The sequence below is a fragment of the Pithys albifrons genome, chromosome 2 (assembly GCF_047495875.1).
Source record: "Pithys albifrons albifrons isolate INPA30051 chromosome 2, PitAlb_v1, whole genome shotgun sequence".
In the NCBI taxonomy this organism is placed as follows: domain Eukaryota; kingdom Metazoa; phylum Chordata; class Aves; order Passeriformes; family Thamnophilidae; genus Pithys; species Pithys albifrons.
In genome coordinates, this window is record NC_092459.1 from 89145935 (window position 1) to 89218023 (window position 72089).

Here is a 72089-nt window from a genome sequence, read left to right on the forward strand (position 1 = left end):
AAAATCTCCAAATAATGCAGATTGCTTAATTTTTTTTTTAATCTGAAAAACACAATATTGGGACTTTGTGTACTCAGAAATAACCAAAGTTAGATCAGTCTGACTTCCTTCATTATCACAAACAAAATTTAATGTAAATGTGACACATATCTGACTATTACCTCTAGCTCTGGTAACAGAACTATTGTTGGGTTAATAGATTTTTTCCTTTACCTTCTACAACATAAGGCACTACAGTATTCTCACTATTTTTAACGTGTCTCTTTACAGATTATAAACCTTTCAGGTGTTGCCATTAAGGGACATGACTGTTTTACATAATAAATTGGATACAAACAGGAGATTCCATTCCACAATAAGTAGTTCCATTATGAATGGGAATGTGGGTATGTCCCAGTTTGGAGTGTAAAACTCTAATGTCACAATGTATACTAATTTATAATATTAAAAATAACCTGTTTCTGAAGATTTTCCCCTATGTATCCAGGCAAAGTAAATCCTACATAAATCTTAACTAAATAGATTTAAAAACCCAAACCAACAAAAAATCCCAGCCAGCAAGCATTATCACCAGAACAGCAGGTCTACTCTGTTTAAATTTCAACAATCATGATATGAAATAAAAGGCAGTGAATTACTTACACTGTTTGTTTCTGTGACAGCTTAAAAAAAAAAAAAAGGTCGAAGTTAGTTTTTAAATGTCTACACTTTAGTCAAAATTACACACATGAATCACAGAGACACACAGAACCTCATTCAAGTGACAGCACCTGTAGGTGAATTCCCATGCTCCATGTTTGCACAACCCATTTTAATCATCTTTGAGAAGCTGAAGAGCCTTTCCCTTGCACAAGTGATTACTGGGATCATGATCAAAACTCTTCAGGGTGTGTCCTGAGGGAGATATTCATACAATAAACAGTTGTCTGCAATGTCCCCTACAGGTGTTTTCCCTTGCTGGAACCTTTGGCCATCTCAATTACTGTCACAGTTAAGCATGATGCCTTTGCCATGGCCACATATGACTGCTTGTGACAAATATGCTCCAGGATGACCATGTGACTCGTCTTAAAAGAGCTTGTTTGACTGTAAATACACACAGAAGACCTGGGAGCAACAGGGAGCACCAGCATGCTATCCCAGCTGGTTGCTGAGGACAAAGGGGGAGCTGAGTCAGCCCACAATGTGATAATATGAGAGGATGAGGACACAACAGTGTAACAGGCCACCAAATAGCACTGGGTCCCAAGCCAGACGTGGTAAGCAAGGAATAAAGGAGACTCAAAATTTGCTTCAGCAAATGCACAACAAGAAATCTTTTATTTGGATGAGTGACCTAATGGCAACAGGGAACAAAGCACAGCTGTGTTCCTGAAAGACTATGGCCTTATAGAGAGCGTCCAGTGGAGCAGCTGTGACCTCATGTCCGTGCTGTGGGACATTTTGAGGAAAGAGGTGAGTCTGCACCATCTGTGGCCACCTTACTCATGTTGTAGCTTCTGTGAAAACAACATACAAACACACAGCTCAAAAGCTGCAATCATTTGACAGGCTGGCTGAGTGGGAAGCAAGGACTGTGGGGTGCTTTCCACAAGGTAATGTATGAGCTCTCTCCAACCCCTCCAGACAGCAGTGCTGCCTAACCAGTCCACCATTTCTAGGTCTACTTACTCAAGTTCCCACAATAAGTCAAAGCTGTCCCTCACAGCTTTCCCTTAAGTCCCTGTTGTAAACTCATACTAATTTCTCCTCTCAAACAACAGCATTTGATCAGTATAGAATAAAGCAATTAAATCAAGACAATATAAATAAATCATTAATACCTGCAGCTTCAATTCTGTACTTCTGGATCTAAAAGGTAACCTACAGCAAATTAGAGGTGACATGCCAATCCAGGTCTGGATCTCATTCAGCTCAGGAGGAATCCCAGCTCTGTCATTTCCCCCCAGGTTCCAACACCTGTAGATCCATCAGGCACATGCACATCTTCTAACTTTCCCCTAATGCCTATGCTGACCAACAACTGCACAGGAAATTCTGGAAGGGGAGATGCTATAAATATATATACACAGATAGATATATATATAGATATATACACAAGTACAATAGGTTAAGTAAGCTGTAGAACAAAGATACACCTTTAGAAGGTCATTCCACACATGAACACACTGTAGGAAAGTTTTAAACTTCTTTTGCGTATTTACTGACTAGCTCAAAAATATTTATACGAAGGCATTTGCTTAAAGTTTTTCAGTCTTTTCCTCATCCATGCAGAGATTGGTTTGGCACAGAGAAGCATCCTCTCAAAGTACAACTTCAGTAAGCTTGAAAGTTTTCAGATAATTAACTAAAAAAAAGTGTATATCTGTTAAGACACATTCACTACACACCAGTTGAAATGTATCAGAGTACTACTGCAACCATTTACATGATGCCCAAGGCCATGCAGTTTGTTTACCTTGTGTCTGGAGCAGATGTATATACTTCATCCCCCATTAATGTCACTCGGATTAAATGCATTTTCAGAACAGGTGACAGCATGATTTTTACAGGAGCAACATCAATTTCCACAGACTATTCACCTGGTAGACAACCCTGCCACCCTCTGCACCCAAGAAGGTGACGTGGGGTAGTATTTTGCAGTCCCTGGGAGAGGAGTGAGCAGGGCACTGCTCTGCTGAAACCTCACCATTCCTGTAAACCCCCACAGCAGCACATTCCTTGGCAGAGATGCAACCACTGTTCCATGTAGCTGCTTTTGTCACCCAGTTCACAAGAATTTTCCAAGCTTTGCTGAGTGGTATTTTAAGCATATTTAATATTTTCATCCTCTCACTTTTGTTATAGGTGGTGTCACAACCAGCTCTTTCATTTCACAACCTTTAGACAAAACAGCTGAGACCTCGACTTCTGTTGTGGAAGAGGGTCCCAAACAGTTTTTAATGGTGTCAAATAGGAAACCAAAAGTTTTCTCAATCTCCAAGAAAAAATGAGATTATTCAGGTACACTGGGGAAAATCAGTAATTAGCACAAATGAAACTCGCCTCAGATAAAACAGCAAAGCAAGCGTAGGAGCTAATTTTGTCAAGAAAGACAGTGCAGGGGAGGGCCAGCTACAAGGGCATGTATTGCTCACCCTTGTCATCAATTTGACAGCCATCGGAATGGTTGCTATGGGCTCAGCAACGTGATCTTCCTAGATGTCTAATCCAGTTTAAATATCCCCTAAGGAAAGAGGTTTTAAAATAACTTAGGGAGAGAAAAATTAAAAGAGAATGTAAGGAAATGTTTCCAAATCCTTAAGGTTTCTACCCATTACAGTATGGAGGATAAAAATAGTGTTTCAGCAGCAAAGATGGCCACAGACAAACTTTTAACTAAGAAGCTCAGATGCCAAACAGTGTGCCAGAACGAAAGGGAGGAACACATCCCTGAGGAAAAGGATGACTAAACTTCAAGTAAAGAATCTAATTGCTTGGCTCAGGCATTCATTCCTACTGTTAATTAGGGTATCTCCCAACAGAAAAGCAAAGTCATGATGTAATACAGGCCCATATGACTGAGGGCAATGAATGGAGTTTTGGAGATGCCAACTTAAAAGTCTGTGAGCAGGTCTGAAACGTTTATCAGCACCTACTTGATCAGTTAGTAAATTGCTTAGTTATTTTTGGCAAAACTCACTATAGCAAAACAAATTAAAAGCCAGTACCCAGTCGAGTAACAATGGATACACAGAGACTAGATAGTCCCCTGCAAAAAATCAAGAGCCCTTTCAAACAACCTGAAGAAGACAATAATACTGCAAAAATTCTCCTTATGCAAAACTGAAGGCAGCTCACTGCTCAGGGTGCAAAATTTTCACAGTATGGGGGGAAGAGACATTCTCTCCCTGTACTCTGGGGAGGGGCAGCCTGAGAAGAGCCCTGTTCAATTAACCAAGACAGATGGGCAGAATCTCTTGCCTTGTACATGACAAGAGGGATGCCAGAACTGGCCCTGTTTGGGCAGAGTGATTGGATCAGCAGGTTTACTCAGGCAGGAACAGATTTTCTCATCAACTTAAGACTTCTGGCTACAGGAGTGTAGTAAAAGCTCTCTAACCACAGAGGATGGAAAGCAGGCCTGGCCAAAAGTTCTACTCTCTGTCTGGTCTGAAACAAGGATCAACTCTTTAGGCTAGTCCTCTCTTTTCATCGACTATAGGTAACCCCAAGAAGCAAAGGAAGATTGAGCCACATTCAGGGCCTCAGACCATCCTAGGCTGTTTCATGAGGTTGCACTTGTCCTGGGAGCAGCACAAGGATTAGAAACAGAACCTTTGTGAAAATGTCTAAACTGCCAGAAACCAGGACCTAAGGTAAGCTCTGGAGGGCACCACGGTCTATGAAGCACTAAAGAGGAGCAAGGGATGACCTGCTGGAAAGTGACTTCCAAGGCATCTACCAAGGGCTGCAGCCAAGTAGTGTTTCAGGGTGCTACTCAACTTTTCTGGGCAACTGTATCTCTCTGGAGCTGGTGCCAGTCTTAAATTCCTGCCAGAGATACCAGACACCTGAGAATTTCAGGAGGTCTTAAAGTGACACAGATACTTGCCTTGTAAACGGCTCCTTCAAAGCTTGTGCTGGAACTATTAACAAGACTTTTTCCTCCTTTCTTTTCCTTTCTCCTCTAACATAAAAAGAAACCCAAAAACAAACTAGGTGAGGTGACCAGGCATAAAGATTAGGACCCCTTGAAGTATGGAGTCAAGACAAAACTAAACGCATGCAGAAAAAAATGACTGAAGATGTTGATGCTTTTTGCAAACTCTTGGTTTAAAACCCTCCTCACAAAATGCTTCTCACTGGCTTTTTCCTGAACAGCATAAACACTGGCAGTACTCATCTGATGGTCAGCACTGGCTCCAACACATCTGGAACAACTTAACACCACAGAAAGCCACAGCCTTCATGCAAAGCCACACCCACAAGGCCAGGAAAGCAAATCTGCAGTTAGTAAGAAAAGGTGGGTATCTCCGGCTCAAGAGGACAGTTAGAAGAACAAGGGTGAAAGTGTTCTCCAACAATGAGTACACAACACGTGCGCCAGGCTGGAGGGGAGGGAAGGAGAGTACCCTTAAGAACACTGCTAGGGCAGAAAAGTATTTGGCTGAGGTACCAAGGCGCCTGCATGCCCGTAATATGAATGGTTATGCAAGCAACTGCTTGAAGGAAAAGCCTGTCTTTTTTCTTCTTGGCACATAATGAAACTGAAGACAAATGGTGTATAAAAAACTCAAGGCCCTTCTGTAGTACAAAATGATAACAATCTCAACAATTCGTTGGCTCATGCCAGGAAGTTCTCCTTGCAAACTGCTTGAAGATTTATCAGCCTTATCAGATTGGCCACAAAAAATAAAAGTGACAAAAGTGAGGAAGGAAAAAAGACTGTCTCCACAATGGAGCTTGTAAGGAGCAAACACTGGGGAAATCCCAAACTATGGCTTGACAAAGGGCTAAGAAATAAAGGGCATATGGCACTCAGTGCCATGCCATAACATACCTGTACATTGTGTATGTATCATGTCAGTCAGCCCTTGAGCAAAAATACTGAATTAAAAAATACTGTGGGTGGACACGTACCTACCTCAAGTCTACTGCTCGTTGAAGGGTGTCAGGACATATGCTGCCCATCATTAGTGCACAAAGTATTTCACAGGTAAATCAAGTATCATTATTCTTCTTTCACTTAAGGGAACCCCAAGCTAGCAAGCAGCAATGTGTCCAGCTTACCCCACATCTAGAAAGTTTGATTCCATGCAGCTCTTTGTGACCTTCTTACGAAGTCTGTGTCCCACTTTTGAAACTGCCATGAATTTACATATTCCTACTAATGTAACAGATGAGAGCTACAACTAATGCTATTCTGAAGATTAGAGATCCTATAAATAACAGGATTTATCCATTTTGTTAAGTTTTAAGTAGAGACTGTGAAACCCCTTCTGAAGGTTTACAGCCTTGACTTCCCAGGTGCCCCAAGACACCAGATGGGAGAGCAATGTGACAACAGTCTCACAAGTAGGTTGTGCCAGCCCTATTTCATCCATACCTGAGCACTCCCATCAGATGTTGAGAAGTCTGGATATGAAACCATACTAATGCTCCTAACAACACCAGCTGCTTCAGAGGTGAAGTGACACCACACCCCTTCTTATGGATTCATCTGTCCAGGTCCTCTGTGCTGGGTGGAAACGTCACTTCAGCAATCTCCACTGTGCTAAACGTTCTTGCATTCTTAGCAGCATTCGATCTGGGTAACCAAATAAATAGTTACATGAACAATTAGAAGCCCAAGAAACAGTACTATGAGTACATATTGTCTTGTGCACAACTTGCACCAGCATAACCAGCCACGTTCATTCTAGGGCCCCTCCTGTATTTATTCCTATATCAGTATGTTCTATTCCAGATACTTGCAAAGCCACAGTACAAGAACCTTCTGAGACAGAATCCCAAAATTCTTCCCCTAGGGAAGTGACAGAGAAGACAACTGCTTCTGGAAACCTCAGCTTCAGATCACCTGGTGTTTTGAAACCCGTTTGAAATATTACTGTATCTTCCTTATCTAAACACATAAACTACTTAATAATGTAGTAGTATGATGGTATCTGCCATAGATTCAAGCATAGTTGCACTTCATATTTCAAACCCACCACTATAATAGGAAAGTCAATTTCCGTAACTTTTATGTATTAATCAATTATGGATTTATTTCATGTGAGCTTAAGACATTTACTCTTCTGCATATTTCAATGAAGTCAAAACTACAGAGGCAAGCTCTATATAAAACAGCCCAAACCCCACAGTTTGTTTTCAGGGTTTTCATTTTCTATTAGTTCACTACTAATGGGAGATAAATACTTCAATGGAGCATAGACTGAATGTATTTTTAGGAGCAGTGGTCTAGAAAATATATATAATTAACAAATTAAGAAGTCTTAAATAGTTCTACAGAGCAGCCCACGATACTTCTTCAGCTTGTCACAAGGCTGTTGCTGTGCCCAGCTATAACTCTTCACCAGCTGCATTCTACTCAGTTTTCATAATTATCTACGGAGTTTGCACTAATTTGCTTTCAGAGCAGCTCCTATCAGGCACAGAAGAGAAACTCTCCCAGTTTACAGGATGACATCTACATCTGTTCCTTAGTTTATGCTCATGGGGGCTGTGCTGTAGGAGACGTGTTTGTCACAAAAACATGTTCCTAACCCACAACTGGGAAGAAAAACACTTGAGATTTAAGTGAAAACTTGCTAAATTAAGATCTTGATGGAATTTCACAGTGTGATTAAACTTCTAAAACAGTAACTGTCAGTCTATGGATCTCTTCTCTAAAGTATTTTAGATGCAACAGAAATGGACTGGAACAAACATGAGTTACTGATTAACAACTTACCACTTTGATATGTACAAGTAAATATTTGTAAAACTTCGCATTTATAGTATAGACTTAAACTCATTAAACCCACAACTTTTTGCTCCCAAATATAAAAAGAAAACAGTAAGGCAGTTTATACCCCATTTATTAAGACAGGTCCATCTATTACTTAATACACTGGTTGGATAGCCATAAATCACATTATTTTCTTACTCTATTAAGATGCAAGACAGTTTGGCAACCAAACAACAAAGACAAATTAGGCAAGGTGGAGAAACATTTAAGCTGCAGCAAGTTAAAAACCACCTCGGCTGGGGAGACCTAGAGCAGCACAGTTATACAAGGTGCTGGCACCGGGTGCCGTGCTTGGCATGGCGTGCTTGCCAGCCAACTCCTCGAGTGCCCAACAGGCCTGCCAGGGCCCCCTCAACTGGAATGTCGGAAAAGGTCCAGGGACCGTCTGCATTCTGGATCCTGCTTTTTTGGCCACCTACCAAAGAGCGCACCACCAAAGCTACAGTTTCTGTGCAGGGATCGCATAGTTGTTTGTAAGAATGAAGGCTTCTGATAGGAAGGTTTATAGTGCAATCTGAGTTAATTTGTGCCCACAGTGTCATTATTCATTTTCCCAAAACAGTGTAAATGTAATTGTGTAGGAATTTGCAATCTTTGTGAAGATATCACAAAGCAGTGCTTATACAGCTGGTGACTACATAGATTCAACTTTAATATAACCCTTCAAGCTTTTTCAAAACTACAAGTAGGAAAGCAAGAAGTGACAAAGCAGCCAAGTGCTTCTGTATCTTCCAAACACTACTAAAACTCTCAGGGCTCTAAGAAGTTGACATACCTTATCGCACAGGAAGCACACGGTGTTCAGTTTAACAGCTGCTCAGAGAAGAACAAAATCTAATTCTGCTTCCTCCTTGCCAATGTGCCACCAAGTTACAGCTCCTGCTGAAAAGTCAGGGAGGTTGCTTTACTCCAGACAAGCAAGTTCAGATATGTTTCTGCTTGTCAGTGTAGCTGTGTGCTTAACATGGAAATTTGTAACACGAGCTGTATCACACAGAGTTACAGACTTGTTTTCCTACTGAAAACAAGAAAGGGTCAAGCACCAGGAGCTTCAGCTCATAAATACATTGTGTTGGCCCTAGAGAAGCCAGCTGGGAACAGCTGTAGCCTTAATGCAAATTTACAGAGTTAACACTTCTGCTTCAAAAGCATACACACAATCGTGACCTTGATAACAATAAATACAGTATCAGGTTAACATCCTGTTGATAGACAATTTTTGTAAATGGAATATTTTATGAAAATAAGAAACGGCAATGCTTCATTGAAATGACAGATATAATTTGCTTCTTGAAACAAGTACTCTTAGTCTGGCAACATGCAAGCAAATTAAGTAAAAGCACCAGATTTCTTTTCAGTCTTTAAATGATTGTAAGGTTAAAGTCATCAAACGGTTGTTTGGATTTTTTTTTCTTTTTGAAAGAGTCTTATGACAGTGAGAGGGGGAAAACTCATAAAAAGTGTCTTCAAGAGATCCTTACCTCATTGCAATACATTTACTTTATATATATTGCCATAAAAACATCAAGCCTTTTTCTTTTCAAGGCCCTCATCAGTAGCATTTTCAATTAAAAAAAAAAAAGCTACATTCAGACATCTTAAGTCAACTGCATTTGGCAGATACAAACCATAGTCAAGCTAAATGATTCTTTGTACATCAATACTGCAACAAGGGAGAGCAATTAGCAGTGCTATACCATGCTCTATAGGAGTTAACACCTTAAAAGCCAACTAATTTGATTTCTGTCAATTAAAAAAAAACAACCAAACAAACAATTATGAAAAAACCTCGCTTGGTCACAGCCCAGAGACAACTGTTTAGGCAAGTGTGACAATAGCAGGAAAACACACACCAATCAACTGGTCATAATATATAAATACAGAAGATGAAGATACAAATAAAATAGTCCTTTTATTTGCAAAGCATGCCATGCACAGATAGAAAATTGAGAAATTTTAGAATTCCAATATATCAGTGCTCACCATATTGGTGTACTTCAGTAGCGTCTAAAAAAAATCATGAATGAAAACATGCTAAGAGGCAGCTTATTAACATATAAAAATATATATGCTAGATTCCTGCAGACTAAAGTTTGGCACATAGGTACTCATTTCATAACAGTAGTTTAGGAAAATGAGGCTCAAAAGCACTTTCATAATTTTAAATGTTAATGGTTTTAAAAGGAGAGACATTGCTACTTTAGAATCAACTAAGATTCAGTTCATATTTTTCCATTAAATACTATATTTCAAGATAGATTTGAAAAATGACTCCTGCAGATACATCTCTCTGGTACTTCTGACATGACAGCTTCTCTCTCTTACATGCAACTTTGCAGCAGAGACAAGCTTTGCAGCATTCTGCAAATATTTTGGCTTGCACATGGATACTAAAGCAAACAGTTTTTTTATCACAGAAATTCAGAATCTTTGCTTGTTTCTATGCAGCACAGAATCTTAAAAGTAAATATGGACTTCAGTGACTGTCAGGATGACATCGAAAAGGCTTGACTTCATCTTACCAAATATTGTGAATACACAGGCACATCTTTCAAAGACACTGTGCTTCTGATTTAAAGACTATAATTTTGTAAGCAACAAGTCTTCAAATACACATAGAATTTAAACGTACATAAATGCAAAACACAGATTTGTAACTTATTTTCTTCAGAAATTCCATTCTGACAAGTAGATTATCTGGACAAGTGTCTACTTGCCTTGAGAGTATTTTCAAGAGTTATGCCTTTACAACCTATAAACACCAACTCACAGACCCTCCTATATACTCAAAATACAGTGTACTTTCTTTGCTCCAATTCCATGGGGACATAAAGTATCTTTGTAAGATTTCTCACAAACCCATCCTATGGAGTAAGCCCTTTCTGCAGAAATGAGGATCGCCTCAAAAGAACACTTCACAGGACTGAGGCTCAAAATCTCAGTATCTATCATGTCACCAAATTAGATCAGAATAATACAAACATACCTTATTACAAATCCTACTGTTAAATAAAAAATAAATCTGTGATTTGTGCACATCTGTAAGAAGACATGTAGAAGATTTTCTAAACCAAATCAGAAAGTCAAACAGAAACTGAGAAATCAACTATTTGCATTCTCCACATACTAGCATGTTAGTGCCTTTAGAACTGAAAATACAATAATTCAGAAATACACTGGAACTTGAGTGGTCAACACTCAGGTCCATTCTAACTTAAAAAGTGATTCATTTTAGCTTAGCCACATTAGCAAATTATTCTGTATATTTCAGTGAAGCAAAGCTTTAAAAAATTGTAGAGAAATAGATCATTCCTTTTTTGTGTGTTTTAAGGGAACAATAAATCTCTCCATAAAGATTATTTACACAAATGCAAGAGCAAACTTTCGGAGATAAGGGTTTGGGGTTTTTATTTTTTCTTTCTCCAAGGATTCCACTACATGATAAAAAATTAAATGAATGTGTATTCCTGACCACATTGACAATGTCACAGCTAGTTTATGACAAGCAACTGCAACAGGTGTAAACAAAAAACAGGTCCCTACGCTGGGACAAAGCTTGGTTGCAGGCTGACTGTATGACACCAGTATTGAAAGCAAGATTTTAAGTAAACTCATCTGGCATTCAGATCCGATTGAGGGAACAGTGAGAACGACACAGTGAAGGTACACTTAGGTGCAATTTCATGCTGGTGAATTTTTCCTCTTTTTATGCTTAGAGCAGATTTTAAACCAGGAGTTGCATATCCAATGACACACATACAATTCAAAACTTAAGAGACCATTAGCACAGTTGTACACATAATTACATAAACTTAGTATTTACATATTCTAAACAAAGTTCCATTTTAACAGTTGAAGTCTTTTAACACATGAAAGAAGATAATCTACTACAAAGAATGCATAACGGGATCACAAATTTTCCACAAGCGCATAAACACGTTTTAAAGTGCTTTCTGGGTGCTTCAGATTAACCCCTCGCAGTACGACCTTTTATGTAGTGCTGTTCCAGTCATTACAAAATTATTAAAATCATTCCTCTTCAGGTGCATTGTGAGTTCAGGAAAAATGACAACACTGCTGATGTAAAAGTTTTAAGCTCTACCAACATAAACATATACATTACTTAAGTTCAGATGAAGTTGTCAAATACTTTGGTTTATCATAGCTTGGGATAAATATTTGATAGAACAAAAATTGCACCTCTCCACTCGTAATTTTTTTTTTTACTATAAAAATACCCCAACATAAATTGACAGTATTCTTTGGTAAAAACAGGACATTTGGCCAGTTTGTGTGTACATCTATTTATTAAAATAGCCTAAATGTGAACAAATGCCACTGCTGTACTGTCAATTTACAGGAATAACTATTCCTTGCTCAGTGGGGAGTATCAAAATATTAACTGTAGCAGTTCGCTATATAACAAGCTGAAACACCTTCAGCAACCATTACAGGGGATCAATAATGTTTCAGAACATTTCTCGCTTAACATTTATCCTTTACGTTACAAAAACCTGTAAAATGCTCTATGCCTGCAGACAAGTCTGTAACTTTGCAGTGACTACAGAAACATTATTTGATGGTGTACACTGTCAAGTTTCTGTAACAAAAGCCAGGGGTACGGTGTGCTGACCATTCAACTGCACAGTGCTTGTGCATTACCTATACTAAGAAAAGCCTATTAAAAATTCAATTAACTGCTACAAGTTACGTGAATATATAAAAACAGAGCAGATATACAACACTGAACATACTGTACTTTATTAGCACAAAGAGCCAGAACAAGGCACAGCAAGCAGAAAAATACATCAATAGAAGGGTTAGTGTAGCATACAAGAATAACGTTTATTGTACTTGCAGCCGAAGTGTTCCCTACCTCGCACAGGTCACTGCTGTAGAGAAGTAAGAAATAACGTACTGTAGCAGCTGGTAAAGAAACTAGGGAGCACTCATAATTGGTACAAAACATTAAACAGGGGTCAGGGCATTCCAACAAAATTTTAGTGCAAAATGTCTAAGACAGAACTACTTTAAGTTCCATCTCCAATTAAATAAGCAAACAGAAGTTAGAATCTTGTTTCTAAGTAATCTGTTGAAACTATAATCAGTGCATATTACTTGAAAACATTTTTAAAAGCGCAAATGGAAAGATATTTACAAATAAAGTGTAACAGTACCTTTGAAATCTGACACTTGTTTCAGGTATGTCAGATTTTGTACTCTCTGATTATAATAATTCAACCACTTGTCATGTACTCTGTAAAAATATCAGTCGACTTTAAATAATTAAACATTCCTTTTCTTGTCACTGTTACCTTCCATTGTAAGTTACTAGCAGTCAGGCCTCCAAATTCTGTTTTAGAAAAAACCCACAACCTTATGTTTTATGGCAATAGTCTAATCTTGTGTCCTGCAACTCAAGCAGCAATTCACACTGGAAGGTATTTTTAACTGCCCAAGACAGTATTACTTTTTGCTAACAATGCCACTTAAATCTCCAAGTGTTTATAATAGAATTACAGTACTGAGCAGGCATATTCAAGTCTTAATGATTAGGAAACCTTATACACTGTGAAAAGCATGATTCATCTGTTACCATCAAGGCCCCATTAACTCTTAATGGATTGCTTCTAATGAACTGCTCTTCATCAAAAGAAAGTATTCACCAGTATTTGGAAACATGTTTGTGAGCAAAATTAGTACTCTGAGCAGTGGAAAGTTTTCAAGAAGAGAATTTTTTAAAAATACTTAAAATATTAGCAAAAATGCTTTTCTGATAAAGCCTTTCTTTATTAGCATTACATGAATGCCCCATGGAAAATGCCTCATAGTTTCTTCATCCAATTACTACAGCTCTAAAAGGGAAACAAAATATTTAGATATTAGCAAAAATATTTTCATTAGGCCTTAATGAAAAACGTGCAGAATTTGTCTGCTTATTGTTTCCAAGAGGCATCACAACTTAGTTTGATTAACAGCAGGCAGCATCTGACAGGATACTAACACTTAGCTTAAATAGGGTATTGCAGAAAAGCTAGACGTTGTCGGTGCGCTTGCTGAAGTTAAACTGTAATACACAAAAAAAAAGCATGTTCCAGAAGCTTATTTTGATTTCCATTTACTTTGTTTTTATAGGTTCCCGCTCCAGCCATCGCACCCTGACTTTTTGTTTATAGTGATACTCCTTTAGAAAGTCTTGCAACATTGAGGGTAGAGGAAGGTCATCAATCCCATCATACGTAGTGCACCTGCAGATTACTGCCCGGCAGATATACTGCAGACTAAAGGGGAAGGTCCTGTTCAGAGATACAGTAAGCAATGGTTCAAAGAACATGCAAGAGCTGGGGTCTTTGTAGTGTTCCAGGAGCCCTGTGACAGTGGAGGAGTGAAACACACAGGGATCGTGGGCATCGAAGCTGAAGTTGTGGTTCCACTGCTCGATGCGTGCGTGCAGTGAGCGGTTGTAGCGACGGAAGCTCACAGAGAAGAGGTAGTCCTCCTGCGCAGAGTCCCTGAGCAAAAAGGTGCCTTCGGGTTTACCCTCCAGAAGTGCTTCCGCTTCATAGCGGTCCATCACCCCCCAGTAACAGGGGTTACCTGTGATCTGAAGCAAGTCTGGCACGAGGCAGTGGATGTAATCGATCTGAGTATGCACTTTCCAAGCCCCCTGCCTGCTGATATGGCCATGGCTCTCTCCAGACATCTGACGCTGCTTCTGCCTGCGCGACTGCAGGCAAAGTGTTGTCGTGTCCTCTTCGGAGTCACAGTTCCCTGGAGGTGTTACAGTTTTGTCCCCAGTCAGCTCAGTCATACCAGGGGCTAACTTTGGTCCCAGTTTATACAATGGATTAACTTGTGCTGTAGCTTCAAAAGTATGTATTTGGGCATTGGGAGGGGGATCAACCCCTTCTTCAATACTAAGTCTACGTCTCTCTCTGAGCCTGTCTTCTTCATCTTCTGTGGAAACCAAGGAAGGATCAAAAGTGTCAAAGAAAGTTGAATGAGGACTCACAGGCGCTGTGTGTTGTTTAATCAGATGCCACTTCTGAGCCAGATCTGAGCCTGCAGGAAAAGGGCATTTCTCAAGCATTAGTTCAGAGAGATGGATCTTTCTTTTGTTAGAAAACAGAGGTTTGGACTGTTTGCTGTAAGTTCTCATGGGAAAACACAGCCCAACAGTATCTTGCAGACGCTGTCGCAGAGAACGGCTCCCGACTGTCCTGCTGGATACTGCATCCATGTCATGGACTGAGCTCACCCCGTACCTTCTCTCTCTCCTCTGCAAACCACTTCGTGTTCGACCAAACCTTTTTTCAGTATCCAAGGAGCTCTGGGTTTTGGTAGAGCAGGAATGCTTCTTCTTCCCGCCCCAAGGAGCGTGCCGAGAATAAGAGTCCCTTCGAGCCAGCCTGGCTCCTGTGGTGACACACGAGTCATTCTCTTTCTCAAGGCTTATTTCAACAACCTGAGGAATCTCTGTGACACAGTTTTGGTTCCGCCTTGCTGAATTCTTTGAAGGACTTAAACCTAATTGCAAAGCAATGTTTTCTCTCAAAGGGCTGCTGGGTTGTTGTTGACTCAAATCAGTTATCTGGATAGCTTTCTCTTTAGCAGATGAGCAATTATTGGAGTTCACAATTATATTTTCATTTTGGCTTCCACTCTCGTGACTAAAGAGGTTCTGGCACCTGTATTTTAAATTGTTCCACATCTTTCCCACTTTATCCATGGATTATGTTATCTAAATTCAAAAGGAGAAGAAATATTAAAATAAAAATATAATTTAAACTCATGAGAATATATCTTCATTTATGAATTAAGTTACAGACACAAGTTGACGTAACTGAACACACAACATTTGAAAAAGTGCCTTAGTCTTTGTAGGGTTATGGGGAAGTGACATGCATTACACCACTTGGGTGTTTAGAAAAATCACCATAAAGAAAATTTGGGGAAATTACAAACATTTTATTTACAAGTAGGCCCTCCCATTTTTCTGTAGGCACGTAGGTAGGTCTGCATAGTTGTATTTGATGGACAGGAAATACAGAGTCCAAAGTTCTTCCTTTTAGGAAGAATTTGTAAGTGATATGCAAGGTGTGACTCCCTGATAAACTTCCAATAAGCAGCAGTAAAACAAATCCTGAATAAAAACTGTTCAAGTCACTCCAAACCATTGGAGTAGTTATGAAAATGCAACAACTGCACTGCAAATATTAAGATATGTCATCTCAAAGGAAAAGCTCCAGCTGCAGGTCAGATAAATTCCACGCTATAACTTGTCAAGATAAAAAAAAATAGCACAAAAAAAGAAATCTAGGAGAAAAAAACCCACATTCATCATTCTTAGATGAGCCAATCACCAAGAGACAATTTTAGAATTATAAAGTCCCTGATACATTAATATCAGCCATTTGAAACAACTGAAAAAAACCCAACCAACCAATGGTTTGGCTTTGCTATGAAGATATAAATGAATGAAAGATCCCAAGGAGCTTTTCTATCTTTAGTAAGAACACCTAAAAAGAAAGCAGGTCCACAGCAGAAACGTGATGACAGTGAATCATGAAGATATAGGAAAAAGATAAAAATATTAGCAGTACATATTTTGAAACTACATCTTTAGAAACAGACTTTGATAATTGAAACAAGACTGGCAAAAACAAAGGAATGCCCTAGGACAGAGAGAAACAGGCTAATTCTGTAATAAAAAAGTCAGGCAATGCCAAGCTAAATTAGATCTAATTAAGTTCTGAGAGAAGTGCTAAACTTAAAGGACTAAAACATGTCATCTTATCTAATTTAACTCTTCATGGAATCTGCTCTGTTCTTTGGAAACCCTATTTTGAAGCAACACTCCTCTGTTGCTGCAACTCTTTTCTGTTCACAACTGGAGTGGAATCAGAAGCAGCACTTGAATGCACCAGGGCTCATGAAATAAGCCCTAGTGCATTCAAGCACTAGGACAATAAGCAAGTAAACAATATTCCAGCAGTACAGCCTAAAAGCCCCTTAAGACAAAAGCACATCTGTAAGGCCAGGACTTTACAGCAGAATCAACTAAGACTGGTGAAGAGTCAGAGGCATCATTTACATGAGAAACATGAATCATAAAATCATAGAATGGATTGGGTTGGAAAAGACCTCCGAGATCATCAAGTCCAACCCTTGGTCCAACTCCAGTCCATTTACCAGATCATGGCACTCAGTGCCACGTCCAATCTCAGTTTAAAAACCTCCAGGGATGGGGAATCCACCACCTCTCTGGGCAGCCCATTCCAATGCCTGATTACTCTCTCTGGAAAGAATTTTTTTCTGATATCCAACCTAAATTTCCCCTGGCAGAGCTTGAGCCCATGCCCTCTTGTCCTATTGCTGAGTGCCTGGGAGAAGAATGAATGCAGAAAGAATGAATGAATGAAAGCAGAATGAACGTGAAACACCTGCCTGCTACAGGATCAGAAAGCAAAATCTTTCTTCCTCACTCCACCATCAGATGATCCAGCAAACCCACCAGGCTAGGCATCCACATCCAACTGCACTAAATGAGACCTTAAGAATTTAGTGCAGATGAGGAAGGTGAGGGGGAAGCAGGGAAATCCAGCCTTAATAGCTCTGGAGCTCAGTGGTGCAAGTGACCTAAAATACAGTGCTAATGACAATCCCCACAAACCCAAATGGTTACTCAGGAAGGAGACACTTGCAGACCACAGTCACACCAGGAAGATATGTAAGCAAATGAGCAAGGAAGGCCTAATTAAAAAAAAATCCTAAATTTGTTTAGGTTTTTTTCCTGGAGTTTTCCGGATCAAGCTGAATGAGTTCTAGGAGCAGCAGGACTAAAAATGTCACATCACGTACACATTTGTAGGAACCATCCAACCACATATCCTGCCATCACAATAACCACAGCTGTTTGTGGTGTCTCAGAATATTCCTGCTGACCATGGGGGAGCTCCTGTTTGCTGGCTGCCAGCCTGTCTATACAGTATATGTAAGGTTGATTTCTACATTTTTTCCTCATGTTAAACACTTTTTTTGTCTTCCTTGTCAAATCAGGCTAGAAACTGTACACACCTTTGTGACAATGGAATGACTTTTCTAACCAAACAGTCATATGCTATTCAGCAGTGTCTTTTATTCTAAAATTGCTCTTTATTGCTCTTCCTTTGCACTATTAGTTTAAAATGTCTTAAGACTGTTAGATGAAAAAATGAAAAGAGCACCAATACAACCCTTCACCCACAAAGCCCCCACCACAGTGGCTTGACAGACTAATTTTCTACAGTTAAATTTAAAAGGTTAAGTACTTTTTGTCACACTCAAGAGAATTTAGATACATTTCTTACCCAGAAAAGGATACGAGTCACTGTGTCTTGTCTCAAGAATATACTTCAACATGAACTTGCTAGATTCCTTCTCTGAGTTGAGGACATGATTACTACAAATGGAAAAACAGAAATTTTGTTAGTTGTTAGAATACCTTTTAATTAAGATATTTACTGTTGGTCACTGATATCACAGGGATATTTTACTATTTATACCTGAAATGTGTGCATGGAACTGACTGCTCATTATCTACTTTTAATGCATACTAACAGACAAAAAGCTTCACAGAACTTTCTTTTTTATCCATTAAAAACATTTGTCACAGAGTCACAGGGAGGACCCTCAAATAAAACACATGACAACCAAGAGCAAAGCCACAGCACCTGGATCACTGAAGGGTCAGGCACAAAGGGCATACTCAGGCCTGTGAAATGATTTCCCCACATTTAGTCTCAAGTCCAAAGCAGTGGTGCCCAAGCTGGGGTTGGCAGTGTTGTCAGATCACCTCCTACTGTCTCTCTTCCTTGTTTCCAGCTGCTACATCACATCAAAAGGCAGCTAAAAATACACACTTTTCTAATATTACTTTTCCAGGTAAGCAACTGCTGTAGTCACCACAAGGATGTTCTATGATTGTGAGGCAAGAGCAATATGAACCATGATTCTAAAAATGGGAAAGTGGAATACAAGACAAGTTCTTTATTAAAAGAGTAGGTCAGCACTTCCCTAAAATAATCATCATTGTTTTTCAGAAATCCAAGAGGAGCTGAGGGATTTAGCATGCTCACACCACTGTTAGAAATCTAGCAGTAACAGAGCAGAGGAGAATAATTTGCTTCTCCATGCTAGAACCAAGCCCAGGAAGGCAGTAAAAGTTAACAGAAAACATTGGGACCTTATGTTAAAGCTGAACATGCAGAACAGGAAGAAAAATATTCACATGATGCATATGTACTAGAAAAAAAAGCTACGAGGTTGAGCAATCACTAGGTGAATTTTTAAAGTTAGTATTCCTAGGCAGAAAATCCAGAACAGTGTCAGAAAAGTAAAAAATAATATTAGTTTCCATTCACTCCTGGAAGCCCTAAAATGCTGAAACATTTTTAAAGTTAGCCCACACTACTGCTATTGAAAGATTCCATAAAAGGAACCTTTACAGAGAGCAACAGTTACAAGTATAAAATATTTGTACAAAACAAAGATTAAAGCAGAAGTACAGTTCTTTTGCAACTTTAACATATACCTTCATTTCTTTTTTTCTGCAATATGTTCCTAGCAAGCCTACAAACACAAGACAGTAAAACCTACTAGAACTGGTCGAGAGCAAGGCCTTAAGAGAGTAAATGGAAGGTAAAGCTGCTGGGATAAGGGCTATCCAATTTTCAACAAAGCCTTATTTAAACCACTAGGTTGTTCAGGCCTCTGAAGACACACCTACATTCCCAGTAAAACCAGTGATGTTGTTTTACTGGGCACAGGTGGTGAAGGAGCTGCATGCTAACCATTTTAACTCATTAACAATACAACAAAACCACATGGATGCTCATCTTGAAATGTCATGCTTAATGGCATTAAGTGTTATGTATCACTATTCTTCTCAGTTCTGCTCAGAAACATGAGCAGCCAATGCACCAGTTACCACATCACCATTGCTGGGCAATGACACGGCCTGGAAAAGCTGCCCAGGGGCTCCAGGAGGGAGTGGCTGCTTTGGGAACAGCCTTCCCTCATAGAAAAGGGTTTCTGGATTTTGGGTGCCTGTCTCAGTTAAACCTCCCAACTTTGTGTCAGAATAAAACTTGAGTCATAGGTAAAGTATTTAATATTCAATCCAGTAATTTTAAATTAGCTGAAATCAATGTGCAACAGATGTGGGTTCACAGGTTTCTTGTGGCAGCACTAAGCTTGACAAAATACAAACTGCTTCTGAACTGGATCTAAAGCCATCCCACTTTTACAAAGGAGCACTGCCAGTGGTTATTCTAGCCTAAACAGGAAACAGATTTCATTCCAGCAAAATCCACAAAGTGAATTCAATTACTTGTAGATTTTCTAAGAAAAAAATTCTTTAATTATTTTTCTAAGAAAAATAGAAGTTACACTAATGTTCCTGAAACAATCTCTTTAGAACTAAAATTAATTCTGCCTACTTCAAACTAGCATTAGTTATCTTTAAAAAAAAAGTGGTAATAGGTAGGTTACAGGGATTTCAGAAGCAATAAACAGTAGTATCTTAGGACTACATTCTCACTTGCAGTACATGTAGAGGCATTCAAAGCCACGAAGCTTGCCTGAGTGTAATCTTCAAGTATTCTGAGTGCACAAATAATGAGACTACAACGAGCTAGGAAAACCATTTGTGCAACACAATAAAGCAACAGTTACAACCTGTTTGTAGTCCTGAATACCACAAATTCAGAGAGAGTAATCAGGCATTGGAATGGGCTGCCCGGAGAGGTGGTGGATTCACCATCCCTAGAGATCTTTAAATGCAGATTGGACGTGGCGCTGAGTGCCATGATCTAGTAAATGAACTAGAGTTGGACCAAGGGTTGGACTCGATGATCTTGGAGGTCTTTTCCAACCCAATCGATTCTATGATTCTATGATTCTATATTAAAAGATTACTGTGAAAACTCAAGACTCTTTCCAGAAGTGTCACAAGATCTCTCTAGAGCTTTCACCTGTGACTTTCTACAAAGAATAGTCAAAGTCAAGATGTGCTCTGTCCTAACAATAATAGAATCAGAGTCACAATATATTCTGAGTTGGAAGGGATTCACAAGTATCAAGTCCAACTCCTGGCCCTGCACAGGATAGCCCCAAAAATCACAGAATCATAGAATCAACTGGGCTGGAAAAGACCTCCAAGATCACCAAGTCCAACCCTTAATCCAACCCCACTTTGATTACCAGATCATGGTACTCCAGTGCCACGACCAATCTCAGTTTAAAAACCTCCAGGGATGGGGAATCCACCACCTCTCTGGGCAGCCCATTCCAATGCCTGATTACTCTCTCTGGAAAGAATTTTTTTCTGATCTCCAGCTTAAATTTCCCCAGGCAGAGCTTGAGCCTGTGCCCCCTTGTCCTATTGCTGAGTGCCTGGGAGAAGAGACCAACCCCTACCTGGCTAGAACTTCCCTTCAGGTAGTTCTAGACAGTGATGAGGTCACCTCTGAGCCTCCTCTTCTCCAGGCTAAACAACCTCAGCTCCCTCAGCCTCTCCCCATAGGGCTTGTGCTCCAGTCCCTTCACCAGCCTTGTTGCTCTTCTCTGGACCTGCTCCAGCCCCTCAATATCCTTTCTGAACTGAGGGGCCCAGAACTGAACACAGTACTCAAGGTGTGGCCTCACCAACGCAGAGTACAGGGGAAGGATCACACTATGTGCCTGAGAGCATTGTCTAAACACTTCCTGAACTCTGTCAGGCTTGGTGCAGTGATACAATACACTAGTTTCACTCTCATGATTTTCCCAATTTAAAAGTTAGTCCACATAGATTATATTCAAAGTATTAACTCCTAAAAATGTACCATTTTCACAAAAGATGGTACACTGCACAAAGTATGACAATTACAAAACAGGTATAAGCATACTTATTTCAAAACCAAGATTGTACAATATTATTTGCTTTGGTATTTTCAGAAGATGATAGCTTCAAAATATTGAAGGAAAACAAAACAAGACAATTCTGACAAGTCAAAAAATCAGTAACTTGAAGGAAAGAGAAAAGAGGGGAGGGAGAGAAATCAGAATCTCTGCTCCTTGCACTCAATGCTAGCAGGAGCCTACATAGGCAAACAGGACAACACATTCCATGACACTGAGCACACCACCATGGAGCATGAAGGCAGAAACAAAACTTTTGGGGGTAGACTACACTCCTATTTGTATTGATCCTTACTTTAAAATATAAAGTTAACAGTGATGAGAGACTGTTATTAAAGACATTTGCTTCCACTAAGGGATGCTTGCTGAGAGGTCACTGTCCTATTTCCACACTGCCAAATGCCCACGACAGGCTCCTGCTCCCAGGGATGCACTAACAGAGCTGCTCACATCAGCACTCCTCAACCTTATTCAGTCAAAATGAATAAGGCTGGCAAACCCCCACCATTTCAAGTAACTCTCCTGAGGAAGGAAGAAAGGGCAATATCAAGGATTACAAAGCAATTTCCTCCCTTCCAATACAAATTCCAGAAATAATGAATTATTACCGTAATACTAGCAATAACATTTCTTAAAAAACAAGGAATATGTTGGATCAAGTGGAAACATGCATTTTACTACACACAAAAAAATGTGCTCACTGCAGACAGTTTAAAGAACTGACTTAGAGTGCTGGAAGGAAGACGTGGCTGCTATTTTTTTTTAACTAGACAAGATAAGGGGGCCAAGTACCTCAAGTGCTCATGAAAGCCCTGTTAGGATTAAGTAGCATTGTTTTCTTCCTATTAGGCTTTGATAAATTGGAAGTGCAGTTGCACACGGAGATGAATTTGAAAGTCTGAACGCCCAACCCAAAAGTCAAATCTGCCAAGAAGAGGTAAAGGATATACCAAGCTGCAATTCCAACAACACACAAAATTGGCATAAGTCAGCACTGCAACCAAAAGCAATGGCGTCAGCCTCTTCCTGGCCACCTGTGCTGGTGCGGGAGGTGGTCTGTACACCATATGGCTGCTCACTCAACCAGCTCAAGGAACTGATCCAGACTAAAATGAATTCTCAGAAAAAGTCTCAATCATTTACTCTATCTGGTTTATGACTTCTGGATAAACATTCACGTTAACACACGGAAGGAGTGGATGAGGAGGGAGGAAGCAGCAGTCAGGGCAAGGCCACTTCCTTCCACAGCAGCACTGGTTAGTTCTGCTAAGTTATTAAGCCCTTAGATGGCTACTTTGAAGAGATGTCTCCATTTGAAGGCTATATATTAATCAACTGTGGGGCTCTGGCTGAAAAGAGAGAGATTTAGACTCTATTTAAGCTGCTGCTTTGAACATTCACATTGCAAACTCAAGCTTCTGAAACCCTTTACTTCAGAAATAAAACGCCGAGTTGGCTTGATGCATCCTGCTAAAACACAAGGAAAGCTGCAAGTTTCAAGGACTTAACCTGGCAGATTGTCAAGTTGAAGAAAAATAATGGTATTTTGCCATTGTTTCAACCTGAAGTAAGAAGTAATCTCCTCCCCCTCCCTGGTACAGATTCACAATGAGCAAAACGCTGATGTTCTGCCAGTTTCTTTCCAAGCTGCTACTCATTGGTAACTTCAGTTCAAAAATACTGTTCCAAGACATTTTGAACAGTGGGCTATGCCCTTGTAGCCCTTACTAGCCTCTGGTGTTCAAAAACGACAATGTTAGGCCTACATGTGTTCAGACTGGATTAGAAAATACTGTACAGCTGCTATCCATTTCTCTTCTGTTCAGAAAATCTAAAATCCCTGAAACAGACAAACCATCAATGGCAGAACAGCACATGAACACCACTTAACCAAAAATAGAGACAACTGTTTCTGAAGGACTCCTTTCCCTGTACTTGCACAAGTCTAGTGAGTAATGACACAACCACAATGAGCAAAGCTAGTATTTCTGATCATGTAAGGATCACAGAGCTACACATAGCAAAAAGGAGTTTCAGATATTCATACAGAATAACTCTCTACAGATCTACTGAGCACTCCACATACTAGTAAATCTCTATGGTGGAAACTCTGCAAATTCAAGACAATGGTACATATTAATTCCAAGTAAAGAAACCTTCAAATAATTTAGGCAGTATCCTGATAGCGACTCATCCTAACATGTAAATCCACACAAGGAACATTAAATGGAAGCAGCTTCCTTTAAATTACCTCCACACACCGTAAGCAGGCAACTCATGACTTCACCTTATCATTTGAAAAAATAAAAGAAAAATCATGAAGTTAGCAAAGTAAGGTACCTGCTAAGAAAGAGAACTCTAGGTGACTTGCTGTAATAATGTTTTCTGTACTGCTATGTTTAACTCTGCTCAAACAGAAGCTGCCAATATAGTTTTTTAAAATTCATGTGGGCAGAATAAATGGTTCCCACAGCAACCCTCTTGATGACCTCTGCAAAAGCTGTAAGTACTCTGAGAAGAAGTTAGGGAGCTCCCCCCCAAGCAGGGTAGAATTTGTTTCTACCTAATGAAGCTTATCTTCTCTATAAAGTTCTAAAATTTAAATAGGTCTCAAAGTGATATAAAGAGCAATCTAATGGTTATTCGTATGTAATTCTTGGGAGTTCTGAGTTAAGAAAAAGCATACCTTAATAGCTATGCCTCAGTAAAAGCAAAGGAAATTGGAAACAAAGTTGAAAAGATGAGTCAAATCACATCCCACATCCTTGACTAGCTCAGTAGAAACATCCAATTTAAGATATTTTGTAAACAGAACATTTCATTCAATTGCAAATGGCCTATTTCAAAAACACAGTTCTTCTGTTCTGGGATCAATTTATACTGGTTTAATAGTCCTATTTCTTCTCACTACATTTTTCAAAACCTCAACAGCCTGCCTAATGCCTCTGCCTCTGCACCATACCCTGGCCCCACACCAGCTTACAGGCAACTCCTTTACACAGAGCCCTTTGCAGGCACGCGGCCACTTCCCATGTGTCCACTATACCTGACCAAGCAAAAGATCATGTTCTCCAATACAAAGTAGCAGCTGCCACCTCTAAAATCTGATAAAAACAAAGTTGTACTTGTCTTTCTCTACAGTGTAATGTAGGAAAAAGCATTACTGCTATTCATGCCATTAGCAGGACACAGAAAGCAGCCACCCTTCTTTCAAATTTGAGTTAAATAGACCCAAAAGTTCAACTGTTTCTAGAACCACGACAATGGTGAAGAGTGATGGCCCAAGCTGTGATTTCTTATGAACTGCTACTACACAAGTTACTGTTAACCTGAAGACTACATGTTCCTACCTGCACTTAAAAAAATTAAACTTCTTGCACTATGAAATTGCCCAGTTCATTAATTTGCGATTTCTGATGAACATAGAAAACTCAGTGAGGTTTTATGGAGGGCATCTGTATATTTTGTTCACTGATAATATTACTGGAGCAAAGGATTTGTGTATATGTATGTGTGTATGACCAGACTTGGCGAACGCAGATTTGGGCAGGGCTCTCCCCACATGGGTGTGCCCTTCCAGCCTGTGCAGTGGATTTTTTAGGTGAGGCACAGCATGCACAGAACTGGCCCCACTGTTTCAGTCCTGAGGTCCATTTGCCACAGCCGAGCGAGCTTGGACAGTGACAGGGAAGTCCTCAGGACTGTCACAGCCCCCGGTACTAACCGGGACTGACCCTGCTGAGCCTCCGAGATGTGACGGGATGGGATGGCAGGGAGGCATTGAACTGCCAGGGGATGGTCCCACTGAGACTCGAACTCAGGTCCTTGGGATTCAGAGTCCAGAGTGCTCTCCTTTACACCATGGGACCACCCTCCAGCAAAGGATTTGATATTAGCAACATCATACACACAGGTAAAAGACAAGAAAATCCAGGAAAACTACACAACTAAAAATGACATTGTCTTTGTAGGACCATAAATTACTTGAAATGTTTAAAAATATGAAACATTTAATTGTGAACTGTAGTTCAACTATATTAATGGATCACCTGATAAAACTGCCTTACACCACTGTAGTGCAGGAGAGAGATTAAACTTCAGGCTACTGGGGAGAAAATTGTTGGGCCAGCCTGGTGTCTTACCCAGCGACAGCTATTGCTCTCCAGCAAGAAGAAGGTGGGCTGGCATGGACAGCTTCAACAGCATCCACAGACTTATAAAGTGACCTTCATAGTGACTTAACCCCCAGCTTACATTCTTTCACAACAGAAGTTTGGCACGTACACACTATCACTGCAGCACCACTGGGTATCTTAGATCAGATTCTGTATAAAGTGTGCTTTCATAAAACAGACGCCTATTTTAATAACTGCAGAATGAGACCGGGGGATTTACCCTGAAAAGCATTTGGCCAGCAAGGAGTTAAAATCCTGCCTAAGACTACCCCACAGCTGCCGTCAGCAGTCAGGCTTGTCAAGAGAAGCTCTGAGCTGTCTTGACAAGACTAACTGGCAGCAAGCACCTGGTTCCCTAGGCTGGGCCTGGGTAGGTAAAAGAGCACAAACCCTGCAAAGGCAAAGCAGCTGGAAGGCTGCCAGTAGGTCTAGCCTGTTTCATGTTTTCACTTTGATCCACAGGCAACTTGATCCTAGACTATACCCAGTTAGAGCTATCAGAAACTCTTCTGCAGCTTTCCAGCCGAAGGAAGTATGTGCTTTGTGGTTCTGTGCCTGCAAGTTCTGCCACTGAGAGCCCACCAAGCATTTCTGTGAAGGGTCACTCTGCAGCACAGCCAAATGCAACACCAACACTATTATTAAATTGCAGTGGAATTGAAATTCTGGTTTTCAAGTGCCACCAAAAATTCACTTAAAGGTGTTACTGTGACTCTAAAATTACAGACTAATATGCCAGAAAATCAAAACTAAGACTGTCCTAATTATTCTGTATATTGAACACACAAAGCATGTGCAATGACAGTTTATGAACAGCAAATTACAGAAAGTAAAAAAAGAAGAGAAAAAAAGGCAAAAAGACCCTGTTAGAAAATCCCCAACATTACAAAAACTAGCCAGAAGTAGGATGTACATGAAGAACTTCCAGAAAAGTGAAAAGACATTTCAAATATATTTTCACCTCTGCTAAGAATCACTAATTTTAGTGAATGCGAAGTTTTCTGAAATTCTGCCCTTGTTTTTTGTCACATTATTAAAACTCAAGTAAAAAAACCAAAGCTTTAGCCTTGCAGGTTCAGCCCCTGAGGCAGGGAGATCCTTCTTAGGAGTAAGGGACAAAAAACAAATAAATTCCTTTGTTAGTTTAGTGGAGTTTGTGTTATTGAACCAAAAAGTGTCTAATGCTATATACACAAAAATGAATACATATAAAATATATATAACATCAATACACTATCTTGTACAAAGAAATCTGAAGTATAAACACTAAAAAGTCAGAACTAAATTTCTTCTAAGCAAGATGTTCAGCAAATACGATAACTACACCTCTGCCAAATTTCGTGTTTTAGGTGTTTTACTCTTAGCTTGCTAGTCAAGAAGTCTAACATACAGTAGCATGAACATTTCCGTATCTTAGAATCACAGAATCAGTTGGGTTGGAAGAGACCTCCGAGATCATCAAGTCCAACCTCAATCCAACCCCACTTTGATTACTAGATCATGGCACTCAGAGCCATGTCCAGTCTCACCTTAAAAACCTCCAGGGTCAGAGAATCCACTAATCTTAAACACTTGGAAATATAGAAGTGTACTTGTACACAGTGTCAGTATGAAAGACATTTCAATCACTAAGCATTAATGTAGAATTATGGTGTCTGGGAGAACAGGAGATTGCAATGGAACCGCTTGATAGTCAAATCAAACTCACCCCAAGAGCCACAGAGAGTGCCACTCCAGTTTTAGTTGGACACATTATATCAACAATTGCAACATTCCTCTAACTGGTAGCGAAGTTAAACAGTACCAATACAAAGATCCGTCAGCAAACGTTGAAAAGAAAAAGCTCAGGGTAATGAGATAATAAATTCCTATGTTTAGAGTTACTGCTAGAGTTACTGCTCTAGCAACAACAAAAAAAACGTTTCTCAGTGTGACAGCACAGTAAAGGATCCAGCCTTCCACAACACCTGCTCCCCATTTTGTATTCAAACACAACTAATGAGTAAATCTAGAGGCCCTTTTGGTCTCTAATCACAGGCAGGGAACCTTCAGTGTTTGTAAATTTAAGAAAACAACCAAACAAAAACCCCAAAGCCATCCACACCACACTTTTCTTGTGCCACATAGAACTGGAATGCCCACGATTCAAAACAGGATCTGGATGTACCATAAAAGCTTTGAGAAAAAAATCTGGCTCTTCACATGCTCAAAAATTTAAGACTATGACTATGCACAGAATATGCATTAGGGAGACTGCACAAACATTGATATGAAAATCAGGTCTGTCTGTACTCTTAAGAGCATGTATTGCCTCAGTCCTTTACAACTGAGGTGTTAAATAGATTATTCCATGACTATTTTATCTTTATGGAGCTAGATCTTATTGCATAGTAAGATGAAATAGGAGAGTTAAGATTGTCAAGATGTGGCTACACCTTTCTTCTTAATCTTACATAATGTGATCAGTTACATCAAAACTATTTGAATGAAATGCTTATTCTAGCAAAGAAGCACCTGTTCATGTTAAGTAAATGAGCCTCCACAGGATGAGATTTTTTTGAGAAAAATGTATGTATTTGGTCAGCTCCTAAATGCTTCTAAAAATAAAATATATCAATGCTTTGTCTTTGAAAATAAAATATATAAATGCTTTGCCTTTTAACGTCATCTATCCAAACCAAAGCTGATTCCAGTTTTCACTAAGGATTGTTGCACCAAGACCTAGTCATAGATCAATAACCCACTGGTTAGCTAATGTGCATTCCTACTAACCAGTAAGAAAATGGCCTATCTAAAAAGACAACTCGCTACCCTGTGATACCACCCTAATACCCATACAGGCCCCTCATTTAGTATTGGAAGGCTGCCAGGTATCCAAGGGCTCCTATTTGATAGGGATAAATCTAAGTTATAGGCTGCAGGAACTCCAAGAAGACACAGCAAAGGAACAGGCTGGAAAAATAAAACTTTACAACAGCATTACCAGCTGCATGAGACTAATAAAACTAATTATGCTCTTTTGCTCTTCATCAGTTCTATGAAAGCAGAGATTCAGTTGTGTGAATGATTTACCCTGCTGGAGTAAGGAGGTTGGACCAGATTACCCACTGTGGTCCCTTCCAACCTTACCCATTCTGGGATTCTGTAACGGTTTAAGAGACTGCACTTCATGCGGGAAGAGTCTGCAGCACTACATAAAACTGAGCAAACCTCAATCAGACAATGATTACTGAATGATGAACTTGTCAGAGAGAAGGTATTTAAAAAACCCACCAAAACACAGCCACCAAAAACCACACACAAAACCACAAAAATCCCAAGACACAACAAAGGGAGCAACTGATGCTATTTCACTTTATCAGTTTGAGATGATAATTTACCATCCCCTGCACGAAAGGAACAGAAGAGTGCAGTTCTTTTTAGGTTGTTTCTCATTAACAGAATTTAGACACAGACAGGGCACCCTAAGGGTGATAGTCTATGATAACTAATCTATGATTATTTTGCTGGTATCAAAAGGGATATTCTTGCTTCCCTCCCACCCCTTTGCATCAGTTCTAAGGTTCATTTGTCCTCCATTTTCACCACGGCTAATTAATGGAAGCACCAGACAGACAAACAGCACTTCAGCTAGGAAAAAGAAGTCAGAAGGTACAAGTGACAGCTGGAGGGTAGGAGAATCTCCTGGGTCTTATGCAAAGAGAGAAAGGCAGAGGAACCAAGTCTACCAGTAGCAACAAGCTGTTAACACTGGTTTAGCCCCTTCTGTGAAAGCCACTCTCTAATGCTAGCCTAGATTCCAGAAACGTGTTTTATTAAATGAAAGATTAAATCAGTCATAACTGTGCAGCAAAAAGATAAAATGAAGTTTTGAGACTAAAACTCCAGAAAAACGCCGCACACATCAAAAGACCCTGGAACTGTAACACTGTTACCAGGAAAAACTATTAACACCAAAATACAAGAACTATTCATTTTCGCAAAAAGATGGTTCAACTGTTACTTAAAATACCAGATATTTTGTGGTATTTGCATAAATATTTTCAGGAAGACAGTGACAACCTGTTCAATAAATGATTTCAGGAAGCTGTGATCCTTTAAGTATCATCCATCATGAAATAGATTTTGATTCTTGATGTCAAAAAGTAAAACTGTCATTAGGAGATGTGCCAGTTTCCACATCCAGCTACTGTCACACAATGGTCAGGACTTCCTCTGGAAAACATGCATGGTGATCACAAGAATAAGAATTCCAAATTCTCATTCACAGATGAAAACTAAGACATTTTCTTGCGATACCCATAATTAGTCACAACTTGAGGACACTAAAACCAGGTGTGCAACTTCACACAGATCTTAAACTCTTCTGCTACAGATTGGTAGGAGTCTGTCACTCAGGTTGGGGAAAGGAGGGCAAAACCAGGGAACACTGTCCAGTGTTCAGGTATACACAAGGCTACAAGTATCTGATAACACAGATAGCACCAGTGGCATATAGACATACAAAACTAACCTGTGCTTAATTAAAATCTGTCATAGTCCGAAGAAAACTGAAGATGTGGCTTCACAACAGTTCTAATATCCAGCCAGCCTGGAATGCCTTTCAGCAAAATGTGTCTGTTCGCTTCTATGCTGAACAAAGACGGAAAGGAAACTCCTGATCCCCTGGGTACCAACTTCCTGAGAAGTTCATACTGTTACAGGGGCTCTGCTGCTAGTTCAGAGAAAGCACAGCAATGAAACTCACTGAGGGCCATCTCACACACCTTCAAGTGTCTACATAATTGACATGGATTTTGCTACAGGGGAAATGCATTTGCAAAAGGATACTTTCAGCTGTGCAGTGTCAACAGGCAAGGCCATGTTTCTTAAAGTTTGAACTAACAATCTCAAACACATCAAAGAAATTCAGCCCACCTGGTGGTCTCAGTCTTCCTCCCAACAAGGAGAACAAGCTTCTGAAAACATTTTTTTCTCCTTTTTTAAAAATAACATCACCATCACCTAATACTTCCAATTATCAGACCACATTCAATGGCTTTCTGCAGCTTTCTGATTTGAATTTTATAGGATGGGAAGTTACCTAAAATAGTACTTCAAAATTGAAGTACTTGTAGAAAAAACTTCCAAAAAATTACGTTTTGGCTATTTTTAAAAAAAAACACCTCCTCATCTTGTAAATTCAGAAGTGTGGACTTTGTGCAGAAAATCATCTGCTGTCCTTACAGAAGTTCAGTCAAATGTGGTCCAGTTTGGAACTCCTGAAGAAAAAAACCCCTTTAGGTTCATTGTCACAGTGGTCTTTTGAGATTTTATCTGTTAAAGTATCTGAAGGGTCACATCGAGCTTTTTTTGGCTCACTGTCACACCAATCAGTACTGACCAAACGCATATACCCTCCCTGTATGAAGTGACTGAGCACTCTCCCTACAACCACAGTGACACATCAGCGTGCTGAGTGACATCCCTGTGGTGCTCAGAAGTAACAAACCACTTCACATACAGGAGAAGCAAAACTTTACCCCAGTATGGATACCTCAACCTCCCTGACAAAAAAAAAAAAGCTTAACATAGTCAAAGTCACAGTCAAGAGTATCAGTTGGTAAGAGTCAAAAGGTATTGGGGAGCTGATGGGATAGGAAAGGAGGAGGAATGAGTGCATGATTCTGGAGCTGACATGTGCCAGGGCTGTCTGAGAGATTTCCCACCTGGCTTTGAGCCTAAGATCTCCCTCATCCTTCTAACTTGGGACCATTCTGTTTCCCAGCTTACTGCACGCCAGAGATGTTCTTCAAAGAAAAATCTTGCTGAGAACAGAGTGCAGTCTTGAGGAAACACTACAAAGGAAAAAAACCAAAACACTGCCATGTCCAGATCACAAACTTTCAAAAGGAGAATTGGCTGAATGTTAAGATTTTCATGTGAAATTAAAACAATACCGGTCAGTCGGAGGCTGCTCACTGACAAATTTCAAGTAGATGTGCGAATCAGGAGGTGCATTACAATATTTCAAAGAAGAGGCTGATACAAAAAAATGGCACAATTATTCTAGTTTTGTTTATGAAAACATGAAAAATTTTGGCTGAAACCTTCAAACAAAATTAAACTCAAGGCAAAGAAAAGGCATAAAGTATTTGAGTCCAGAAGATTAGAGATCAGAAAAGTTATAAACAACTGAATATATCATCTCTTAAAATTTTTCTAACACTTCCTATGATCTATGGAAGAAACAGATGAAAGAGGAACACCAGTGGGAACAACGACTCATGTACAAAGTCCCATTCTCAGTTAAGCAGCAATGCACTTCTCCACAGCAGTTTACAGCTGTGCCACAAAATAGGATATTTTGTCAATGATACAGAATCAAACCATTCAAATTGTCCATTATGTGTTTGCAAACTGATGGGTGAACAACTGGACACTCTTGGAGTCATTTGTGTAATGGCCCCAGTCAGGTTCACTGAAATGACAGAGCAGGATGATTCAACAAATGCAAACTATCTTCCTTTCTAAAAACCCAACTATTTGTTTCCTCATTGAGGTCAGGTAACATTAACACTATGCTGTCTTGTTTACTCCAGAAAACATCTGAAGGTAAGTCAGAGTGACTTTTGCAAGCCTCAGAGATAATACACTGAACTGGAAGACTTCACAGCCTTGATCTTGTATAATGGTATATGTTCCATCCTAAGAGTATTGAGTGGAGGGAGCAAACAAGACAGTGAAACAACACGGACATATACAGAAGACAATATTCTCTACAATTAACACTGAAAATCGAGCAGGAGCTAAAGTCCACAAGGACCAGATAAGACCACTCAAAGAGTCTGAAGAGGGGGAAAAAACCCACATCAGCCATAAGAAAATTACAATGATCAGGAGAGGTTTTTCTTCACTCTTCTGACTCCTCCAAGCAGTCCTGGGCATTCTATTTACATTCAAATCACATATAAATAAAACCAGAAACAGCCATGGCTACACTTGACACAAAGTTATACCTTTGTCTAAATACTGGTTGGTTGTTGGTACTTTTTCAGCTTGTTTGTTTTAAAGAATAGACTATTTTAATTGGGAGGAAACAACAACAATCACCTAGGCCAAATGCCTGACCAATTAAGGGCTGACCAAATTAAAACATTTGTTAAGGGCATTGTCCAAATGCCTCTGAAACACTGACAGGCTTGAGGAACCAACCCCCTCCCTGGGGCTCCTATTCCAGTGTCTGAAGAAATGCTTCCTAATGTCCAGTTTGAACCTGCCCTGAAGAAGCTTTGAGCCATTCCCACACGTCCTATCTCTGGATCCCAGAGAAAAAAAATTTCAGCACCTCCCTGTTCACTTCCCCTCCTTAGGGAGCTGCAGAGAGTAATGAGGTCTCCTCTCAGCCTCCTTTTCTCCAAATTATACAGCCCAAATTCCTCAGCTGCACTTTACAGGACACTCCTTCCAGCCCTTGCACCAGCTTTGTTCCCCTCCTTTGGTTCAAGGACTTTAACATGTTCCCTCAACAGATTTGTCCAACAGATTTCCATGGCTATATGTCCTTTCTAGGGGCGGTCCTGTGGTGTAAAGGAGAGCACTCTGGACTCTGAATCCCAAGGACCTGAGTTCGAGTCTCAGTGGGGACCGTCCCCTGGCAGTTCAATGCCTCCCTGCCATCCCATCCCGTCACATCTCGGAGGCTCAGCAGGGTCAGCCCCGGTTAGTACCGGGTGCTGTGACAGTCCCGAGGACTTCCCTGTCACTGTCCAAGCTCACTCAGCCATGGCAGATGGACCTCAGGACTTAAACGGTGGGGCCAGTTCTGTGCATGCTGTGCCTCACCTAAAAAATCCACTGTGCAGGCTGGAAGGGCACACCCACGTGGGGAGAGCCCTGCCCAAACCTGCATTCGTGAAGTTTGGCCATACATACATACATGTCCTTTCTACCTGACTAGAGGGGAGAAAAGGCAAAAGCAGAAATAATTATTTTACCAGGCTGGCATGATGTTAGAGCCCAGGAATCACACACAGGTTTGGCATCACGACCACCTGTGCTTGTGCTACTGCCGACACGCTGCAAGCTTCACTCAGCAGAGTCCACACATGTGGAACTCCATCGCCCTCACTTTAATTGTACACCCTTTTGCTGCTGCTGCTCACTGGGAAGGCTCAAGTCTTTCTTCTCTCTGTGCTCCATAAAACAAGCAGAGTGAGTGAATAGACAGTTTACTCCATCTACTTGATTCCTGCTCACATAAGAGGGTAAGTTTGTGCAAAGCCTTCTGAGTAGCAATTCTTACATATTACTCGAGCCTCAGGCTTAGCTCCTGCATGGAAGCATTTAACTACCTCAAACTGAAGTATAGTCACTTCCCTTTAGAGGTAAATATATGGCTCAACTCCAAAATTAGTAAAAAGATAAAATACACATCCAAAGCTAAATGAGTAGGAAACAAGGATCAGGAGCACAGGATTCAGCTATACTAAAGGGATTTGCAAAATGGTGCTGTACTGACAGGCCCACGGAGTGAGAGTTTTTAACAGGGAGGTACCTTTGTACATTGACATTCTTTTCCGGATCTGGCTTTCATCCCTGTCCCAAATCCAAGACCAGAACTTCCTCCTACATAACTGTATCTGTACCACCATAACTCCTGCTACATGCACATCACACAAGTTGCCCACACCAAAGACCAAGACCATTTTCCCGTGCTAGTAACAAAATTCAGCTACATTTCCAAAATGTTTCCCTCTGGATCATTCCTTATACCAGTGCTACGCTGTATTTATAAAAGAAAAGTGCGCCCTGAGCATTAGGAAAACTTGCAGTGATTAATGAAACCGCAGAACTAAACATCCTTCAGAAGAGGGACATCAGCTGAGCACTATCACACGCTACTGAATGACTCAAGTACGTCATCCTTACGCCACAGAGCGCCCTTGTTGCCTCTGCAGCCCCTCCAGGACACTAAAGGAATGTGCATAAACTAGCAAGGCAGAGAAGAAATTCTGTTGATGTCAGTGTACTCTTAAAACAACAACTGCTAACTTACTGTCCTCTCTGACTTCAGAATAACTTGAAAAAAGACAGGGTACCATGCCTTAGAGATGACAACCTCACTGTTGGCAGGAAACTTGGAGGCCTTTAAAAATGCCTCAACATCGACTTGCTTCTAAGAGTGAAAACTAAAAAGCTTCCAGAGAATTGCTAACTATTTTACAGGTAAGCTGTACCCTAGTGAGTTTCTCACTAAATTAAATAGGTTTTATACTTCTTTGTGCAATAGCTCACTCTATATCTACAGATTTCCTAGGTAACAGTTTCGAAAACCTTACTAGCACCTACTCCTATGTTTGCCTTCGGCAGAAAAACGTTTTTGACTCATTTTTACATTCAATTAATCCACAGTCACATTCTTCATAGAAAGGCTTCTGGAAAAACTCAACCTGCTGGAAACTGTAACTATAATTACTGACTCTCTTCAAGTCAGCCAAAATTACATTGCAAAGTAGATTTTTTGGCATTAGAGCTGTAACTTAATGGTACAAAGAAAAGTAAGTCTATGAGTAACAGAAGAAACCAAGCCCAGCATTTGTGAAAAACTCAGAAAATGAGATACAAGTGGTGAGCATACAGGGAAGAATTGAGAATAGACCCTGAATAATCTTTTTCTAGATTTGTACTGCATAACAAAAAGGACAAACCTATTGCTTTGTTAATCTTTGTGGTATCAAAAACAAAGCAATAATAATAAAAAGAGGAATATAATTTTATAACATTTCATAGTAAGAAACAAATTATGAACTGTAACTGTATGGCATTTTAACTCCTTACATAACACTATTCACTTTTCTCTGCCATTTTCAGGTTTGTCTCACTGCTCTCTGGGAATATAAGGAAGGGAAAAACAAAATTACTACTGTCTCTGTATTTCTCAGAAAAATGGCAAACACCACTGTAGGTGCCCCCTTAAGAAACTTGTGTGAAATCATATATCCCTCTGTCAATGAAACTGGAAAATCAATATTCTTTTATCACAGGCTTTAAAGCAAGTAGAGGTATGACATATTCCTCCACCATGCATAGATACACTATTATTATCCCATGTTAACTTTACTAGCATTGAGACAATTGGCTTATCATGGTGCAAAAATGATTAATATCTCACTTTTGACTAAAGTTCAAAAAACACAGAATTCATGGGCTATGTAGGTATTTCGCAGTTTTTGTTTCTACTGATGCGCAGTCAAAGTAAGTGAATTATTTGCTTAACTGAAACAAAATGTGATTTTGTAACGTAGTAATTCTTGAGCCTTTAAGTGAGAACTTAGAACTAAAACCAAAGTAATTTTTATTTTAAAAATCATTTACCAAATAAGCTGAAGACTTGCAGTTAGTCCTATCTATTGTTATCTATGATACTCCACAATATTTTTTACCCAAATAAACCCCTATTGCCAAAAAAAGTGCTGAAGAATTCTTAGAGAGCTCACTACCAATAAGGATTTCCAAATACCACTTAAATACAGATGGGCCTCAAAGAGATACTGACGGTACATTACTATGCTGATTTTTTCCATTCTTAAAATTCTGATCAAAACTAGTTGTGAAAAAAGCTAAACAGCAGTCACCAAGAAAAGGAAACAGTGATTATCAGATGTGGAGAAGGGACAAACCAAACATCACCCAAAGCAGGGAGATGTCAAACTTTGAGGCTGCTGAAGAGTTAGCCCCTATAGCCAGATGCTCACACAGTCCTGAAAAACAGAGTGAGTTTAATCAACAAAAAGTCAGGTTTGCCTGAATTATATAGAATTCTAGAACAAAATGTTTTTCCAAAACCAGTGCCATACTGAATCTAAGTCCGAACCTTAATCTAAAATACAAGATGACTACTAGTTTTTCAGACACTAATTCCTCTACTGGCCTGGTCGTTAAGGCCCCTAACCCTGTTTCTTTTGCTCACAACTATGAGACAAATATCAAAATAGAAAATTTGTTCAATGCAGGGATGATCTGTAACCCACAGAAGCAACTCTGAGCTACAGATGAGTGTAATTACTTGACAGTTTTGAATGTTAGTCACATTCATTCTGACAAAAACACTGTAAACCCTTTAACAGACACTTCACTCCCAAAGGAGTTTGAGAGAACAAAACCATGTCATGTGCACACAGGGACCAACAGTTCTACGGACAAAACTGCTAAATCCTCTACAGATGCTTCAAAACCCAAGGAATCTGAGAGAACAAAACCAGATCATTTGCACATGAGAACTGACCCTGGTCAACACAGACTCTTGAGGCAAAGCAGCTTTCTTGCTCCTTATACCACAACTGTTTCAGCACTAAAAAAATTGAAACTTCTGACCAATTCCCAGATTTTACCTTTTCAGTTCCAGTAAAGGGGAACAGGAGATTATCAGGTCAATGTGAAAGAGTCCTTGTATTTATTAAAATAATTTTTCTAGAATAAAGTTCAATGGACAATAAAAATACCTCTGCAATATATACTACTGTGTGGATTAACTGAACTTGGAAACATTTTAATTAAGCCACAGAAGATCTAAGAGAATTTACTTTGGAATTATCATACTGGAGGACTAATTGCTAAGTTATCTTTATGAGAAAGAACAAAATAAGAAATTTCCTTCTCAAAGAGATTAAGTGAATAGGGATTTAAAAACCCCCACTATTTCCATAATTTTACCAGAGCACGTTATATTAAGCATCCAGTATAAAGGTAGATTTTCTGCAAAAGATCATTTCAAACATTCACTTCTAAAGCGAACTAAGTTAACAAAAGAAACAATGTCATAACTGAAGATGGGATAGAATTTTGTTAATTACCAAACCAGGCTATCTGCTAATCATGTCAGCAAATACTGACAAGCAGACAACATGGTCCTGAAATACAGCAGTGGGATGTACCCTGCCCATCACAGGGTACACCTAACAAAAAAACCTGTCTGGCCAATAGATGCTGCTCAGCAGAGAATACAACAGGTGAACTCTTTATTAACATACTCCTGATATCCTCTCCCAGAAGGAGGAAGGTTTGCAGTTCAGGGTTTTAAACCCAGAAATAGTACCCTTGCATTCTCCAAGACTACTCTATCAGTAACTTTAATCTCACAACTTAAACATTAATTATTACACGACTTGTCCTATATCTGTAAGGACCAGAGGTCCTGCTGCCAAATTTCTTGCTTCTATAAATAAGGTGTCCAGAGCTTAAGGACAACAAATGTGAGGAATTTCTTTGGAGGATAAACCACATACATTTTTGTGGATAAAGCGGGTCTGATAATGGAACCGTAAATCTGATTTATATTCCAATCTACCATCACCGTGACAATCTGCATTAAGTCCTCAATGTACTATTAACAAATAAAATTAAAGCAAAATGAAAGCAGATCATGTTTGTTGCCAAAGTTTTAAATAACGTCAAACGTCCAAATAAATTAAGCCCCTGGCAAAAACTTGCAGAGAAACCCAGTGAGATTTTGGCAGCAGAAACTCTGCTCACTGGACTCAAGAGGCTTTTCTTACATTAAGAGTGTGGCAAGATGAGACAGACTTAAGAGAAACAAGTCACTGCAAGTGACTGAAGAGACAACGCATCCATCTCACATCTGTATCCCCACACTCTACCACACATCCCAGTACACTCTTAGGCCAACATCAGCCCTCAGAGTTGGCCTCACTTAAGAACCCATTAACAACTAACCCAGAGAAGGAAAGAAAGGAGAACATCGTGGATTCACTCCATCAGTTGAATAAAAACTGCGAAAGTGTGTCAGAGGATCTGAGGACTCCGAGTGCGTAATAACACAGGTGCAATTTAAGACAGGTCAAACAGAAACTTTATTAACTATGTCACAGTGAGAGAACATTGACAGCATCTTTCCTGGTTCTCTGACAGATGATTGCAGAGACCCAACTATATACTATATCAGAAAAAGGAAGGAAAAGCAGCTATTTCCATGTTAACAAAGCCAGGCACCCACCCCGGGAGGGATGGACTACTAATGTATGTATGTATGGCCAGACTGGGCGAACGCAGATTTGGGCAGGGCTCTCCCCACGTGGGTGTGCCCTTCCAGCCTGCACAGTGGATTTTTTAGGTGAGGCACAGCATGCACAGAACTGGCCCCACTGTTTAAGTCCTGAGGTCCATCTGCCACAGCTGAGTGAGCTTGGACAGTGACAGGGAAGTCCTCAGGACTGTCACAGCACCCGGTACTAACTGGCGCTGACCCTGCTGAGCATCCGAGATGTGACGGGATGGGATGGCAGGGAGGCATTGAACTGCCAGGGGACGGTCCCACTGAGACTCGAACTCAGGTCCTTGGGATTCAGAGTCCAGAGTGCTCTCCTTTACACCACGGGACTGCCCCTGGACTACTAAAGTCTGCTGTTAAACACACAAAGTTCTACGGAAGACCCAAGCAGTAAATAACGGGACAATATAGAGAGATGGCTCTTGGTGGAGCTGACAGGAGAGGCACACCCACCACTAGGTGTTATCCTAGATCCAAAGTGGAAGGTTGGAACCAAACACAGACTGTTAGCTTTTTGTTGAAAGGAATATTCTTTTAGTAAAGATAACCTCTTAGCCCGTCCTCACATTCTTAACTGTTAACAATTTTACAACCACAACTGTTAAACAGCCTAAAAATAGTTATTATCCTCTTCCAAGCCATGAGTAAGATCAATCACTGAGAAAATGTATCCACCAACTCTAAATACTGCAAGACACAATTTAATAGACATTTTAACTCACTGAGTAAATTTTAAATTAAAAAATGTATTTTGATAAAATTGCTGGGTTAACTACTCCTCCAGCACATCTGAAGAAATAAGCTAAGAACCAGTTTTAAAATGCTTTTTGTATATTTAATTGACTTCCACATTCTATCCAAGCGCAATTTAACGTATGTTTAAAAAATAGCACTTAATTCACCATTCCCCAACAGGCATGTGAAAAATAAAGACTTTAGAAAACAAACCATCGACTTAGCAGTGTGTTTAACCAAATCTATCACACAAAGATACAAGTCAGTGGAAGGTTAGAGATCATTTCCAGCCTAAAATTAATTCACTTTATATACATGCTACTTCAAAATAATAAGAGATCTCTTAATGCACTAATGGAATGACTAAAATGCCTCCTTCTTCAGAGATGACAAATACAAAAGCTCCACAAAAACAAAGTTTAGTAATTAGTACTTCTTTCATAAGTGAATCAGTCAGTTAATCAGGCTCTGCTGCAAAGGTCTTACTTCAAAACCAAAAACTCAAGGTACAGGAGCAGAGTATATAGTTAGATATAAAAGCAAATGTACCTAAGCAGATGAAATTCAAGGTATCAAGAGCCAGAGACATCTCGGAGAAGGACATCTGGTGTTCTTTTCAAGAAACAGGGTACTTACAGGTCTGCCCTATTAAACATGTTCATCCTTGGCCAAATTCCATGGAGAAAATTAAGTGAAAGTGGCATAAGCAATCACTACAAGATAATTTTTTGTTATTAGAGGCCAAGAAGTCTAAGACATTGGCTACAATCAGTTTTTATCACAGTCTTGATCAAGCCTAATTCATTCAACTGCAGTCCTTGAGTCTCTACCAGCCTAACGGGAATATTAGGTGGTGTCAGACACTGTTTATCCCAGAATTACAGTTCTTAATCCTATGACTGACATTTGCATCTTGAGCAATGAGACCCAAGTTACTCCATCTGGGAGCCAGGCTGCCTGTTGAATTACTATCAGAATTCATTCTGCTGAGCAAGAACAAAAATGCTATTAAATTTGTTATTGGAGAAAAAATAATTTCAACTGCTTCTACCCTACTTAAATTTTTAAATCATCTTTCAAATTTCACCTCTGTAAACGTACTGCAAACAGAAATCATTGAAATACTTAGAAACACTGTAGAAGTTTCTGCCTGTAAGAAAGTGGGGCTCATCATAAGTATTGCAGTATGCATTGAAATACAACGGTATCTTAAGAATGCTCTGTGAGTCTTCAACAAGGAAAGTATTTGATATAAAAACCTTGAGTTTACAGAGAGTACTTATGTACTGCACTGAAATTGTTCTTATTCTGCTGCAGCAAAACGAGAAGCAAATTCCTGACCTCTTTGATTCCTTAACTACTGTAAAGACCCAAACTTTCACAAGAAAGGAGAACGAGTTTAAACACTTCAGCTGATACTGCAGAGCATAATCAAGCAGTATCCAGCTAGCCATGAACACAGGGTATACACATTAAAATAATACTTCAGAGTCCTCAAGAAGTATTACTTATCTCCCCTCCTTATCCCAGACTTTCAAAGACAGGCTTTAAACGTTCTGCAGCTGTCCAACATTAAGGCTGAAGAATTCAACAACCACTGCCATGTAAAAGCACAGGGTGAAAAGCAACTACCACGCTATCCAAGAATCCAGGATCTGTTACAGAGCTAGAAGAGGTTCCTGACTGCAAACTTCTTCAGCAAAATCTGGATAAGGTCCTGAGAGCAGATAAACCTGTAAAATTATTCTTTCTTCCTTCCAGATAATTCTTCAAGTGAGTTCCTACCATATAAACTAGTGCAGACTATGCATAACTGCACTGAGTTTTAGCCAACCTCTCTCACAGCCAAAAATATCAACCACCACCACTGCACACATTTTCTTACTGAGATTTTCAGAAGGTCTGCATAATCTTATAACTACAAAGTTAGTGAGCCATTTCATATTTCCTGAAACTGAACTGCACATTAGATGATTCACCAATTAATGTATTCACGGAGATTTAAAAACCAATCATAATTTCATTTTTGTTGAAAAATTTAACAGAAATGTCCAGCTGTATGCATGGAGAGAGCATGTGGGCTCTTCTCCTTTATTTAACTTAACTAACAGCTACGTTAGCTGGTGAAAAACATTCAGTGTGTCAAAGTTAATTTATCAAGCTGACAAAGTATAAGGGCTCCAGAAGGTATAGCATACATTTACTAAATTTTAAATACAACATTTTAACTAGATATAGCTCAAAGATTAAAATAAGCTGTCCAACAACCAAACCACACCAATACTTCAGGGCACTTCTTATTTAATGGAGCAATTGCATGTTTGTTTCAAACTAATGCATAGGTCAACATATCAGAAAAGTTGATAATCCTTCAGACCTCAAAATCCCACAAATCAAAATGCACTTTTTTTAAACTAGATAGGTAGCTTTGGAAGACAGAGGGCTTGTCAGTACAGCGCAGGCCATGATGACATGCAGGGGAGGCAGTGCTTGTTGCTCAACACAACCAAACCTTGTGCCTTACTGAAGCCTCCAGGCACAAATACCACAACATAAAACCAAGTGTTAATTTCCCCCTCCGGCTGAAGAAGCTACGAAGCAAAGCTCTTGGGGAAACAAGAGGCAAGGAAATCAGCCTAAACCAGACAGCTACTTAAGGATTATTCAGCTAGCCAACCTATTCCAATATTCTGTAATAAGAATCAATATTTCAGGATTTGATTATGGAGCCTTTATATCAAAAGTTCTTTCATTCTACGAAGTCAGGAAGGTACATTTTAGTAAACAAAACGGTGTCCCCTCTAGATTTTAGATTTCTTTCTGCAATTTGCAGCAGTACACGAAACATCACCACTTCAACTAAATCTTGAGAACAGATAAACTTACTGTACAAAACATACATGGAGTGACCTGAATCCATGAAATACCTACCAAAAACTGAGCTATTTCACAACAGGCTATCACAGGACAAGGTTTACAACTATTAACAGCAATCATCACTATTGTTTGATTAGCCTAAAACACATCTCTTAACATTAAACATAATGAATGAGACCAGAAATTACATGTTACACCATCTAGGGTTAATAGTCCATCTCAGAAACATGTGAATTGCCACATCTAATTCGAAGAACAGTCAGTCATCTCTCTAGAACCTTGCTGCAGAGTGACAGGTTTCGCATGTTTCAAAGAAGATTAAAAAAAACCCCTTTCTGCTAGAACACAGTTGATTTCTAATCCCTTCCATCTGCTCTCTCTTTCTTAGATGAACCTGCCATCATTAGAAGAGCAATAGAAGAGAAATTTTAGATATTCCTCAAGGACTAACCCAGTCATTTTTCCAATGTTCTCATATATATGAAGTCATGTCAAGCTATTGCTACCCAGCTGTCTGAATTCACTGGCTGGTTTGCATTGCTAATGCAATTCTGAAACAAGAGTAGATGGAGGATATTTAGACCAACTGGAAAATCAGAACAGATTTCATCAGTTCAGTCCATCAGGTCTCAGAATTGTTTGGGTTTCTCTTTTTTGCAGTGCTTTGGACTGACAAAGAACTCACCCTAGAAGTATGGCTAATTCACTCTGCCATACCTACTCATGTACAAAAACATAAGGAATAAATCTGGTCTGACAGAGACTTTATTGCTTTGATACCAGGTCCACTTGAGTATCTTGCTTTACAGAGTGACAAATGAATGAAGTAGGAGGTTGCTAACTTGGAAACTTGCCTCCTTTCATATGTCTCACTGCAGCAAACTCATCAGCTGGGGATATTCAAGGTAACTGGGGTTATGCTTGGGCTGAGAGCTGCATGGCATCTTCAGCAGGAAGCCTCTAATGGCACAAACTGCCTGACAGGAGGTCTTGAGGGTGCATGGATCACACCTCAAGATTTCTATGGATGTGATGTTCCCAAACCATACTGGAATTAGCTCCAGTAAAAAAGGGTCTTTGGTTTGCATGGCTTGGCCACGGATCGCACCTTACATGATGGGGTATGGTACCTTATATAGGGTAAAACTTACAGCTTACAATCATGAACACTGCAGAAAACTCCAAGAAGCTCTCAAGAGGTGATTGAGAGAGGGAAAGGGAAGAAAGAAGCATTTTGTAAATATTCAGGGAATGGAAAAGTAACTATTGTACATGCTGCCTCGGTAAGAATAGGAGATCAGATGATACACAACCTTGATGAAATAAACATATCAGAGACTGAAATATATTCCATGGGATTAAGCTACTGTGACTCAGTGCAAGTACTGAAGTACAAAGTTAACAACAGCAGCAGAAATAACTCGATTTACAGCTTCTACAATTCCAAGAATCCATTCATAACTCCGAGTTAGATACTTGAAACGACCACTTCCAAACTTTCACGCGCGCTCCCGGGGCCGCGGCCCGATGCACGCAGCGCAGCGCCCCGGGCACAGGGGGCTACAGGAGCCCGTGTGCTCCGAGGGCTGCCCGGGGGCAACTCTGCCCAGGGGATTCCACACGGACACCGCAAGCAGCCCGAGGCACGGCAGACCGGCCACCCTCGCTCCCTCCCGCACGGCTGCACCACCCCCGCGGTGGTCGGACACGGGGCACCGGGGCCGACCGGGGCGGGATGGACCCCGCACCCCGCGGCGAGCGCTCCGGGGGCGGCGGGACCGAGCGGGGCCGCCCCCGCACAGCGCCCGGGCGCCCTTCTGCCGGCCGCGGGCACCGCCGAGACCTGCCCGTCCCTCCCGCGGCTCCCCCAGGCCGGGACACGGCGATAGCTCCCGCCCCACTCCCGCACGGGGCCGCGGCCTCGGCGGGCGGCGGCAGCGGGGCCGCGGCCGCCTGTGGCCGCCGGGGGGCGAGCGGAGCAGGCGGGTCCCGCCCGCGCCCCGACCGCAGCAGTACCTACCGCTGTGCCGTCCCGGCTGGGGCAGCGGCGCCTCAGCGCCGTCCCGGCGGCGGCAGCGCCCGCAGCATCCCTGGCCCGGGCCCGCCGCCGGCGCCGCTCCCGCAGCGACCGCACCGACCCCCTCCCTCCCTCCGCCCAATGGAAAATAGTTCCCCGGGCCCCGAGCGCAGACACCGCGAGCGACACCTCGCCGGCCAATGGGAGCCGGGCTGGCCCCCCGCGGCGCCAATGGCAGCGGCGGGATGGTGGGGGCGGGGCGCCGCCCAGCCAATCGGAACGCAGCACTCGCACTAACCCGCTAGGCTGTCTCCGGTGCCTCCATTGGCCACCATGTTGGAGTCGGGCGCGATGCCCGGCCAGGGAAGGGGCTGGCCGCGCGGCGGCCATTTTGGGTCCGGGCGGAGTCACGTGTGGGGGCGGGAAGGGGCGGCCGAGCGGAGCCCCCGCCCCGCCGGGATCCGGAATTCCCGCGGGACACTCGGCGCTGGAGCCGGAACCGAGAGGGAGAGCTGGCTTCTCCGAGCGGAGCTCCCAGCGCGGCCAGCTGCTGCGCTGAGCGGTGGCTCCGGGAGGTCTGCGCTCGGAGTGGTCAGGAGGCTCCTGCGGGCTCAGGGAGCACCGAACGCTCACGCGTGGAGACCCTTGGACAGACGCGGGGGCTGTCGGAAGGGAGTAATGCCCCGTTCCAGGCAGTTTCCTTTGCCTTCCTCCACGGCAAAGCCACTGCTTGGCCAGAGGACAGGTGAAGCAACATCTGCCTCCTTCGGGGAGAAGAGTCGCTCGATGTGCAGAAAGACACCCGATGGTTTTCCGAGTGACAGAGCACGTGGTAGCTCCCTGTGTGTGGCACACACACACTGGGACACTGCGGTGTGGAGGATGGACATTGAGATGGGAAATACTACCTAGATGTGAGGCTCAGGAAGGAGAGGCCCATCGAGTGCACCGCAGCAAGCAGAGAACGGCAGGGGACAGTTCCCTTTGACACGTCTCTGGGTGACCTTTGAGGAGATGCAGTGTGTGCTTAACAGGGGATGCTAAAGTGGGAACAGTAGGAATGCTAGAGGATCCAGACTGGCTGGGGGAATGGGCTGACAGGAAGCCTATGAAACTCAGCAAGGACAAATGCAAGGAAATTCAAGTCCAGAGCTTGGGAAGGAAGAGCCCTCTACACCAGTAGGGAGTGGGGACTGACGGGCTGGGGAGCAGCTTTGCAGGAATGGACAGTGGATTGGCCATGAGCCAGCAGTGTGTCCTGGCAGCACAGCAGGCCAAGAGCATCCCACTTATACCACCAAAAGCACAGCCAAGGAGAGTGATTATCTGTTTCTGCTCAGCCACGTGTGGAATAGCGTGTCCAGTTTTGGGTCCCCAAATGCAACAAAAGCCTCAAGAAACAGTGGAGGCCACCAAGTAGTCCAGGGGTAGGAGCAGCACTTGCCCTGTGAGGAGAGTCTGAGGTAACCAGCATAGTTTACCTTGGAGAAGAGACAGCTTCAGAACATCTCCTAGCATATACATTACCAGCAAAAATCTAAAGGTGAAATAATACACTGTATAAGCAATTCTACACCTTGGAAGAGGATGGAAAATATAATGAAACATACATAATTAGTTGCATTCAGAATGATAGTGATGAGGCCAATGTGTGAATTTACATTTCTAGAGCAGGGTAGCACTCATGAAGGATTCATGTGCACCCCGCACAAACGCAGCTAAATTGCCGCTTGGCAGTGCTACGTGAACAGCGCGAGAACGAATGAGCTGACAAGGAGCAACATCAAGCAAAATAAATACAGAGCCAGCACAGCCAGCATCTAGTGAGACCTAACAGTTCAGCACAGGGAAATGTAAGGTCCTGCAGCTGAGGAGCAGCAGCCCCAGACGCCTGTACATGCTGGGTACTGACCCAGCAGCTTTGCAGAGGGGGCCTGGGTGTCCTGGTGGGCACGAAATTGAACATTAGCCAGCAACACAACCTCACTGCAGAGAAGGATAACAGTATCCTGGGCTTCATCAGGAAGAGTGTTGCCAGCAGGTCAAGGGACTCCTCTACCTAGCACTGGTGGAGCCTGGAGTGTGGTGTCCAGTTTTGGGCTCCCCAGTACAAGGGAGATACGGAGTTCCTGGAAAGACTTCAACAAATGTTTGCTAAGATGTTTAGGTGATTGAAGCACCTCCTGTGAAGAGAGTCTGGAAGGGATGGGACTGTTCCAGCTGTAGAAGAGCAGGCTCAGAAGAGAATTTCATCAATGTATGGGAATACCTGAAGAGAGGGTATAAAGAGGATGGAGCTGGGCTCTTTACAGTGGTGGCCACAAGCAGAACTAGAGGAAATAGACACGGACTGAAACACAGGATGTTCTGTGTGAACATTAGGAAACACTGTTTTACAGCAAGGTGATCAAGCAGTGGAACAGGTTGCCCAGGGAGATTGTGGAGTTTTCATCTTTGGAGACATTCAAATGCCATCCAGACACGGTCCTGGGCAGCCAGCTCTAGCTGATCCTTATCAGGGTAGGTTGGATGAAGTCACCTGCGGAGCACCCTTCCAACCTCTACTATTCTGTGATTCTGTAACATTTAATATCACCGTATCACCTGAGAGCTTTGGCATCAAAAGCATCTTACCCTTGTGCTGGTTTTGGCTGTGATTGAGTTAATTTTCTTCGTAGTAGGAAGTATGGCTCTGTGTTTTGGATTTGTGCTGAGAACAGTGTTGATAACACAAGTACATTTCATTGTTGCTGAGCAGGGGTCAAGGTCTTTTCTGCCTTTCACTCCACCCCGCTAGGGAGGAGGCTGGACGTGCACAAGGAGCTGGAAGGGGACACAGCCAAGACAGATGATCCCAGCTGACCAAAGGAATATTCCATACCATATGGCATCATGCTCAGCATATAAAGTGGGGGACCAGAAGGAAGCAGAGAGATGTTTGGAGTGATGGTGTTTGTCTTCCCAAGTCACCATTACATGTGATGGGACCCTGCTCTCCTGGAGATGGCTGAACACCTGCGGGCCCAGGAGAAGTGGTGAATTAATTCTTTGTTTTGCTTTGCTTGCACTCAGGACTTTTGTTCAACTATTAAACTGTGTTTTCCACAACCCACAAGTTTTCTCACTTTCAACCTCTTGATTCTTTCCCCATCTGACCAGGGAGGAGTAGAACTCAGCTGCCAGCTGGGGTTAAACCGCAACAGTCTTTTCTGCAGTTATCCAACAGTGACTGCACTTATACAGAAATTCCGTAAGTCAGTTTTAACTTCAACTTATAGCTTGTTTCACTTTTTAATGAGTTCTGTAGCAAACTAGCATTTTCATTTCCAGTATGTAGTAAATAATTTCATGCAAAATACCTAAAATATTCTGAGAAGTAGAAGTTTTAGTAACATTAACTTTCATCATCTCTTCATGTTCGTAGAGCAGATCCTCTTGATGGTAACATTTTTGTCAGGATTAAGCTTCAACAACCAAATGAAAGCACCTGCCATTCTGGCTTGCTGCTTGGGCAAAGAACAAGTAATTGGACAGAGAAAAATAATCAACTGTTTTGTTCTTTTTGCCATGTTTCATTTGGGGCATCTCATGATAGGATGGAGGAAAAGAAAGAAAATAGGTTGCTACATGCTATAAACAAGAAGAAAAATTCCTAATACCAGCAGAGCCAGACTGTAGCCAGAGCTCAGCAGGATGGAGACTGTGCAGCTGGTGGTTATCGTGCCCAGGCTTCACCAGGCTGACTCACATTGCTGTGGGATCTGCCTTGATTTTTTGAGGGAGCATTGGTGCAAGGGACCTGCACTGAGACCTCATATGCATGACACTGCTTGCTGTGATTTTTCTGTACTAATGTGCTGGTGTGGACATCTGAAGAACTCTGTGAGTAAGACAAAAAGAATTTGAGAAAGCCACAGACCTTTGTGGGTGCTGCAGACTATGAGGGTGCATTGAGCCTATTGGAAGAAATCAGATCACCTGCTTTCTCAGGATGTGCACACCCTCTTGAACAAAAAGTCATTCTCTTGGAAAGTATCTTGGCAATTCCTTCTTTCATAAGGCAATTCATTTTCCTGCTGGTAGGCAATGATCCATTCATTGTGGGAGGACCAGGGGACCCTGTGAGGAAACACCACTTGGAAGAAGGTGATCAGAGGCTGGAAACTGAGCAGGCTGCCACCTCCCACGTTGGCTTGCTTTCATCTTTCAATGTTTATTTCCCAGGCATGCCGCCAGCCTGGGGTGTGTGCTGCCAATAAGCAGTGCAGCACTGCTGGGCATGCTGTGCACAGTGCCCCCCGCCTGCCACTCCTGGGTGACACTGCCCACTGTCTGTGCTGTTGGACACAGTGGTGGCTTCACCAGCCCTGAGCTGCTATATGAACCATGTTTCCTTAGCCCAGCTCTGCTGATCATTGTTTCCCAGTGTGTCCCTGACTGATCTGCTTCTGCGTTGAAAATTGCCTGACCCTGACCACCTCTGCAGCTCTGACCCTGAGCAGTTTCTCCTACTCCCTTCTCCAGAGTTTATCCTCTCTGCATTTGATGCTGCCTCCTTACTTTCCAGGGTTTTTCCCTTTAGAGTGGAACTATATAAATACTCCTCTTCCCTTCAGCCAGGCAGAGAAGAATAATTAGTGATGGAAAGTCTAGGATAATAGCACATGAAGAGTGCTAGAGTAAAACAAGAACCACTTTCATTGGCCTGCTGAGGGGAAATCCTGGTGTCTGTGGATAAATCCTGTCAGCAAAGGACACCTTGAAGCAAAAGGCTGATGAGCACGTGCTAGATAAACCACAAAACTTGGGAAGAGGGACTTGCAATAGGGACAGAGACCTCTGCAAAACAGAAGTGGACAATTCTGGGAAAGGCAGGGCAAATGCAGAGTCTTGTCTGGTGTCTAATCTAACAAAACTAATCCCAGCATCAAGAATGGAGGAAGCTCCACCAGCAGGCCAGCCAGCTCCATGTAGATGGGCACCTTCACCTGCTGCCCTGCTTTGCCTTCACTGACCTCTGAGTTGTGCTTGCATGTGAAATCAGACACAGCATGGTGATCTGTTTGTCTGCAATGGACTCATTGCTAATTTTACAGGACCAAAAGTTCTATCTTGCCTAAACGAACAGAAGACAAGTTTGCACTTAAAAAGGTGAGAACCTCAGATATGAGAAGAGAAATGTACTTTTTAAATGTTGCCCTGAACATCCAGCACACCTGCCCTGCCCAGGGACTTCTCTTCAAAGAAAAGTCAAGGCTTCTAAAATGATTAGACCAAACTGGAAAACATGGGTGCAAATGATTTTAATCTGGGCTAACTGAACTTAAGTAGAGGGGCATGAAATAAGGATACCCCGTGTAATCACTGCAGTGGAGGAAGAGCTCAGAAGGAGTTACTTGCTTTCTCCTTCAATCCTTTGTTTTCCTCTGCCTGCTTCTCTGCAGCTGAGATGGGGAAAAGACCTAGAGCTTTTCTGATTTTTTCTGAAGCCGAGTCATTTGGGCAGATGAAATAAGAACCATGATGCTCCTTTCTCAATCGTTCCGTACCTTGAATAAGCATTGACACCAAGGCTGAAACATCAGCTTTCTGATTTGGTTCTGACTCAGGTTCTCCACTTCCCACAGGTGTTAATAGTAATTCCTCCTGCCGGAAAAAGGACAGCCAGGCTCCAGGACAGCTTCAGGCAGGCACAATGCATGCAGTGACTTTCAAAAGTACTCTGACATGTCCAAGCACCACCCAAGACTGTAGTATGTCGTCTTGATCTTTCTTTTACTGAGTAATACAAAGCAACTGCTAGAACCAGTCCCTAGCATCCCCTCCTTTGCTTATGTGTTTATTCATTAAGTAGCTTCCATTCATCCTAGGAGTCAAGAAGTCTGTTCTTGCAGGTGCAAGGAAGGTATCATTTAATAATATTTTCCTTTGAAATGAATTATTTGTGATCTACTCTGGTGCTCTATTACTAATTTATGAATTGACATAGTTTTGCTGCCAGTAGCTACCATGATCTTAAAATGACAGGGTATGGGGGTTTTGAGTGGAAGGTAGACCATTTGCATAAAGTCAGTGCTTAGCATTTTCTGAAAACCAGGTCCCTCTTTAAAGTATTTCAAACTGAACACATAAAAGCAAAGAAACCCCAGATCATTAGGGTTTTTTTAAAATTTTAGCCAGGGAACATTTTTTTTTTTTAGTGCTGGTTGTGGAGTCATTAATTATCATTGCACAGAATGTAATAACAAATCAGAGCTCCCCAATGGGCAAAAGCAAACCACTTCGCTTCTACTTCTTCTATTTTTTTTACAGCAATAATAAAACATATTATTATGCACTTCCAACCATGAATGTCCTCCAAAGCAACTTGATATTAAACCCCAAATCATCTGACTGGATGAGTTTTTACAGATTGTTACAGCAGGGCAAGCCAGGAATGTTATTACAGTGGCCTGAGGCACAGTGCTGTTTCATGAAAAATGAGGAACAGTTAAAAATTTAAAGTGTTCCAAAATTCATTTTCTCAAAAGGGATTTGTGGCACTGCTGACATTAAAGCCATTCCTATTTAAGCAGCTGTATTCCCGATGGGACCTTTGTTTGTGCCTATGTAGTCTGAAGGATCTGGTTTATTTCACCAGGGCAGAATACTATGTGAGCTGGTGGTTCTGTTGTCTGGACTTGTTTAGTTTTCCTTTCTTTCTTCAACAGTAATGCATATGCATAATTTTTCAGGCTACAGCAACAGAAGCAAAAGAAGGGGTTGAAACCTGGTTAATTCCACCCAGATGCATTCCAGGTTTGTGGTTTTGGTGCTCCGTCCCTGTGACTATGCACTGTCCTGCAGGATTGGCAGACTGTGCCTTCCAAAATTCAGCATGGAGCACTGATAATAAGCACTTTCACCAGCAGAAGTCACCATTAGTTAGAAGGAGGTGAAGTGGAATGATGTGTATCTCTGACAACCTGACACCAGGATCAACCGGGTTGTGTTACATGGACCAAGGGTTTTGACTATAGGTGTGAGTAACCCACAAAGTTGCTTTAAAATACCTCTTTGTTCCGCAGGTCACTTGATTGTCAGCATAATTTGAGTATAAACTGAAGCAGCTGAACAGTCCCCAAGAATATCTGTGCAGGCTGTATTCTTCTGTGGCAGTGCCTACCAGGAGGTGGTTTGTGAAACATTCTGGTTGGTGGCTTCACCCCACTTGGAGATTCCACACTTGAAGAGAAGTAGTTTTGAACTTGTTCCATGTTTTCAAAGCACCCAAGATCAGTGATGTAGGATTTAGATCTCTTACTCTTGTAAAAATCTGATTTATATTCAGTAATGTTTAGTGTTACTGGCTACTAATGCGATTTCTGAAGGCTGACAGCCAAACTTAAAGAATGGGAGAGAGTGTTGAAAGAGTGCACACAATGTCAAAGCAACTGAATTGTTTAATGATCGTATGTCTGAGCATGTGCATGTGTGTATGTGTAAATATAAATACAGATTAGTGATCAACAGCAATTCACTAAAAAGAACACATCTCAAATTTTCTTAACTCTCAATCAAGAAACAGTGTGTTTATTTCTTTGGGTTTGTGGATTTTTGTTGGTGGTGTTGTAGAGGGAAGAATACAAACTGGGAAACAAAGCTAAAGCCCTAACTGAAGAGAACTGCATGAATGAAATTTATAAGGAAATGAGAGTGAAAGGGATAGAATGATAATAAACACACAATTTGTGTGAAACCAGTGTCATCTATAAAAGGGTAAACTAGGTTTATGTTAAAATCAGCACCCATTTCCTGTATCAGAGTTGTCTGGATTAACTACAGATTGGACATTAAAAGGTACTGCCCTTGGATCACAAACTCAATAAAGACTTGAAGTTTGTTTTTCTTGAAGCAAAGTCACAGAATGACAAAGTCACATAATAGTTGAGGTTGGAAGGTACCTCTGGAGGTCATCTTGACCAAGCACCTGCTGAAGCAGGGTTAGCTAGTACAGGCTGCCTGGGACTATGTCCAATTTAGTTTTGAACATCTCCAAGGATGGAGACCCCACTAGCTCTCTGGCCAGCCTGTGCCAGTATTCAGTCAACCTCACAGCAAAAAAGTGTTTTCATGTGTTCAGGTTGAATTTTATGTGTTTGGATTTCTGCCCATTGCCTCTTGTCCTATTTCTAGGTACTACTGTGAAGAGCTTGCCTCCTTCTTCTTCCTTTCCTCTCATCACATATTTGTACATATGGACGAGATTCTCCTGCACCTCTTTTTCTCTGGACTGAACAGTCCCACCTCTCTGAGCCTCTCCTACAAAAGAGGCTTCAGTACCGTAATTATCAGGCTGGTGAAAGCACTTGAGCACAAGTCCTATGAGGAAAGGCTGAGGGACCTGGGGTTGTTTAGCCTGGAGAAGAGGAGGCTCAGGGGAGACCTTATCATTCTCTACAACTACTTGAAAGAATGTTGTCGCCAGGTGGGGATTGGTCTCTTCTCTCAGGCGAACAACAGTAGGACAAGAGGGCATGGGCTTAAGCTCTGCCAGGGGAGGTTTAGGTTGGATATCAGGAAGAAGTTCATTACAGAGAGAGTGGTTAGACATTGGAATGGCCTGCCCAGGGAGGTGGTGGATTTTCTGACCCTGGAGGTTTTAAAGGTGAGACTGGATGTGGCACTGAGTGCCAAGATCTAGTAATCAAAGTGGGCTTGGATTAAGGGTTGGACTTGATGATCTTGGAGGTCTCTTCCAAACCAACTGATTCTATGATTCTATGATTCTATCTTTGTGGCCTTGTGCTGGCTGGACTCTCCCCAGGAAGTCCCCATCCGTCTCGTACTGGGCAGCCTAGAACAGTAAGTAGGCCACCTGGGTGTGGCCTCGCCAGGGCTGAGTAGAGGAAAAGGATCAAGACTCTTGACCAGTATTCCTTCTAATGGAGCCCAGGATGCTGTGGAGTGCTGTTTTCTGGACACAGCAGTGTACACCTGCGGTCCCAGCTACCTGTCAGGCTGAGTCTGCCCAGTGGTTTGAGCCCAGGATTAGCAGGCTGCAGTGCCTATGAGGAGCAGGTGTCCACACCAAGGCCAGCAGCAGTATGGTGATCCCCAGGGAGCTCAGGCTGCCTAAGGAGGAGTGGAACAGGATAGGCTGGAAATTGAGAGGGCCAGAATTCTTGACAATAGAAAAATCCAAAAACTTGAGAAGGTTCTAGATGGGAATTTTAAACCTAGGATGGAATTAGATTGTCCTTAAACATGCTGTATTTTGAAAATATTTCATGATAGTTTGACTTACTTTTTCAGTGAGGGAAAACTTCTATCACACGTTCAGTTAACCAAATAGCAGCTAATAACCTTCTAAATTAGTTTTCTAAGCCTTATCTCCTAGGTCAGAACAGATTGTATTTATTACCCTACCCACCTTGCCATTGACACAAGACTAGTTTAGGCAGGTTACCTGGTAATGGAGCCTCACACACCCACATGCACATACACACACACACACACTGGTTTGTCACTGTAATTAGCACTGAACAAAGCACATCTGTCAAGCAAAACCTCTTCCCAAGCCTGCATAGTTGGGCAGCAATACACCACCACTGTGGCTTTACTTGATCATGGTGAAATGAGGCACTGCCTCATTTACTTCTGTGTCACCCTGTTCTGTTGGGGTGACAGTCCAAACAGTGAGCTTTGGGGCATTGTTGCTGTTTCCCACAGGCATGCCACACTCTGGGGATCTTTTCCAGTTGCTATTCTGGACTTCAGATGTGTTGTTGTTTGGTTAAGTCACCCAGGTTGCAAAATGGTCTGAACAATAAACTGCATGTCTCATTAGACCTTCATTTCACTGAGTATTTCTTGCAAGTGCCATGCTTTGTTTCCAGCTACACAGACCACTTTTGCATGTAGGATGGAGTCTGCTTTTGGGAAATGTCTGTCGGGACTGACATGGACTCCAGGAACGTAGACCCAGAAATGTATGAGAAAGCAAGCAGCAAGTTGTGGTTGTTTTCAAGCCTCTCCTGAGGTGAGAGGAGGCCTCAGGGGTACATCTCAAAGTGTAAAGCAGTGACCAGATTAAAGGAGACTTTAAGCACAGATTAAAGGAGCCCTTATTAGAGAACACATTAGAAGAAGTAGGACAACCAGAACATTTTCTCAAGATGTGCTCAGAACCACACAGGAATCATTTCAAAAAGCAGTAGCCTATGACTAAAAGACACAGCTTAAAGTGTGCTTGGACATCATGTGTCTCATCTTTACCACAGGTTTAGCCTTGCATGGGCACACAATCCAATTACAGCACAAGGGGGTTTTCATTTCTTACTAAATGATGATATTCAAATGTTGGCAGTTTGAAGCAAAGGTGCAATGCTAGATTTTTATGCTCTGACTCTTATGACCCCTCTTCTCCACCCTTTTAGGGATTGAAAGCCTATTGGGGTTAACCTGCACGTAATGGCTGGCCGGGAGCATAACTTATGGTCAAATACTACGGGTTCCAGTGCTTATTTTCCTAAGCAATCCTATTGTCTCCAGTCAGGCTGTTTCCATTGATAAAGACTATTCTTGATGTACAGGAATATACTAGTAGGAGTTTTTGTTTTTAACTGACAAGTAGGTGGCCTTTTAGCTGGTAACATCCTTAAAGTGTATGTAGCTGTATGACTAGAATAAGATTTACTTGAAGAAACTCAAATATTCATGCTGATCTTGTCTTAAAACTTAAATATCAGAGTTTCCCATCTTTGGAATATCTAACTCCCACCAATTCCAGTGAAATAGATATTAATTATCCTTGAGAATTTGAACCTGCAGCATAATAGAAGACAAAATATAACTCACAGAGATGAATAATAGAAAAATAATTATATTATAAAAATAAATTTTAATACTGTTGCAGTGAATATTCTGCACTCGGATATTTCCTTTAAAAGGATTTACAAGATTTATAAAACTGGTTCTACTGTTTATAAAACTGTTTTAGAACTCAAATCTGAGATAGACCATGTGTTTTTAAATTGCCACAACTGCATGAATCTAGTTTAAAGTTATTCAGCTTACAAGAATGAGTATGATTTTTGACACACTCTAATTTCTTCTGTGTATATTTCATAATATAAGTTATGAAATCACTCAGTTGTTCTTATTAAGGACTCTGCAAAGTTCTAGAAGTGGGCTCTCAAATCAGCTTGTTAAAGCCAACAAGCTGTGTTGATTCTTAGTAGAAACTAGATATGTATTTAGCTTTGATGTTTGCTACCACCTGTGGGAAACATTAAAAGAAATTTGCAACAGCCAAAATTGAACTTTGTCTGATAGAAAACGTGAGCTACGAGGCTAGTCCCAAAATCTAGGTGATTCTGGCCCAAATTTTCATTTTTAGGCACAAAACACTGTAATTATAACCAGGCAGTTTGTACCTGCAGGCTTACAATAAACTGTGCAGTTGCCTGGATGACATCTAACACTTCTGGTGTGCTTTTCAGGGTGATGCTTTTTGATGTACTGAATCTGGAGATGCTTACCTTGTCTTCAGTAGAACATAATGGGGGTTTGGGTATCTTGTGTTCTCACTTTGTGAAATTAAAATATTCAGGTAGCTTTCCACTTTTGTATTATATCACTTACCAATCCACTCCAGGCTCTGTATTTTAATCCCTGGAAAGACTGCTACATTTTATGTTCCTCAGAATCTTCCCAGGCCACCCAGGTAAAATTTAGATGGTAAATCTGAGCTGCCCATTCAGAGCTGGACCTGCTTCCATCATTCCCTGGCCTTGGCCTTTGCTTATTGAGGGAAAGTTACTGTAGTGCCACCTAGTGCTGCTCTGCTGATCCTTGCATTTGCTGTGTAGTTTCCAAGGGCTCTGCTCTGGATTCATTACTTAACAGCTCTAAATACTTGAAAATGCAATTAACTTCTTTGGCAACATTCCCCACCCCCCCTTTTTTTCCTCAGGCAAGTCATTATACATATTACATATATTTCTATAACAGACTTTCCAGAGATGCATTAAAATTGGCTCTGAGTAGTATGACAGTGTGGAGTGGGGAAGGAACTGGAGATTATCTTGCAAAGAGCATGTGTTCCTGTATCTTCAAAATGTGCAACTTTTCAATACAGGAATGCAGAAGTTGCTCAGGAAAGTATGCCTAGAGAAGGGAAGGAATCCTTGCTTTTCAAAGATGATTTTGAAGCAGCAAACCCAACCCATCTGGTGAAGAAATTATTCCTTTCCCTGTATATATGGAGTTCTATCTCTGTTGAAAAATCCACAGGGATTATCACACTTTAGGAGATGAAAAAGACTTCCAAGACTTTCTATGCAATTCTGTTAACTAAAATGTACCTGGTTCATGTAGAAATTGTCCCTGTTAACTCATACAGGTCTGCTACCATTTCTAGACTGGGAACACTAGAGGATTTTGGTATGGGTATGGGTATGGGACAACTGCCCTAAATGTAACTGTAGTTGAAAACAAGTTACCCAAAAGACAGTCCCAGTGAGAAACCAATGGGAAAGAAGCACCTGGGGGCTTGTGAAGATCCTGCTGGGTTCCTGTCTACATCTGCAGAAGTTTTTAAATCTCACCTCAAGACACCTTGTGGTCAAGTAAACGTGCTTGGCTAAATGTGACGCTGATTTCATGAGCTGTGGTACAATGTGACCTGTGGCCTGTGTGATTAAAAACGTAGTTGCTGTTGCCAGATGTTCCACGTGTCTCCCTAGACTGCTTATTTTAAGTGCTGGCAGCATCTACCCCCAAGCAGTCCAACACTCAGTGGGCCATATGACTATTTCTGTTTTCTTGAAGAGCTATAATGTCGAAGCATTTATCTGAAGGAGTTTGAGGGCAGGCTCATGATAGCAACTAGAGGCTTAATAATTTCACGTATGCAACAGTCTCCACTTTCACCAGTAAAGCCTATTCTATGATTTATCTCGCAATCATTATATAGTTAAAGAACTATATTGGGCTTGCTCTTGAAAAGTCCTACTGACACTCCCAGCCTTTTCATCACACCTTCAATACGGATCTAATATTAGACTCTGTTCCTGAAATGAATATATTGCTCTTCAATATGCAAGCTACAAATTGAACAATAAATTCTTGTCTTAGTGTTGCATTACCTTAAGGTGAGATAGGAAGTCTTACATTTTGACACATCTAAGGTAATAAAGTAAATAATAGAAATTGTTTTCCAAGCAGTCTGCTTGAAAGTTATAGCAATGTATTAGCTAACAGAGCAAATTTTGCCTGATTGCAGAACTATAGATAAGATAGTAAAGGAGGTAAGAGTGAGAATATTATAAAACTCTAAATAAATATTTACCAAGAATTTAACCCAGTACACAAACCTAGAAGTATTATTGCAGCTTTTTTAAAACTTAGGAATAGGCACGATCTTCCACATACTTGGTGTCAATGTCTAGACCTTATTTTATTTGAGTGAATTCATGTCTATTTAATAAGCAGAATGGTGCCAACAGCTTTATAGAAAGCCTCACATGTATTTTTTCCTCTGGAATGTCTCCAGGCAAGTCACACTCTTAAAAAAAATATTTGGCTCTCATCCTGCAAAGGCTTGTGTATGTGTCAAGTTTTACATGCTGTGAAGAGCCTCATTGATTTAAATGGAGCTACTCACAAAGTAAAATGTTAAGCCTCTGCACAAATTTCACCAGGTTCAGGATTTCTGTTTGAAATACATTTATGTCTTCTCAGCCTTCCTTTTGAAAGGGCCTGTACTGTCCATTGTTCAGTTTTTGTGTATCAAACACTTTCTGTAGCTTCTCTAGTATTACTCCAGCCTGAATTTGCTGGGGCATTTCTCAGGATTGTGCAAACTGTGCAAGAAGAAAACCTACCCAGTCTATACTTTTCACAGATCAAGACTGCAATACATGATACTTTGAACAGTATTTGCAGACCTCCGTGAGTTAGTGATAGATTGAATTTGATCCAATTAAAAATGTCTAAAATCCATTCAGCAGGAATAAGGATGCCCCCCTCCCCACCCCACACCATGAATGCCAATGACCTTTCATTTTTTAATAAAAGTTTCTAGTGCTGTTCCTGAAAAAAAAAATTCAAATGTGATTTGGGAATGACACACTACAGTACCATATTCTGTAGAAGGAGTGGCAGAAGATAATTTCAGAGTCTCCACTGCTGTCCAACACCTTCTCAAACTGCAAAGGGGTGAAAAACCTGATGAGAGAAGACACTTTTCAGATTTTGCTATGTAAGTCTTACAGAATGACAGCAAACCTCATGTCTTCCTGAAGTCTTTGAGGTGACTGCACAAGTTATTTCAGAGGTGTTCACTGTCTATCTTGGATCATGCTCAAGTTAGAAAACTGAAAGCAGTGATTTATAATTATAATTTGACTGCCATCCTTTTGGAACATATCACAGGAACTGTGGGAAAGACTGATACAGTTTAATTTAGAAAATTTACTTTCCGTTCTATGTTAGCTCTGATAAGAGTTTCAGTTTTAAGACTGTGCTAAATATGTCTTAGCAGTAAAATATACCAAATGTGCAAATGAACTATCTAAATTTTACTCTTTAAAGGTCAGGATTACATTCCCATTTTATCTGTAAAGCATTTCACACATTTTGTGAGCACAGCATATTAAACAAAATTGAGCTGATTGACAGTGTCACAGCTAAAAACAGCACACAACTGTCTCGTTTGTTTAGAGTGTCAAATAGATGCTCCACTCTGGTACACTTTAAACTGGATAAGAGATTTAGATATAATGGGTGTAGATCAGTTTTTCACTGTCAAACAATAAATATAACTTAAGGAACAATATAGAAACAGAAGGCTTTAAATACAAATATTACTTTCTCCTAGGAGTTGTACAGAGGATGCCAATACATGACTTCTGAGGTGACATTTTTACCATGTATGATGTGATTGATATTTGGCATGTAAAGTTCTCCTCTGATATTGACCTGACCTAATTTCTGTATGAAGGACTTCTTGTCTCCTTTTTTTGTGTTTTGTTTTGTTGATTGTTTTCTTTTTTCATTGGGTTTTTTTATGTCTTTACTTTAATCTTGGGACAGAATTGATCTAATTTGTACCTTCCTTCATGGATGATCCTGAACATGGTATGAAGCAACAGAGTAGGGAACCAACCACTGCTCCAATACAAGTCCTTTCCAAAGAGCAGGTACCTGTGTGAATAAATTATCTCTCTCTGCTGAACCTGATGAATGGACATAACTAAACATTGACTTCTATATTTAATACGTAACAGTCACATAATGGGTGTGCCCACATGTGCATGAAGGGCAAGGTCAAACCATTCTGTTCTAGAATATAGTGGCATTGGATGTGAGAGGGTGGTGGAGGGAGGCACTGATGTGTAAGGTGAAGAAAGGAAGGAGCAGCTGTGTAGGAAGGAGGCTGGAGAGGGAAGGACAAGAGTGAAAACAAGATGCACAGGGAGACCAAAGGGTGAATGAACTGAAAGAGAAGCCACATACAACAGCAATAGGCCAGGCAAATGGAAGCTGGTGCAGAAAAGTCTGAAGTTCAAGGCATGGTTGTGTTCAGAAGGACAAGGTCCTTACCAGTTGTTGCTGTGCATCTCTTCAGACAATGGGAGAAACAAAGGTGTTTGAAGGCTATGCCTTTTACTCCCTGATCTCAGCCCTAAATGGACGCAATGAGGAAGAAGAAGATTTTAAAATGCTGAGGGAGAGAGAAGGAAACAAGGGCAGGTGAGACATGAGTGGAGCCTCAATGTGACTTGTGATTTTATTTCAGGCTGCTTGTGTCTAGTTGTGACCTGTCAAAGGTGTTCAGAACATGTTTCAGTACTTAGCAGGGAAAAGATTTTGCCACTCCCAGGGTTAAATATTTAATATGGCCAAGGGCTGTCTGTGAGAACAGTGGAGGTGTTCCCTGATAAAGAGACCAAATGAAGTGAGAGCAAACAGGAAACTGAGTAGTGCAGAAGCCTATAAATGTGAACGTCGTTGTAGCCTAACATGACACTGAAATGAAATACATTTCTAGTGAACTCACATTTCTAATGAACTCTTCCAGCCTAAAGAAAGATTCAGATACCTTAATACCCTTGAGTATGGCAGATCAGTGCCTTGGATCCTCTTCCCAGCTACTGCTGCTGCTGCTTCCCCAATGGGAGGGAGGCTGTCTGATCTGCACTGACTGGGCAGCTGAGGCACAGAAGTTCAGAAACCCTACTATCCCCTTGAGATCATGACTGTGGCTGTGCTGGCAGCCGGGAACCCCTTTCAAACTCTATCACCCCAGATATCTTATTTATCCCTCAATTCACCATCTTTAAGATGGAAGAGAGAAGTGGTGAATGCTCACTGGATCCTGTCACTAAGCTTCAGGACGCAGGGCTTAGGAGCAAAGGTGCTCAGGCTGCAGCACCCATCTCCTTGAGGCTTAGGGTTCTCTATCACCCTCCCTACTACAGCAGGAGACTCTCAGAGTCAGCACTGGAAAGCAGCTCTGCTGGCCAGCCTATGGAGCAAGGGAAGGATGGAGGGAGTCATTTTACCCAGTCTGTTCCTTGCTGTCAGTTTTCATAACTCAGTACGGGTTATCTGATATTTAATAAGAGTTGCTGGATTTGCTTTGCAAAGGATTGACATGTTGCAGGATTGTCAGCTCTGGAACCAATCTCTTGCAAAGAGTATCCCATTTTACATTGCTGACTAATACACCCATCTCTCAGTGGCACTGTTTCCTATCCCCTCTGTTTAATAGTCAGATTAATTTTCATTCTGTATTACCATTTCTTTAGTTTTACACAGTTCACTGCTGTAAGTCCAAATAATCTCCATCTGGAATATCACTTTGGCTCTCTTTTTTTTTTCATATTACTGGGAACTCATTTAGTTTTGTCACTGTTTCAGTTTAACTGCCTTCTTTTTTTCAGTTTTGGTAGTGAGTTGCTGGAAGGTTATTAGCTGAGTTTCTGGATGGATTGCATTAGCCTCTCATTCTGATTTAGAGGTACCAAATGCTAAAAGTTAACAGATTGTGTCACAGCAGAGATTTCATAATTTTTTTGTAAAACCAGGAATAATGCTTGTATCGATTCCTTTTTTGTCCTCCCTATCCTTGATGTGTACTTGTGATGGACAATATTAAGATAACAAGTTCAGTTGTGTTCCCAAGTCTCTGTAACTCCTTCTTGGTAGTGAAATGTCTTTTCCCCTCTTCCAGTATTTATGTAGTTTCATGTCTCAATAAGTCTAAATATATTTCTATTTAATAGCAATAATGTGGACTTTTATACAACTTTACTTGTCTTTCTGGTAGATGGGTTTCTTTCCATTATTCTTGTCTCTTTTATCCCTACAAATGTAAGAGGTGTGTTAGAACAGACTTTCCTCTTTACCAAGTGCTTGATTAAAATCAGCTAAATGCTCCTCTTTATGATTTTTGCACATGCAGAGCAGAAAGCAATGAACTCATTCAGGACGAGGCTTTGTCCTATTTTTCACAGGAGTAGATCCAGAGATTTCTGCTGACTGCTCTGGAGTTGTGGTGCCTCAGCTCACAAACCCAAAATTTCTGCTTTAATGTGTAGCCAGCAACATAGTTTTTTCATTGTCAGGAAAATGTTAATTCCTATGAGCATTTAAACTGTTTTCAGAATGGTTACGAAGTGCTCATATATTTTTTTCAGTATGCTCTGAACTTCCATTGATAATTAGAGTGTTTTACAAAGTACTGCAGACATTCATTGCACCATAAATTAAGACAATTGATTTTTTAAATTTCCCCTTCAAATTTGAATGCATTTGAAAGCTCTTTGACTTTCTTGGCCATCCTTTTCCACAGTATAGAATTATGGTGCTATTGCAGGAAGTTGATGACTACTGGTGCAGCAATCAAGCTCTCTCTGATCGAAGGGATTATCTGTAGATCTCTCGTAACATTTTTTTCTTTGGGCCTAAAAGTTGCCAGATTCATACTCTGCTCAAGAGCTTTCTGTAGTATGACTGAAATGTGCTTTATGATGGAGTTAGCTAAGAAAAGGATGCAGAAATTATTCTTTTGCTTTTCTACTCATTTAGCACTGCTGTGTGATTTGAGATTCTCTGGAAGAAAAAAAAAATCCGCGGTTTGCTGATGTAACTTCTGTGATCTGCAGTAAATATTGTCAAAACTGAAAAGTTTGAAAAGGAGTTTTCGCTCTCCTTCCATGTTCAATAAGTTACTCTTATCCAACACTGCAGCTTTCATTCTAAGCTTCTACATGTACGGTAAAGAAATTCTGCCCCAATATGTGCAGCTTCCCCTCAGCAAGGGGAAAATCCTTCCCACCCACTCCACACAGGTAAGCTCCCCCTCTTTTGTGGGGCCAGAGCTCTTGGTCTCACCTTGAGGGTTTCAGGGAAACTGGAGAAGGCTGCCTTGTGGACCCCTCTGCATTTGCCATTGCAAAAGCCTGGGTATCATTCTGGAATCACTGGAAGTGGTGGGCTTGATTTGTGAAATCCAGCTGACTCTATTAAGTCAGACTAAGACAAGATGATCTGCAATGACTCTTTCTGGCTGCAGGGCTTATGAATAAACGAAGTGATGAAGAGACATACGGGAAAACCCAGTGTTCTTGGTGAGACCTTTTGCACACGAGGAATGGCAAATATGTTCATGTGGACAAGAATCAGAGTTAGAGAGGCTTAAATGACCTTCAAATTATTATTTCCAAAGAACTTCAAACTTTGCTTTCTACTTATTATAAGGTAAAGTTTTTCCATAGAATTCATCTGTAATTTGAAGACATCTGACACCTCTATTGCTACATTTAGGAAATCTGCAAATATTTATTATTTTTGTGCAGTAATTGCCTTCTGTTCCTGAGAGAGCAGTACTGACACAGCACTGTAACAGCACAGACACTGTTGCTGCAGGATCTCCATGTGTCATTCATTCTGCCCCAACATATTTTAATACCTCTGACATTTTTTTCAACTCCTCCTTACTGTCCTCATCTGCAATAGAGAGAGATGCTGAAAAACAGTTGCAGATTCTCGTATGATATATTGGCTTGCTAGCAAGATTTACTCTTTTTGTTATTTACTACAACTTATTGTCTGTTTTAGAAAACATATGACTTGCGGTATTGTTTTTAAAAATGGCAATGGTTTCAAGAAAGTGTCTTTTTACAGTTTCTAGGCTCTTAAGGAGCATAAGTTTTCCATAAAATAATGTTTTATTGTTCAAAAAGAGTTGGTTTTACTCCAAATGCCAAAAACTAAGACATTTGAGAATGTGAAAATCTTTTTCTATTTTCATTGGCAAGGAATTCAGATTTCTGATGATATATGACCTTACAGCTTTGTAAGGTGATATGAGCCTCTATTATTGCTAACATTTATTTTGGTTTAGAGAAAAAATCAGCAGGGAAGACTATTGGGTTTTGCAAGAGAGCAGAGAGCATTATAACTATATTAATTATCCTGCCAATTTTAATATTTCTTCAAATAAATTTGTCTTAGTGTTACAGCTCCATTACAGTTAAATGCCAGTCAGCTCTTCAGTGTTCTAACGTGGTTTTTAGAATTTAGAATGGCAACATATGAAATTGCTTCTAAGCCCACAGTAATTTTCTTCAATGACGCTCATTGTTTAGATATTTGTTTCCTTGTCTACTTGTCTGTTCTTGATCATTTGCTTTCCATTTAAAAAAGAAATCATAGAATCATAGAATCGATTGGGTTGGAAAAGACCTCCGAGATCATCGACTCCAACCCTTGGTCCAACTCCAGTCCTTTTGCTAGATCATGGCACTCATTCCAGACCATTAACTGAACTAATGATGTTTGCTTAAGTGACATATAACCTCTTCTGAAGTAAACAATTCTGCCTGTCTCCAAATCTCTTCTCTATTTTCTTGCCCTCATGACCTGTTGTCCCCTCGCTCCTTCTGCTCCCCCTCTATTCCTTGAGTAAATCCTTCCATTTTGCTCACGTCCTTGTCTCTCCAGGACTGTTTATGTCTTTCCCTGCAAGAGAGAAGGGGCTTTTTGAGAGAGAAAAAGATGCATACATGTAGTTCAAAAGGCAGGCCTATTCCTAAGAAGCCATTCTGTAACTTGTTATGTACAAAATTTCCCTGCAGATTCAAACTCCAAGTTAGAGAACCCCACTAGTCTGACACAGCATGCATGACTTGAGGTACAAATAAGCAAATCCCAGACTTGCTTCTTTTATCATCCTTCCTCTGTACACTGCTGTGCAAATCAGTGAATAAGGATGTGAAAGTCAGTTAAGTGACTCAGAAAATAGGCTTCCAGAGATGTGAAGGGTGTAGAATTAATCTGGATACATCCATGGCTTCAAAGAGTGCTCTCAAACTGACTTTTCACAGTTGAAGTTGCTGTTTGTCCACAAGCAGTCCCAAAGCCTTGAGTCTGGCACAGCCAAGGGACTTACTTTGCACTGAGAAGTGAGGTTTTATCCAGAACTCATGAAACTGCATACCAGAAGTGTGCATGCCACATACATCAATCTAGCTACACCCTCTGCCCTCCCTGATCCTTCTCTTCCAAGCATGTCCACCCAGTGTGACCAGACTTAAAGGATAATGTATCTGGGCAAGCCCAATGCCTCTTCTGGAAGGCAGAAGGTGAGCAATAGCCTGGGTCTTCTGCTCTCTTTTCATCTGGGAGTCCATAGCCCATCACAATGCCCATCAGAGTGTTTCTAAACACTGCATAGCAACACATCTGTTCTTTCAGTTGCTATTGTGAGGCTCAGTTCTGGGTAACCATTTTCAGCTTTTTATATAGTCTACCAGGTTGTTGTTTTTTTCTCAAGAGTTACATATTTTCTGGGCTTGTCATAGTGTGTGCTATAGTTTAAACAATGCTTGATTACCTTACAAGCACACTCTCTTGCCTAATCCTTTGAGTTTTACTCCCCTAAGACCAGCTGAGGTGGAAGGTTCTCAGTCCACCCAGGCTGGAGGAAGGAAACCAGGACAGATAGGGATCCCAGTGGGAAGGTGCTAGAGCAAGTGTAAGAGGTTACCAAATTTAGGTGTGCCCAAGACAGGGTTTGTCAAGAGTGACAAAACCCACGAAGCACAGCAGATGTAACACAGGACACATAAGCCTTGATGGAAAGCACAGAAGAGGTGGCAAAAGAAGTGAACAGGCCTTTGACTAATCAGTGCCTCCCTGTGTGCATTCTTTTTAGTCCGCACAGTAGAGAACCAATATATGCTTGCTAGCTGGCCAGTTAAAAAAAAACAAACAACCACAACACAAAACAAACAACAACAAAAGCCCCAAAACACCAACACAAAAAGATGCAAACCCCAGACACCTATGCAGTTGACTGCTACATGTGCATTAGCTTTGGCCAGTCAAGGCTACAATTAGAAAATATAGAATGAAATTACATACTTTAGGGCAATGATTAAGACTTTGGGTTCTTTTCATTTTACTTAATTTCACTTCTTTTATGAAATTGTTGGGTCACACAGTAACTTGGGTTCTCACAAGAGTCTACTCATGCTTAAATAGTTACAGTCTCTGGTGCCACTGAAATATCATAAATCCTTAATCCCAAAGCCTTTGATTGCATGAAAACTGTCAGGTGATATCAAAACCAGCACTTTCACTGTAGTTTACATACAGATTATAGACACACTATACACTTACTTACTTACTTAAAAGTTCTTCATTGCATGTGACAGCTCATGACCTTCTGGATTTCCTTTCATGCACAGAAACATGGAGAGCTTATAGTACTCCTAACAATCCATTTAATTTAGACAAAGGAAAACTCTTTATTATGTACAGAAAATACAAGCTTCACATTTCAAATGTCTCCCATTTTCCCAGCTACATAGACATCTTGGGAGTGATCAGAATAGATCTGAACTAGGCTTCTGTGGCATTTTAGATTACCTGGGTTGTCCAGGATATCTGCACTGCTCTGGCAGGTATGATAAGGAGATCTAAGCACTTTTGCAGCAACAGCTGAAGGCTGCTCAGGATCGAAGAAGACACTAGATGCTTCTAATTAGGAAACTGAACCTTAGTGCTTCAGCAGCGGGTGCCCAGGAAGGAGTCTCTCTTTCCTTGAAATGATTGTTGGAATTGGCCAGAATTTGAACTATTAAATCTGGAAAGTTACTGCTGAACTTTGAATACATCCCTCTCAGTCCTAACTAATTTTTGGCCAGCTACAATCTTATTGGGTGGACAACTTAAAATAAAGGGCATAGAATGTTACATGTAGCCACAATTAACCCTTTGTTATACTTCTGTATTACTTTTTTTCACTCATGAACATTCAGATTGCCTGTATAGTTGGCATACCTGTCCTAAAGTGCTGAATTCCCTGAATGCAAACACTTGCAAAACAATCTAGTTGTATGGGGTGGGGGGTGGAGAATGCTACAGACATCTGTAGTTGTGATGGAAGGAGTTAAATACTTTGCTCCGACTTCAGTTTCCTGATGACAGGAGTGGAAAACAATTACCATTTTTCCAACTGAATTCTAAGTTTATTGTCTTGGGAACATTCTTTGCAGATGACAAAAAGAGAAGGAATTATCCTACCAGATGTACTTCTAGCTATTCCACTACTTATCTCTACTGCCACTTGTAAGTCTGTTTATTTGATTTATTAAATATTACAGTTTACTGCTTAAAATAACATACAGCAGGACTGGAAGAAACTACTATGTTATCCTTCTTTGTTCATCTCTAATCTGTCAAGGCCATTATTTAATGACTGTTGGCACACACAACCTTCACATATAACCTCCAAGACACAATGTAGCAATAAACTATTCTCTTTTTACTATCAGCTGTAAAATCTGCAGGATGACTGACAATTATAAACACCTTAGGAAGTGGTGTGTGAGATCCTTTTTAATACTGAATTCTGATATCTGTGTTGGAGGCATGGTCTCTCTAGCAGGAGCTGTGTTAAGCAAATAAAGTGGAACATGTGAAATGTTTCATTTTTAAGGCTTCATTGCATCTTCCTCTTACTAAAGGGTACTCACCATTAGTAACTTCCCTCCCCACTTCTGTTTCTGCATCAGACAGAAAAAGCTAATTACTGTCTTTCAGATATCTGGGCAGCTAGAGAGCTTTATAATAAAGTACAAACTCTCACCTCTGTGGTTCCTAGATGGCACACACAATTCAATGAGGAATGTATCTTTCACAGGACCTTACATTCTGTACTGGTCATTACTTTAATAATATACGTAATACAAATATTTAAATAGGTTCACTGCATTTAGTTTTTACTGTCTCTTTACTGAGATAAAACATTACATTGATTAAACCCACTGCCATGATCTGTGTATGACACAATACAAAGTACAAGTGCACACTTCTGAATTAGCTCAGATTACCTTTGTCCTGATGAGAATGAGTGCAGTGATCCAGGAGGGAAGTGAGAAATGCATGGAAGAAAGCAGCACAGTCATTGTCCAAGGTAGGTACTCACAGGTTGGTAGTCAGGCACAAGGGGGTTCCAGCCTCCACTGCCATTTGCACACCCAGAGGCAGCCAAGGAATGCAAGCTCTAGGGGGAAAAAAAGAAAAAAAAAGTAAGCATATCCTTAAATTGATAGGAAAGGTTGTGTGTATCTGGCCCTCCTTCTAAGCAAAGTAAATATAGGTTTTCCTAAATTCTGACAGCATTAACAAGACTGGAAATGTATAGCTGGAAGGGATTTCCTGGTATCATTTACTCCATTCTCCAGCACCAGCACAGAGTGACACCTATCATACTATTCCTGAGAGGTGCTTAATTTTTAACAACTTCTAATTAAGGTGATTCCACAATGACCACAGGCAGCATCCCGCATGCTACTTCATTGCCCTTCTAATTATATTTTTTTCTAATTGATAATCCAAATGTCTTTTGTTACAAATAAAGGTAATTATTTCTTAATTTTGAAGCTGCACTGGACATAGCCAACCATTGAATCAGCTTCACAGCAACTGAAAACATACTCAGCAGACTTCTGTATTTCCTCTTCCCTCAGTTTCCTTCTTTCCTTTCAGTCTAAATTCCTTCTACCCTTTCTCAGAGCTCAGGATTCCTGAATTGCCTGGCAACTTTTCTCTCAGCTCTCTCTAGTTTTTCAACACAGTCCCCAAAATGGGACTCCCTATTCCAGCTGCAGAAGAAAAATAGAGTGTCAAACAGACCCCCAAAATTATCTTCCTTGGCTTATGTGTGGTCCTGTTATTAAAACTTTCCAGAACGCTGTTTGTCTGTTTTGCAATCCTGCCATGTCAGTGACTCATGCTCAGCTTGTGATCTGTGTAACCCAGGGTGCTTCACTGCAGAGAGGATGGTGGTGAGTCCTGCTTAAGGGTCCTGAGCCTCCTCTGGGGGACAGATGAGGGCAGATCACAGGGTAGATCATGCCATGTTGTGACAGCTGTGAGGAAAGAGGGCCTCAGGGCCTGTATCCACAGCCAGACTGGACACAGCTCGAGTATAATGATGTCAAATAGTTTGCATAGGGACCTAGGTGCAACCAGTCCCACAGAAAGGCTTGGTCTTGTCCTTGGTTTTATGAGTAGATCCTTGCATTGCACTGCATTTTTCTGATAATGTAATACAATAAAAATGGACTGAAACAAAAGCAAATGGAGTCCTTATGCAGAGGGGCACAGAGATGTCAAGCACATGCAGGGAAGATTACATACTTACAGGCCACGGGTCTCGAGACTATCATGACTATTACTTTTGCCCTCAGTGTGCTGAAAGAAGTCCAGAGAAGGGAGTTCATGCCACTAATGGTGTGTTGTTCAGGTGTCGTCTTCTTGCCTTGCTTCTACCTCCAGCTTAGTGGAGGATTCATCCCACCTAACTGATCTAAAATGGGTCTCATATCTAAGACCCTTTTGGTCTCTGGAGTCTGGGAAAAGAAGTCCTACCTTCCAATCCCTGGATTCACCACATTCCAAAATAAATGTCTTAGAGACAAGGCATAAATCTTCTGTCTGTGCTGCCTCTCTCCACTGACCAACAAAGGAGTAACTAGGTCAGCCTTAGGCCAGGTGTCAAATTATTTGACAGCCATGCAAAGGCAACCACAATTATTTCCCTAGTGATGGGCCAGACTCTTTAGTTCAGCTGATTACTTTTCCAGAAAAGCACTCATATTCTGTTCCATGTATAGCAAAATTCCCTCTAAGTATGAGAATCCATAAAGTTTAGTTTAAATGGTGAATATCCTCTCTGTTCTCTGTCTTCCACACATCCTCTCCCTGTAGTTCTAGTTATCTATAGCAGATTGTCTTTTCCCAGCCATTCCTGGCAATACCTCAATAACCAGCAGCTGGGTCACATTCATGGAGTCACAAGAACAAGACAGAGCTGTCAGTTAAAAACTGTATCTCCTCTCCCTGGCTTTCACTTGGCTTGGCATAAACTGACAAAGGGATGTCATTTTTTTTTTGCCTGCCCACACTTCTCATTGCACGTAGAAGGAAGTGTAATTTGCTATCACAGCAATTTTTCCCTTTCACACTTGGCCTGCCACACTGTACATTTCACACAGATCTTTTCACTCAGCTCTGCAAGTAATGGTCCTGAGGCACCAGAAATCAGAGACTGTGCTGTCTCAGCTTTGTTAGAAGCCATAGAATTCTCTGTTAAAACGATACATACTTTACTGATCTTATTAAAACAAATATTTTGGTAGCAAACTCAAGAATTGCAAACTGTAGACAGAAAGGTTTTTCTGGTAGATTTTTGGAGAGTAGCACATTCATATATAAGTGGGTTTGGTTCTGTTTCTGCCAAACTTCATGGAGGAAGGTCAACATCAATACATAGAACAGGATAATCAGCAGCTAAATGTGGAATGCCAAGTGTTGCTGTTACGTTTGGGTCAGAAGCTGGCACTAACCTAGAGCAGGATCAGAAAATAATTTTCTCCATCCAGGCTGTGCTTGAAGTTGTATCTAACACTATACTTATTCCCATGAAAAGCACTGTGCATTTGCCACTAGCAGACATACAGATGTGCATTTCTGACACTGAACTGATCTATTAGTTCCCATGTAACATCATGGGAGACACAAGGGATTGGAAATCATGAGCATAGAAAGTCTTTTCGATATCCTAGTCTGCTGTATTTGTATTTTGTAACTGGAAAAGCATAATTGTGTGAAGTTAATAACGTGATGTTTCAGAGCACCGTGAGCTTTTATTATAGCTGAAACTTATTTGTAGTGATGTTCTGTACTCAGTGGTGTAGAGTTGGTCTACATTTTCAAACACTAGATGGTGCCAAGGGTCCACACATAGAGAAAAGCTGACTTAAAAAGCAACAAAAACATTCCCTTTACTGGCAATAGTGGTGCAGTTTGATCTCTGTAGTTCTGTGAATTAGTTCAAAATCTATTGTTAAAATATCTCATTACCAGGGAAGTGGCAGGAAAAATATACAAGATGATATTAACTCAAGTAACCCAAGTCACAGGTAAATTAGTGCTGGAGTCCCCAGAGAGGACAGCAATTCAGAAATGAGGTTTCAATACAGGGATGTTATCAGCATGGTCAGGTCCAGATTCATCTATTTCAAAACATTTTCCCTTACAGTGACTGGTACAAAGTCCTTCAAAGAAAATTGGCTGTGGTGCCTACACAGTGTTGCCTCTGTGTCTTTTATGACAGGATCGCATATGTAAACAAATTAAGTTACTTGTAGATGACTGGCCTGCAGAATTACAGGTGTCTCTTCCCAGGAGGCTTACAGGTTCACGGAGTGAGGTCCAGTCCACAGGACTTAGATAGAGTTGAGAGATGGGCTGATTCCAATGGGATGAGGTTCAAAAAAGGCAAGTGCCGGGTCCTGCACTTTGGCCACAACAACCCCCTGCAGCGCTACAGGCTGGGCACAGAGTGGCTGGAGAGCAGCCAGGAAGAAAGGGACCTGGGGGTACTAATTGACAGGAAGCTCAACATGAGCCAACACTGTGCCCAGGTGGCCAAGAAGGCCAATGGGATCCTGGCCTGTATCAAAAATAGCGTGGCCAGCAGGCCCAGGACAGTGATCCTTCCCCTGTACTCTGCTTTGGTGAGGCCACACCTTGAGTACTGTGTTCAGTTCTGGGCCCCTCAGTTCAGAAAGGATATTGAGGTGCTGGAGCAGGTCCAGAGAAGAGCAACAAGGCTGGTGAAGGGACTGGAGCACAAGCCATATGGGGAGAGGCTGAGGGAGCTGGGGTTGTTTAGTCTGGAGAAGAGGAGGCTCAGAGGTGACCTCATCACTGTCTAGAACTACCTGAAGGGAAGTTCTAGCCAGGTGAGGGTTGGTCTCTTCTCCCAGGCATTCTGCAATAGGACAAGGGGGCACAGGCTCAAGCTCTGCCAGGGGAAATTTAAGTTGGATATCAGAAAAAAATTCTTTCCAGAGAGAGTAATCAGGCATTGGAATGGGCTGCCCAGAGAGGTGGTGGATTCCCCATCCCTGGAGGTTTTTAAACTGAGATTGGACGTGGCACTGAGTGCCATGATCTGGTAAATGGACTGGAGTTGGACCAAGGGTTGGAGGTTGATGATCTCGGAGGTCTTTTCCAACCCAGTCGATTCTATGATTCTATAATTCTATTAAATGAAGTGCTGTAGCCCACCACAAAGCAGACTAAGCAGACTGAGCAAACAGAAGGTGCCATGTCTCTGTTACTTGTACATCTTGTAATTACCAGAACTGTGCTGCCTCAACACACTGATGTACAGAGGCTGTGGTGGGAGGGTGCATAAGACAGACAAACATACCCAAGACTAAACAACAGCTT

General features: G+C 41.2%; 1 protein-coding gene across 1 annotated transcript; it reads right to left on the bottom strand.

The window, feature by feature from the left end:
* Positions 1-9385: 9385 nt before the first annotated feature.
* Positions 9386-44438, bottom strand: SOCS5 (suppressor of cytokine signaling 5). The gene is made up of 3 exons (XM_071577149.1): positions 44289-44438; positions 17842-17933; positions 9386-15233 (listed from the first exon to the last, which is right to left on the bottom strand). Exon 3 carries the CDS (start codon positions 15219-15221, stop codon positions 13611-13613), a length of 1611 nt encoding a protein of 536 aa, XP_071433250.1. The 5' UTR covers positions 15222-15233; positions 17842-17933; positions 44289-44438; the 3' UTR covers positions 9386-13610.
* Between the last annotated feature and the right edge of the window lie 27651 nt (positions 44439-72089).

What these genes read in the sequence shown, in the direction of transcription:
- SOCS5 (XM_071577149.1), bottom strand. Translation starts at nt 15,221, where the DNA reads ATGGATAAAGTGGGAAAGATGTGGAACAATTTAAAATACAGGTGCCAG.